Genomic DNA, 71,375 nt, shown 5'->3' on the forward strand with positions numbered 1-71,375 from the left:
AAAAGTAGGATGCGATAAAATTATGTAATAAGTATAAGCCCTATCAATCTGGTCTATCTAGGATAGCGACACTGGTTTTATCTAATCAATTTTCTATAGGTACACTAACTTACGCTGTGTAAGAATCGTTTAGCAAGCAGAAAGTGAGTGTGCGTTGTGCCAAAATTTTTTGCGAATGCCGCTATATTCCGGCTTGAGTGAACGGGTAGGCCGATGCATGCACCATGAAAAGAGAATCTTGCTTAAACTAAACTCCCCCACACGTATAATTTGGATTAGTGAAGTGATAGGATAACATAAAAATGCTTTAATAGAAGCCTTATCATTTCTCTAAGTCTCTTGCTCCTAATCTGGAGGGTGGATCTTAATGGGTGGTTCCTATCTGTTTATAGATGAACCTGAGGTCTGGTCACGAGAGTACCAGTGCAGGGGCGAACCCAGGTGATAACGGTCATGGTGAGGGCATTAGCAACACCAATGGAGAGAGCCATGAGGCCCCACTTCTCGCTCCCCCTCCTCCGCCACCGCCACATCTGATGACCCATGCAGAGATGATGGTAGAGATGCTGGCTGCTCAGCGCGAGTCAACCCGTGCCTTGGAGATGTTTTCCCAGGCCATTGGTGGCTTTGCCCAAGGGGGCTATGGAGGCAATGGTGGGAACAGGGGTGGTGCCCATGGTTCCAAGGGCCCTATTCTTACCAGGATTTCTTGAAGACACACCCACCCATGTTTGCGCTAACTGCTAAGCCTCTGGATGCAGAGCATTGGCTTCGTATTTTAGAGCAAAAGTTTTTGCTACTCACTATAACTAAATAATAGAAGGTGCGCTTTGCATCACAGTAGCTGTTGGGTTCTGCCAGTGCATGGTGGGACACATTCAATGCCATGCAGTCGATGGATCACCATGTGACTTGGCAGGAGTTTACAGTTGCCTTCAGAGAGTATTACATTCCTACTAGTGTGCTGAACAAGAAGTTGATGGAGTTCCTGGACTTGAAGCAAGGGAGCATGTCTGTGATGGACTATGTAAACAAGTTCAACCATCTATCATAGTATGTTGGGACCCATGTCGATACTGATGAGAAGATGAGGGACCGTTTCTATCGCAGCCTCTCTTGTAGTCTATAGAAGGAGCTGTACATAGGGAACTACCAGACTTTTGGTGCTATGATGAATGCTGCTATTGCCATGGAGGGACTTTAGCGTGACTTCCAGGCTGAGTGGAAGCGCAAGCGGGTGATTACTAGGTCTTCTAGTCACCCCCGAGCTTAGAAGGTGTAGGTTGTCAGGCAGGTGCCCTATGAGTCTTCAGGTGGGCAATCATTCTATCAGCCTCAGCAGACCTACTAGGCACCTCCCACTCGGTACCATGCACCTACCAAGAAGGTGCAACAACAACAACCCTAGGGATAGCAGGTTCTGCCTCATTAGGGGCTAGGGAACAAGCCGAGTGCTTGTTTCAAGTGTGGCAAGGAAGGCCACTATGCTCAGGAGTGTCCACAGAACTAGCCTATGCAGTCTTCCTAGCCTTTAGCTAACTCCCATCTGATCAAGCGGACGATTATCAAGAAAAAGGTGCCCGTAAGCCGCTCTAGGCAAGTTAACTTCACTAAGACTAAGGAGATCTTGTAGAATGAACCAGTGATGGCTGGTATGTTTACCATTGATTCTCACCCAGCATATGTGTTGTTTGATTCTAGTGCATCACATTCATTCATGAGCATGGGGTTTGTATAGAGGCATAATATATCTCTTATGGCTATACCTATTGCCTATAGAATCAGTACTCCAGGTGCGTAGCTATGCATTAATACTCAGATGGACACAGTCAAATTAGTGCTAGCCACTCACACTTATCGTCTCTAGTTCATGGTGCTGCCTGGGCAAGGCATAGATGTAATTCTGGGCATGAACTAGTTGCGAGTTTATGGGGTAGTCTTAGACCTTAAGCAGAGAGTTGTTGAGTTATGGCTTCCTTCTTTCGAGGATATGATGTCTCTTCTTATGCCCTTAGATCTAGCCTTATTAGTTGTTGCTCATATTGAAGCTTCTCCTGATCTTGCCTCTATTCCTATGGTCTGTGAGTTTCCAGATGTCTTTCCTGAGGATCTACTTGGGTTACCACTGAATAGAGATGTGGAGTTTTTCATTGAGTTAGAACCTAGCACTGCTCCTATTTTACGGTGTCCCTACCGCATGGGTCCTAAAGAACTAGCTAAAATTAAGAAGCAGTTAGAGGAATTATTGGAGAAGGGATTTATCCATCCTAGTTCTTAACCATGGGGTTGTCTAGCTATTTTTGTGAAGAAGAAGGACGGTACTCTATGGATGTGTGTGGATTACCGCCCTCTCAATATAGTAACCATTAAGAATAAGTATCCTTTACCTCATATTGATACATTGTTTGATTAGTTGGCTGGTGCAAAGGTGTTTTCAAAGAATCATCTTCGTTCTGGGTATCATCAAATTAAGATCCGACCACAAGATATACCAAAGATAGCTTTCTTTACTAGGTATGGGCTATATGAATACCTAGTCATGTCTTTTGGTCTCACCAATGCTCCTACATTCTTCATGTATCTCATGAATTCAGTCTTTATGTCGGAGTTGGATAAGTTTGTAGTGATGTTCATTGATGATATTTTGATATACTCCAAGAACAATAGAGAGCATGCACACCATCTTTGGATAGTACTGACTCGATTAAAGGAACACAAGTTGTATGCCAAATTCAGCAAGTGTGAGTTTTGGTTAGATCGAGTACATTTTTTAGGATATGTTCTAACACCTGAAGGTATCTCTGTAGAGCCAAGCAAGGTGCAGGATGTGTTAAATTAGAAATCTCCCAAGTCAGTGCATCAGATTCATCAGTTTCTTAGTCTTGTTGGTTATTATCGATGCTTTATTCTTGATTTCTCCAAAATAGCTCAGCCGATGACCAAGCTGCTCCAAAAATATGTCAAGTTTATATGGAGTCTGGCTTGTGAAGAAGCTTTCCAAGCCCTGAAGGAATTTCTTACCTCTGCTCCTGTTCTTGCTCAACCAGATATTGGTAGGCCATTTGATGTGTATTGTGATGCCTCAAGGATTGGATTGGGATGCGTGCTTATGCAGGAGAGGTGTGTGATAGCTTATGCTTCATGCCAGCTAAAAAAGCACAAGGTGAATTGTCCCACCCATTATTTAGAGCTGGCTGTTGTGGTGCACGCTCTAAAAGTTTGGAGGCATTATTTGTTGGGAAGTAAAGTACACATTTTCACGGATCACAAGAGCCTCAAATATATTTTCACTCAGTCTGAGCTGAACATGAGGCAACAGAGATGGTTGGAGCTAATCAAGGATTATAATTTGGAGGTTCATTACCATCCTAGAAAAGCTAATGTGGTAGTTGATGCTTTGAGCTGGAAGTCATATCAAGTTGAAGAAGCATCTTTGTCTCTCAACCATGCTGAGGTGCTAGCCCATATTGCTCTAGTCTTGGATTTACTTGAGCAAATTATTATAGAGCAAAGGCAAGATGTTTCAGATATCCCGCATATCAAGAAGCTAATTGCCAAAGGGTGTGGTCCTTATTTTAGTATTGATGACCAAGGTGTGGTGAGGTTTAAAAATAGAGTGGTGGTTCTATCAAGTGAGGAGCTTAGAAGAAAGATTTTGGATGAAGCTCATCATTCTAAGTTGTCCATCCATCTAGGAAGTAACAAGATGTACCATGATTTGTGCCACTTGTATTGGTGGTCAAATATGAAGCAGGATATCACCAAGTACGTCGCGGAGTGCGACGCTTGTGGAAAAGTTAAGGCAGACCATATGCGTACACCAAGATTTTTGTAGCCCTTGTCTATCCCTGTATGGAAATGGGAGGATATTTCCATAGACTTTGTTGTGGGTTTGCCCCGCACGGCAAAGGGGTATGACTCTATTTGGGTCATTGTGGATCACCTTACCAAGTCCACCCATTTTCTCCTAGTGGATACCAGATATTCAGCCAAGAAGTATGCTCAGCTGTATTTTGATCGGATTGTGACCTTACATGGAGTTCCCCTTACTATCGTCTCTGATAGGGGATCAGTCTTTGTCTCCCGCTTCTGGGAGCAACTTCAGAAATGTCTCGGAACTCATCTTCTCTGAAGTTCCACCTATCATCCACAGACGAATGGACAAACAAAAAGGGTAAATCAGGTACTTGAAGATATGTTGAGAGCTTGTGTCATCTCTTTCCTTGAGAAGTGGGACGAATGCTTGAACTTAGCTGAGTTTTCTTACAATAATAGCTATCAAGAAAGCTTCGTATGACACCTTTTGAGGCCCTGTATGGTAAGAAATATAGGACACCACTTAATTGGGTTGAAGTAGGTGACCATGGATATTTTGGGCCTAATTTTATCAAGAAAGCTCGAGAGCAAGTTAGTATTATTCAGAGCCATTTAAAGGTAGCTCAAAGCCATCAAAAAACTTATGTCGATAAGCGAAGAAGGCCCTTGCAATTTAAAGTTGGTGATCATGTGTATCTTAAGGTGTCACCCATGAGAGGGGTGCATCGATTTGGTGTCCATGGGAAGCTAGCCCCTCGCTAAGTTGGGCCTTATAGGGTTTTGGAGCGATGTGGCCCTGTTGCTTATCGTCTCCAGCTCTCAGATATTTTGTCAATAGTGCATAATATCTTCCATGTTTCCCAGTTAAAGAAATGTTTGTGGGTCCCTGATGAAGTGGTGGAAATGGAAGGACTTCCCCTTCAGTCTGACTTGTCTTATATTGAGCATCCTGTCAAGATCTTGGATGAAAAAGAAAGAGTGACTAGAAACAGTGTGGTGAAGTTTTATAAAGTTCAGTGGCAAAATTACTCAAAGGACGAAGTAGCGTGGGAGCAAGAAAGCTATATCTTGAAGCATTATCCTCACCTTCTTTCTAGTTCACCGAGGTAATTGTTTAAATTAGAATTTATTTCTTATCTCTTTTCCCACACTAGGCACATGAAATCTCGGGGCGAGATTTTGTTTAAGGGGGGTAGATTTGTAACACCCTCAGTGTTATACTGTAAATCATTTACTAAAACATATCATGAGCATCATGTTTATATGTTAATGCATATAATAAAGAGTGTAGATCAATTTCCATAACTCAAAACGATCAACGGAAGTGCGAAACAAAAGTTAATTCAATAGTCATGTTATATCACTTGGGGTTTAAAACCAATTTTTATTAAGCAAAAATGCTATATAACATGTATGTGATACTTAAATAAGGTTTGAAGTGCAAACTTTATAGATCACAATGAAATACTCATGGTCAAAAAATGATATTGCTAGTTAATATTTCCACTAGCTTAGAAATCACAATTGGAAATCAAATTCAGCTCTAACACTTAGAAATTTTCAAGTCTGCCGACAGTTAGACACTGCTATGTTTTGCAATTTATTGTGTGAGATTGGGTTAAGTAGTAGGGTAGTATTATGGCTTGTTTTTGTAGTCTAATATACCCTCTTTGGTATAGCAAAAGTGGTTTGGGGATTGGATCAACGGTTTAGTCGTGGTCGATGCTTTAAAATTCATGCACGACACTTGCTTTGGTTGCCTGGCCGAGTGTGTGTGGTCACCATCGCGCGGTGCCTCAGTGTCACTGGGCTCAGACACGCGCTTGCGCACTGCCATGCGTGGTCGACCGTGACTGCCCTGTCCTGGCCGGCCACCGCTGGCCATCTGGCCTTGTCGTGCGGTGCCAATGCGCTCGTCACTCACCTGCCCTATTGTTGTCTCACGCGGTCAGCTGTGTCGTGTTGCTGCCATTGCAGTCGCACCACCTGGGCTTGGCCGAGGGCAGCCATGGCCACCTCTGGTTTGGCTAGGTCTCGGCTGTCGCTGGTCCCACCATGCGAAACCGCTGCAGCTACTGCCAACTGCCCCGCACGCGCCACGTTGGAGTCACTGCCGGTGCCATTCACTCACCATCACGTCGCACTGCCACCCGCCTTACATCGTGATGCTGCTGCTACCGATGCCACTACAACGTTGTACTGCTACCGCTTGCCTTGTCCTAGTTCACACATGGGCTGCCCCACGCCGTTGTCCTGCCTTAATGGCGCTACGGCCGTGCATATCACGTCCCCACCTGTCTCCACATGCGCACACGTGGTCTAGACACAGTGTCGTGTAGCGGGTGCATAGACGCCGCCTTAAGTCTCGTTGGCTATGTCCCACCAAGGCATGGATGAGCCGAACCCACTGTCGCGCCCCGTCTCTCTCTCCCTCTGCTTTCTGTCATCGTCATGTCGTGTCGTAGTGAAGCTAGAGAGCGAGCACCTCTAATCAATTCCTCATGCTCGCGTCTCTACCTTCACACCCCCTCTCCAGCTGACCCCACCCCACCTTGACTCGCATCACGCCGAGCTCCAATTTTGGAATCTTGTCGCCGCCGTGCCGTTAAGGCCCATCACCGCCCACATCGTGGCCAGTCTCCACCACTTTACCCCACGCTAATTCCTTTGCACTGTTAGCTCGCCTTAGCTTCCTCTTCGTCGTGCGCACGCTAGTCATAGCTTTTGTGCCGCCTCCTCACCGCTGACGTGGTCGTGCCTTTGTGGTCCGCCATTCACCTCGCTGCATGCATGTGGCCAGCCTCGCTCAGATCGTCTCCAGCCAAGCCGGCTTCTTGGTAAGGTCACTGGTGAGTTGTCATTGCTCACCCGCTGCCCTACCACCTTGATTGTTGCTACGGCTCACATGAACGTTGTTGCCATTGCCGCAGGGTGTCCACCTTCATGGAGAGGTCCTTCTACGGTGTCCCGGCTCACACAACCATGACCCATCGTCTCGCGTCGAACCCTAGGTGAGCGTCAGCCTCGTAGCTAGGTCAGCGGGGGTCCCGTGTGAGCGTAGGCGCCTGTGCCACTGCTCATCGTGTCAGAGCGCACAGGGATGGCCGAGGGCCTCACCATTGTAAAGAGGAGAAAGGTCTGAGGGTTCTTTTGCATAAGTGATGTCTCTAGGAATAGTAATATAGACTGGGGGTTGTTTTGCTAATAGTCTAGGGGCGTTTTTGCATATGTTCCAGCGCGCGCAGGCCTCCTCTCAGTAGACCGCCTTCGCGTGTGGGCCGTGCCTCGCCTGTGGGCCACCGTGCGCTTGCGTGTTGCGCTACGTGGTTCGCGTGGGTCAAAATCAGTTTATATTTTTCATGGAAAATAGAAATAGCTTTTCATTTGTAATTCTGAGCTAAACTTTGGTAAATCATATAAAATCATGTAGGTATACAAAAATTGTGAAACTAATTTAGTTAAGTTCCTAAAATTGTGGTATATCTGTTAGTGTATTTAGTATATATATATTTGTTGATACCAGCGGCTATTAAATCATCTGTGAGTGTTTAGTATTATTTAGATTAGTATTTGTAGGTATTTTTGTGGTAAATTGATAATAGCTTTGACCATGAAATTTTTATAGTAGATTCATTGTGCTATTATGTGCTCACTATAATTTTTGTAGCCTTAAAATAGGTTGAGAAATATGGTATCTAAGTACTCCTTGTTGTAGTATATAGGAAATCGTTAATAAGAGTAAGAATATATTTTAGTTGCTAAGTAGCACTTGTAGGCGAAACCCTACTGGTTTGATGGGAATGATGATTAGCTCGGTATTTTAGTCTTTAGAGCTAGCTTAGTGGCTTAGTAGATGTATTCTTGTTTTAAGAACTACTGTTGCCTTAATATTGAGTGTTGCATCGTCATTGCATGCATGTAGAAAACGAGTTGGTGGAGTTCGTGATCACGGGCGAGCAGGAGTATGAGGAGGTGATTGAAGAGTACGAGGAGGACATCCTCGTGCAGGAGGAGGTCCTAGAGCCACCGACGACTAACATAGCTGACCACCCGTCTGCCCAAGGCAAGCCCCGGTGCATAACCCTTATTTTGAATAAGCACTGAATATATATCTATGATGTGCATTACATTATAGGTATTTTATGGAAACCACCTAAATAAATATATCTATCCTATGAGTCCTACTAGTATAGGTGCGAGTAGCTGCTATGCTTAGGATGTTTGATAGCGTGAGTAACCTGTCGTTACTCATAATAGGTGATTATTATTACCACTCTTATGATAAAATGGTGAAAGGAAAATAGGGACCTATCAGGGATATGGTATGGATATTGATAGGTGTAAGAGGTAGTGTCCCGCAGCCAATGGGGCATAGCTTGGTTACACTGTTTTCTCTGTCCGTGTTAGTTAAGGACCGACCGTTGCATTGGATTTTAGTCAAGTCACAGACTTATTATCCTGAGCACATACTTATTTATGGGAGCAGGGAAAGCTCGTTGCTCTCTTGTCATGGGTTCCGGCTCTTTTCGAACTAACTGATTGGAGGCGGAGATGGTGGATGTCTAAGCACCACACTGAGTCTAGAACTCAGGTGTGGGGGATTGAAGTCCAAGTTTGGACGGGGACCTAGACCACTTGACAGGAGAGTGGTGGGTTGGTCCTGCTTGTGCCTGAGGTACAAGCGGGGTGTGTGTTTCGGGGTACCTAGCTAGGCACATTGATTCGCGAATCGTCGGGTAATCCGGTACGACTTGTCTATAGTCTAGCATCATAGTAAGAACTAGAAGATGAAATATGATGAAATGGATCTGTTTGCTCAACTCTTGCTTGAAAGTAGAATAGGTGCTTACATAGAATGGCTAGATAATGAACTAATCATGACTGCTAATAAGAAACATACATAATGATTCATTACTAGTAATGTTTTTTGCGAAAAGGAAACCCAGCAACCCATAAAGCTTATCATATCCCTTAGAGTCGAAAAATTATTCTCACTAGTCGGGTATGTCTTGCGAGTACATCGTGTACTCAGGGTTTATTTACCCCTGTTGCAGGTGCAGTTTAAAGAGTAGCTGTTGTGTGGAGGATTCTTTTAGTAGACACAGACGGATCCTTGTATTCTACCGTTAGATGTTTATTGTAATTCCGCTGTTTAAATCCCGCACTCTGAACTTAGTATTGTAATAGTATATTTTTAAGAACTCTGGTCGTATGAAATTGACTAAGTATTGTAAACTCGTTCTTATTATTGTATCCTGGAGAAAAAACGTAGATTATTCGAGTTCTCCCTTGGGGTGTGCTCGACGGAATCCGTTCGTTGTAGCTTGCTTTCGGGGTGTTTAGTGTCTGGTGAAAGACGAGTGCCTCCAAATGTGTATTATTTCGGGCGATTCTACCACACTACCTCACTAACCTCTGGATTTGCAGCATTAGTCAAAGCCTAATAGCTTCAATGCAATTTTAGTACCCTTTCAGCATGATGATTTGACAGTAGTTTGGACTGTGGTGATGCTCATTATGGGGGGATCGACCAAGAACGTGCACTGTGATCGGATAGCTACAACCGATTATCCTGCTCCCACAAAGCCTGGACCGATCAATCAGTCTTAAAGTTCTCCATGAAACTTTGCCCAATAAGGGAGGTGTTCATAGTTATCCGACCGGTTTTCAAACAGTCACTAACGGGTGGGCCCTAGCGACAGCCCTATTTCAGCTGGGCTCACATGGCAGCGGCCGGCGGCACGGAAAATGGTGTGTACCCGGAGCACTTGCCGGCGGCTGGAGATCTGTATTATAAGCATCACACACTAATCAGCTCACTACGGAGCCTGCTGTGCAAATTTCTGCAGCATTTGTTTCATGTGCTGGAATAAGTTAGTTGGTGCCCAGTCAGGCACTGACTAAAGCCAAATGGAACCAAAGTGGAGCTGCAAAGGTGTGGAGTGAATCCATCCATCCAACGACCCATCACCAATTGCATCCAATCCAACTCGACGTTGTCGGCACTCTGGCAATGCAAGTGCATGCATGCATGGATCCACCAACATTAATTTTCAGCAAGTTTCATGCAATGCAACTACAGAACTACTGCCATAACCTGGGACAATTTAAAAGTAAGAGTATAACACTGGTGTGATGTACTGATCGATGATGTTCATATGTGACAAGGTCGTTGTTAGCAAGCTTATCCTGGGGTGGGAGTAGAAGATAATATATATATATGAGGCACATGCCAAATTTGCAGTGTGAATTGTGTGGATGAAACAATTTCGGTTCAGAGACGGATGTAATTATTTTTTGAGGAATGACGGATGTAATTATTAGCTGCGAGTGACAGTCGGATAGCACATCGAAGTAGTTATCGTCGTCTGATCTTGAAAATGATTGTGCTCCACCGCTGCACTAATGAAGACCAGTGCTCATCCCTTTTCGCCCAATCTTAGTTCCTCCACATTGTCTTGTAGCCAACTTTCCTTCCGGTCGACAAGGTGTGCGGGAGCAAATCCCATCCATCATCCAACTTTGACTGGATTAGATATTTCAAAACCTGACCACTATTAGCTAGCTTTGATGTAGGTTTAAACGTAGTGAATTCTTCGTTTATTCGTACAAACTGCTAGCAAATCTTCTGTGTTGCAGGCATGACGATCTTCTGTCAAGAGAAACTCTTCTGTCAAAAATATAAACTATTGGCAGAGCCAGACTACCCAAAGTACTAGCTGAAAGGTATGTTTTGTTTGTTTACATACAAAGTTAGATATGCAAGCCCAGTTGCATTTGTTGTAGCAGAATAAGACCAGATTTTTTTTAGAAACAAAAATAAAATATAGCCCTTCTAACTAGCCACATAGGCTTCATGATTACAGAGGTTAAGTGGTATATGATATATGTCATAGAGACTAGAGAGGATAAACAATATGACAACTCAAAGGGAGTAGGGAAAAAAATAAAACAAGACAACAATCATAGTGGAGTGTGACAATATGACACACTAGACAGTTAATATGTGTATCCGTGCTGTTCTGAGCAAAATAGAACCTGCTAAATTTGGGGCAATAATCGTGAATAATAATGTCATATATGAATTGATGAATGCTCTCTACCGTCCGCAGATGTAAGGACTTCTAGAATTTTTACGGAATTTAAGCTGGATAGGAAAACAGGTATGCCCTTCAATCAAGCACCTAGTAAAACCACTGTGGTAAAATTAAGATATGAGAATTCTGTTAAAAGGTTGTCAAAACGCAAATGCTTCATCACGGGCGTCCCCATCCGGACGCCGCGCGACTCACTCCGCTGACCACCGTGGTAATCCTACTCCCCCATCCCACCCCGCGCGACTCACTCCTCCAAAAAAGAAAATCAGGGGGGGGGGGTCTGCACATGTTTCAGAAGTATGTTGCGATTGTTTCATTTTGATGTTGCAAAAGTAGATCGGGGGATGTTTGCAAATGTTGCATATGTTGCAAGTGTTTCAGAGGCATGTTGCAAGCATTTATTCAAAATGTTTCATCTGTTTCTAGACGTATGTTGCAATCATTCTGATCTGGATGTTTCATATGCTTCACACAAACGTTGCAATAATATGTTCCAAATGTTTCTGTTGTTTCAGTCTTTTGTTGCAGTAAGTTGTTCCATGTTGCAAGTGTTTTATTTGATTGTTTTATATTGTTCGGCCAGGGGCGAGCCGGGGGCCGGTGGACAGGGGTGCTGCGGTCGGGGGTGGGGGTGTGCTCGTCGCGCGCGTGGGGCGGTGCGAAGGCGGACGCGGTAGGCTGCGGGGCGAGCTGGGGGCACACGGCACGTCGGAGGGCTAGCGGACGGGAGTGCTACATTTGAGGGGGCGTGCCGCGCGTGGGCTGGGGCGAAGGCAGACACGAGCGGGCTGAGCAGACGTCCAGACGCGTGCGGCGTTAGAAGTTCAGACGCTAGCCGTGCCGTTGTCAAAAGGGACGTACCTCTAGCAAACATTTATTGCCCTTACATTTATGGACATATTTTAGATCCTAGATGACATTATATTTGTGCACAGAGGGGGTATAATTATTGTCGGGGACCAATATTAGGGTACCCGAAGAGGAGGAGCTAATAACCGTCGAACATTGATTCATCCACGCGATTAAGAGCACGACTACACCGCTTGCCGGGACACTCCTCGTCCGTCCACCGAGACCATGGGACCCCGCCTCGCCCAACCCCCGAGGGCTGGCTCCGCCTTGCCCGACATCTAAGGGCAAACTTCGCCTCGCCCGACATCTAAGGGCAAACTTCGCCTCCCCGACCACCGAGGGCTGGATCCGCCTCACCCGACGTCTGAGGGCAGACTCCGCCTCGCCCGACGTCTAGGGGCAGACTCCGCCTCGCCCGATGTCTGGGAGCAAACTCCGCCTCGCCTGACGTCTGGGGGCACACTCTGCCTTGCCTGACCCCCAGGGGCTGGCTCCGCCTCCCCGACGTCTGGGAGCAGAATTCGCCTCGCCCGACATCTGAGGGTTGGCTCTGCCTCGTCCGACCCCTGGGGGCTGGCTCTGCCTCGCCCGACGTCTGAGGGCAGACTCTGCCTCGCCCGATGTCCGGGGGTTGGCTCCGCCTCGCCCGATGTCTGGGAGCAGACTCCGTCTCGCCCGACGTCCGGGGGCTGGCTCCGCCTCACCCGACGTCTGCGCGCTACTCCTTCATAACTACACGCGCAGATAAGGCAGGGCACTCAAGTCAACCGCAATACCGAGGACCATAACCTACACATCTGCAGGAAGGTACCGTCAGGATATGACAAGACATGTGCTTTAAGGCCCTTCTGGGTATGTTAGAGCCCGAATAGTGTTGTGTGCGCCGACATTTGTTTTATAGTGTTGTGGGCGTCGCCATTGGCCCTCGGGCACGGATCCTGACGAACCATACGACAACCACTACGGTCCAACTCGTGTCCTCTACAGTGACGGACGTGCAGTCACTGCGTCGTTCGCTCCCTGTAGGGTTGCGGATCAACACACAGGTCCGTCGTGTCGCCCGCCGGGACGGGATGGGACGTGACCACTTGCTGATCAAGCCAGAGCGTGGCATCATCAATAGACAGACGCCCAGCATGGAGCTATCCTTAACACCGTCTGCCATGTTAGCAGGGCTGGCTCAGAGGAAAAGGAAGACACAGCACCTTCGAATGACCTTCTTTGCCTTTGGTTTTTCTTCTGTCTCTCATCTGTAATCCCCGCTTCCCCTTCGCCTATAAAAGGGAAGGCAGGGCACCCCACTAAGGGGACCGATCAATAGAACACACCACATATCACATAACACACAGTTGAGCAGCAACCAAGCTCTTAGCGTCCTTTCAACCTTTCCATCAGAGACTTGGGACCTATCCCTCTCTCGCCCATTTGTAACCCATACTACGAACTTTTCAGTGCTAATAACACAAACATCAGCCGTAAACTGGACGTAGGGACGTTCTGTCCGAACCAGTATAAACCTTGTGTCTTTTAGCACACCATCCGGGTCAAACGCGTAATAATATAAATTGGTGTTTACTCGAAACACCGACAATTATATTGCCTTATATCTTCATCCAAAACTTATACTCACGAGATACACTAAATCATCCACATTGTTGTTACGATATGCACTAAGAAAAAGATAGAACATGCAAATTCTCACAAAACATAAAGAACATGTTGTCGTAGATTCGGTAGATTTTAATGGCTATTGACAATAATAGCCAATGAATCTATTTTTATAAAAAAATATTATGGATCTATTTTGCATCAGCACGGATTGAAAGACAAGTTTATTCTAATGATTACAGCCATTGCAAGAAAATTCAAAGTTTGAAAGACTAGTTTATTCTAATGATTACATCCATTGCAAGAAAATTCAAAGTCAGGTCAGTGCCAATGCCATACACAAAGTAATATTCTGATGGTGCTAGTGCTTGTCAGTTGTCACAAAGCAGTTAAACCAACAGTGTTTTCCCCAGTCCCCATACCTAGGAGATAATATTCAGGAATAAGAATGTGTTGATTGGAATACACGATGGTCACTTGTAATTGACCCTTCATGCTAAAATAGCCTTGTAGGTAGCTTTATTACCCACTAACACAGAATGATAATGAGCTGGGAAACCGGGCTTCTCTAGTAAAGCTGTGAAAAATGACCAAACTGTGGGCTTAAAAGACCTGTTTTACAACACCCCCCTCCCCCCAAAAAAAATAAACATGAATAGAAGAGAGAAAGTGTCCTATATGGATCTTTTTTAGGGGAATCTCTCTCTTTTTTTAGAACCAGTGTCTCAAAAAATTTGGCTTATACACTATCCATTCCATTCGTCCTAAAATTGCCTAGAAGTTGTAGAAGTGATCTCATGTTCGGTTGAACTGCTTATCAGCGATAGAATAGTGTTTTCTCTTACAACAAATCAGCATCAGCCGACTTATCAGTCAGAGAAACCATCGGCAGAACAACACATGTAGTGTATAGCGAGCACCAGTTACTTATGCATCGACCAAGCCACGAACTCATTTGCATACTCCAAAAACCGAAGTTCTGACATAGTTGTTGTAGCAATAATATGCATCACTATAGCAAAAGGTTTATTTTCTCTCTCCAACCTAAATTAAACTATCAAATAGGAGAAACTAGTGAAGATAGGTTTCAAGGGCTTTCACTAGCTTCTGGTACATTAGTGCTACATTGCGCTACGGTCTCTGTTCGCCTAAACGTATGTTTCATCTGTATAACAACGTTTAAATGGGGTCACCCATGTCGTTTAGGTCTTAAATGGTGAATTAAACAGTTAGACCGTTTAAAAACTGTCTAGACATAATGAAGTTAAACATAATTAAATGAGCAAAACAACCATTGAACTCCCCATTTAATTGATAGGAGAATTACAGCAACCACATTTAGCACCCAACTGATTAACATGGTAAGTATATGAGGTAGAGCGGGATTCAGATTTCTTCCCAAAAAAATATTTGGTAGAATAATTATCATTTTACATGCGTAAGCATGCATGCATTCTAGCATAGGAGTATTTGATTTTGAATACAAAAATATATGCATATTTTAGTACTGTTTAACTTCGTCTAAATAGCCTAAAACGCTAAACAAAAAATGACCGATTGTTTACCTTTTTAGAATAAAGCCGAAGTCCCTGCCAGTCCCACCAAAAGAGGCCTGGAACTGGAAGTGAATCATCAGCCTTGAAGGGCTGTTCTAAACTAGGCAGGCTTAACTGGCATATGCACTCATCGCTCAACTGGAACTTGAAGTGAATCATCAGCCTTGAAGGCTCCCAACTCAAGTACTCAACCACCCACCTAAAAGAAACGCCCCAGACGTGGGAAACACAAATAGCTGGATACCTGCGCATTGACAACGTTAGCAACTGTGGCAAGAGATCCAGACGCATGCACCCCGCGCCCGCGTCACGGGCTCGTGGCCTCCCGGGATCCCGGGTTGCACTGCGTCACGCTGTGACCTGCGCCTGTCTCGGCTGCTGCTGATGGATCGCATCGGCTGCTGCGTCATCGAGACACGCACGTACGCTATCAGTATCAACAACAACATCGAACAACAGATCGATCGAGCACCAGGCGTTGCCTGCGCCGAGATGCAGAGTCAGAACCTGGCATGCATCTCTTGGACGATAATCGGAGATCGATCCATTTGTTTATTTGTATATATATATATATAATATCTTCTTCAGTTCAGCAAAGCAGGATCGGAGATATTGCTAGAGTATATCAATTTGCAGATACTACAGATTTTGCACGGATAGATTTCCTGCAATCGATCTTCATCCATTAGTGAGAGCTAGTGCCAGCCTGCGATCTCCATCCATTAGCTAGTGAGAGCTAGTAGCGCTGCCTCTTTAGTCCTTACTCAACAATTGCCGCATTAACAAATTCCCTCCACGGATTCGCCTCTTTTTTCTCCACAAAAAAGAAGGGGAAAGAATTCATACCGTCAGGCTCATCAGGCACCTCTCTCCTTTGCTCGACTCAATTCCTGCACATCTCTCTCCTCAACACAATAGCGACCACTGTGAGCGGCGCCTGCCTTTTCTTCCCCTCTTTCCCATTTCCCTGCTCCTTTCTCGCCCCCTGCCTCTTATCTTATATAAAGACCTGACCACACCCAGTTCTTCTCAGCCTCACTCCAAGAGCGGCATGAACAATGCTGTTGCATTTGGTCAGCTACTAGATAGATCAAACGAAAACCCTCCTCTTCACTAGCAAATTCAAGGGAGTGAGATCGACCTTCAGCCATCTTTCGTCGGAGTGTTTGGTTGATAGGATGGAGAAGAAGAGCTTAGAGTTTGAGGTTGCCGATGACCACGAGGTGTGGGTGCATGACTCCTCCGTGGATCACCGCGGGAGGTCTCCCTCCCGCGCCACCACCGGATCGTGGAAGGCCGCAATGTTCATCATCTGTGAGTAGTTGTTGTTTAGATTGAGTTTCATGCACGGATCAGTTATCGTGTTTTTTTTTTCTTTTTCTTCTGAATTGGTGGTGTGTGTGTGTGTGTTTTCATGTCCGTGTAGTGATCGAGTTCAGCGAGAGGCTGAGCTACTTCGGCATAGCCACGAGCCTGATGATATACCTCACCAAGGTGCTACAAGAGGAGATGAAGGTGGCGGCCAAGAATGCCAACTACTGGATGAGCGTCACCACGCTCATGCCCTTGCTCGGCGGCTTCCTCGCCGACGGCTACCTCGGCAGGTTCTCCACCGTCGTCGTCTCCACCGCCGTCTACCTGCTGGTGAGAGCAGCAGCACTGAGCATCGCCTCCTCTCTTCACATTCCAGCAGCTGCTTCACATTTCCCCCTCCTCGATCTCTTCCTCACATGCACCATGCAGGGTCTGACGGTGCTGGCGACGACGCAGCTGGCGCCGGGGCTGAGGCCCGACCACTCGCCGCGACTGCACGAGGCGCTCTTCTTCGTGGCCATCTACCTGGTGTCCGTGGGCACGGGTGGCCACAAGCCGGCCCTGGAGAGCTTCGGCGCGGACCAGTTCGACGAGGCCCACGCGGCGGAGCGGGTGCAGAAGATGTCTTTCTTCAACTGGTGGAACTGCGCGCTCTGCTCGGGCGTCCTGCTCGGCGTCACCGCCATCGTCTACGCGCAGGAGCGCCTCGGATGGGGCGCCGCCACCGTCGTGCTCGCCGCCGTCATGGCCGCCTCGCTCGCGGTCTTCCTCGCCGGCCGCCGGTCCTACCGCTACAGGGTGCCCGAGGGCAGCCCGCTCACACCGCTGCTCCAGGTCCTCGTCGCCGCCTTCAGGAAGAGGCGGCTCCCGCTGCCGGCCGACGCCGCCGAGCTGTACGAGGTCAAGCCGCCGCAGAGTGGCAAGAAGAGGCTGCTTTGCCACACCTACCAGCTGAGGTAAGAAAGAAAGAACTCATGTTGCTTTCCATTCCCCGATCGAACGACCTTTATTTTTACCTTTCACGATTGATCGGCTAAACATAAAGCGATCGCGAAATGCCGATGGCTCCCTAGAATTGACGCAACAGTCGCTAGTGCCTCGTGATCGCGATCCGAGTTCATCCATTTTTGCTGCTCCTGGGCCAACAAATCTGGAAGAGATCTCCCAAAAGCAAATAAAAGGAACATACAGTCGAAGCATGAGCGGTGGACCGGTTGTTGAGCGTGACGTATGGTACGTGCTGCAGGTTCCTCGACAGGGCGGCCATAGTGGAGCCCGGCGCCGGCGAGGACGCTTTCGGGCCGTGGCGACTGGCGACGGTGACGCAGGTGGAGGAGACGAAGCTGGTGCTGGCGATGGTGCCCATCTGGGTGTGCACGCTGCCGTTCGGCATGGCGGTGGCGCAGGTGTCCACCTTCTTCATCAAGCAGGGCAGCGTGATGGACCGGCACCTGGGCCCGCACTTCGAGCTCCCGCCGGCGTCCATCTTCGCGCTGTCCGCGATCGCCATGATCGCCACGGTGGCGGCCTACGACAAGGCGCTGGTGCCCTACCTGCGGCGCGCCACGGGAGGGGAGCGCGGGATCAGCATTCTCCGGCGCGTCGGCATCGGCATGGCGTTCGCCATCGCGGGGATGGGCGTGGCGGCGGCGGTGGAGCGGTGGCGCCTGCTGTCGTCGGGGTCGGCGCTGCCGTCGGTGCTGTGGCTGGTGCCGCAGTTCGCACTGATGGGCGTGGCCGACGGGTTCGCGCTGGTAGGCCTGCAGGAGTACTTCTACGAGCAGGTCCCCGACGGCATGCGCAGTCTGGGCATCGGCCTCTACCTGAGCGTCATCGGCGCCGGGAGCTTCCTGAGCAGCCTGGTGATCACGGCGGCTGACCTCGCCAGCTCCCGCGGGGGGCGCGCAGGCTGGTTCGCCAAGGACCTCAACCGCAGCAGGCTGGACCTCTTCTACTGGCTGCTGGCGTGCATCGGCGCCGTCAACCTGGCATTCTACGCGCTCGTCGCCACCAAGTGCTCGTACAAGCAGACCGTCAGGGCCGGCAGGGTCGGCGACGACAAGTCCGCCGCCGGCTTCGTCGCCGCGTAGGTACGGTGTGGTCATGGAACCAAGCATGCATTCACATGCCACTAGTACGTAGCTAGCTGCAGGATCATCGTGTTGATATTATTATTAGCGGCTAAGTAATTATATCTAGGTAAGAAGTGTATGCTAATTCGATTAGCTTGTAGTAGTCGCGTCGATCGATCGTGTTGTTGCTCTAGTGTGTCGTGTCGTGTCACACAACTCACAAGGATTGTTGTACGAGTACGACTGGCTGGCGCGTCGTGGAATGTACGTGTACAAGTGCTGTCTGCTGTCTGGTTCGTTGTAGCAGCGATTTATCACATGCATGAGCTTAAGTGATTACTCCTTCGAAAAGAAGAATGGCAAACGTACGTGCGCGTCGGCACTCGTCTCCTGCTCGGCGACGGCGCTCCATTCCCGTATGGCACCGGCACCAGCAATGAAAATTTGCCGCGGGTGGCGCCGCCGCCGCGCCGTGGCGGGCGTCAGGTTCAGGACGGGCCTTTGGGCCTTGGGGTGAAAAACTGACAATGGGCTAAGAAGAAAAGGAACAGGAGGAAAAAGGCCACCGAGTCGTTGGGCTGGAACACTCCGTTCATGGGACCAAACTAGTTTCTCAGTTGGACTGGCACGCAAATTTGCTGAGATTGCTGGGCTGAGTAAAACTAGTTAGAAACTCCAACTAGTTAACGCCAAGCGAGCTCAATTCTTCCGTGAAAGAAAAATGATCTGCTTTTTTGCCCAAACAACATCTACCTAGGGACGGATCCAGGGGTGGGGGAGGGGGGCTCAAGCCCTACCGCTCATCCCATGGAGCCCCTCGGCCCCCTACCGCCATCGATCCAGCGGTGGGGGGGACGTGAGGCGTCGAAGCTGAAATGGTCCCCCACCCTCTACCTCCAATCAAAACCCAAAACCCAAGTGTTGCCTCGCATTTCCTCCTCTCTGCTCTATTATTACCAATGTTTTCCTAAACGGTAAACGATCTTTAGACGGTCGTCCGTTTAGCGTTTAGGATGTTTACACGGTGTTTAAACGAAGTTAAACGGTCTAAATGATTTTGTACTTTTTTAAAAAAATACATATAATTATATATGTGCATGTAAAAAAATCAAGTATTCTAGTATTTATACATATTTATCCGAGTAAAAATCAATTATTTTGGTATGTATATATATTTATGCATGTGAAAAGAACCAAATATAGATATTTATGCATGTAACATATCGAGCGTACACATTTATAAAAATAATAAACTTAAGTATACAAATTTATCCATACAAGACTAAACTAGATTTACCTCATGTTCGCCTAAACGGCCGTTTAAACAGTTGTTTAGCCCGTTTAATGTTGTTTATCTCCGTTTCGTTTAGGCCGTTTTTCTTTTTTTTTTACCGTTTAAACGGTCAACCGTTTAATTTTCGTTTTCCCCCTAAATAAAACAGTTTACCACCGTTTACCGTTTACTAGCCGTTTAAACGGTCGTATAATCCGTTTAGGCGAACACTGATTATTACCTCACAACTCCCTCTCTTCTCCACTCCCACTTCTCCTTCTACATGCTTCGCCTCTCCAAGCCGCGTTCGCCCGGTCACGGCCTCCGCCGCCCCCTCCGCAGAACCACGCCTCCTACGCACGCCGCCGATCCTCGTCACTTCGTTGGTGAGCGTGTTTGCTCGCTTCGTTTTTACTACCACCCTAAATGTAGTAGTACTACTACTTTGATAAGGGTTTTGGGTTTTGGGCGCGGTTTTCCTTCCATGCCTGTCAGCCTATGACTCTCTTATGATGGCTAGGGGCGCCATGCTACATGCGAGGATTCCCCCGGATTCCTTTGCCCAGGGGCAGATCCAGCGGTGGGGCAGGGGGCTCGAGCCCCCTACCACCAATGATCACATAGAGCCCACCTCAGCCCCCAAGAGTTGTCACCATGGATGCACTGGGAAAGAAGGTCTGAACTCTTGAAGGAGGGGTTGAACTCTCGTCTGAAGCTAGAAGATGACTCCATGGCCACGACTTGGGCTATGGGCTTGCTTCTTATTTTCCCACACATTCCCACCTAGCCTATTTGATTTGTTATAGCCCAATAAGGCCCATGCATTGTGGGCTTGAGGCATCTTCTCACGATCCTGGTGCAGCGACTGCGCGAGAGCAACTCTCGATTCCCGTCCTCCTCGAGACTCATGGCTAATAAGTGGGCTAATTTTTTAGACAAGTCTTCAACTAGTTGTTAACCAACTAGCTAGCCAACCTTGACTAATTTGAGCTAATTTTTAGCCTAACTAGTAACTAGTCATAGCTCATCCAAACAAGCCCTAAGTTACTAATTTTTGTTTTTTTCTCTGATACGTGCTTGTCTTGTTGTCTGTATTTGTGCAGCATCTGGCTCACTGGGAACGGCAAACATCAGTAACCACGGCACCACGTCAACCAGACCAATCAAGGCCCGAAGGCTAAGCAAAATAGCAAATGCTAGAGAAATTGGCCAGGTATATAAAATATTCAGGGCCGTTCTCTTGTATAGTAATTACTAATTAGCTTTTAATTGCACATTTTAATTCTCTGGCATTTTATTAAGGCCATATGCAATGGTGACAAAGCTGCGTGGCAATTCTGTTGTAATTACTAATTAGCTTCTGGTAATTGCTTTGAGCGAAATTTAGTCCACATTAGCTGAGCGTCACATTTTCAATTGAGATTGTCATTTGTGATGAACTCAAAATGTGAGAAACTGAAAAGAAAATACATTTTCCTCTCCGAATCATTACTTGTTTGTAGTGGTTTGTCATGCCATTGCTAGTCATGTGTTGGTTTTCGGTGGTGATGTCGTACAGTGTCTGTTGCTTTCTTTTTTTTTTTGTACTTGTTTACTCCTCCTTTATTAATACATAGACCGGCAGTTTAACCAACCGGCTTCTCTTCAAAAACATTACTTGTTTTCATATAAAACCGCTATAAACTACTACATCTTTGGACAAAATAGACTTATGTTGGTCTCATCTTGCACTCTTTTTAAGCCCTCCTATACATTTTTTTCTGGATGCACCACTGTCTCCGCCGAAGGAAAAAACCCAACGTGGTCCGGACAAAGCACGACACCAGAATTAGCTAAACACTTCTGCGTTCCTATGTCTTTGAGAAACACGAATACGGAAATATAATACGGCTGGCTAGTCGCGTCGATCGCGTTGTTGCTCTAAGCAGGGTACATGCATATATGTCGTGTCACAACTCACAAGGATTGGTGTACGTACGTATACAAGTGCTGTTTGTTTCCTTGTAGCAGCGACCTATGATTTATCACATACATGAGCTTAGTAAGTACTAGTAATTAATTCGTAAAGAAGAATGGCAAACTGCACGTCAGCACTCGTCTCCGACTTGGGCGACGGTGGACCGGCGCGCGAATCTGGCGAGCCTTGCTGGGCTGGGTAAAAAAAACTAGTTAATGGCAAGGGAGCTCACTTCTTCCGTGAAAGAAAGTTGATCTTGTTTTCGGCCCAAACTACGATTCCATGGGCCTTCCTTTCCCCTGTGCGCTCCAGGCTAAGCAGTCCCATGCGTCAATCGTGCGTTTGCGCGTGCTGATACGCCGACACGGCGATACGACAAGCAGCTGGACGGTGATCCCCTAAAAGTTTTTTTTTTGGGAAAAAATGGAAGAGTTGGACGGAGAGGTGGTAAATTTTATATGACTTCGATCTTGACGAAAATAGGAAATCGAGTAACAAGTCACATGACACTCCCCTCGTGGTTTGTGGATGGGGACCCAGCCAGAACAAGACCACTGACATGCACCAACAGGCCAGGTAACAAGATTCTTTTTCGTTTTGAAAGATTCTTATCAGATTCGGAGACGCACGGGAAAACGTAAGGCCCTGTTTCCCCGCTAATAGGCTGGATGTAGGTAATCTTCGGTGTGGGCGTTCGCCTTTCGGTTCGGTTTCCTCGGTTATTGATGAAATTCGATTTCTAGAAAATAGAAATCGATCGGTTCTAAATTTTTTTTAGGAACTGAGCATTTCGATTCTCGGTTCTAACCGGACTAACCGAATTTTTTTAGAAGACCTCAAGACAACAACAAATATACGTGTTCTATGGAAAATTTATGCACACTATATTTATTTATAATAATAATAATAATAATAATAATAATAATAATAATAATAATAATAATAATAATAATAATAATAATAATAATAATAATAATAATAATAATAATAATGCATAAGAAAACAATAGCAATATAGTAACACAAATATATAGTAGTTCAAATATAAAACACTATACATAAACTAAACATAATCTTACAAGATATAAGTAAGTGAATTGTAATTCATATAATTCGGTTATTTCGGTTAATTCGGTTAACCGAGAGTAGAAACCGAATTTTGTTCGGTTATTTCGGTTCCTCAATATCAGGAACTAAATTTTTTTTGTTCCGGTTCCGGTTCTTTCGGTTCGGTTTTCGGTTCTCGATTAAATTTGCCCAGGGCTAGGTAGTATGCCACATCAACCAATTTTTCCGTTTCAACTTTGCTATGTACTCCTTCCTTTTAAAATTATAAATTATTTATAATTTTCTTAGAGAGTCGATGCATCTCAAGTTTAACTAAAATTATAGAAAAAATTATAAGAACCTATATAAAATAGACGTACTATAAAAATATAATTAATAAGAATATAGTGATATTTATTTGATATCCTAAATGTTATCAAACTTGAGATGCTTTTACCTTCTAAAAAGTTAAAATAACTTATAATTTAGGATGGAGGGAATATATAAATCATAACGACTTATAGTTTAGAACTGAATAAAATATATATTAGTTAACGGTCCAAACTGTATCTCGTCTAATTTTTAGCAGCAATTTTTTTAGGTCCGCCGCATCTATACGTTCCCGCGTAACCACGACTGGTTTAAATTTAACAAATTGATTGAGCTGAGGCGACGAACCCTAGCTGAAACGTGGTCCACATGCACATGCCGCCGGGGTGTTTGTTTCTTAAACTTTGCATTACGGCTGCTAATATAATGCCAAGCGGTGGTGGACAAGCCATGGTGGCAAAGGGAATATCCCCTCCGACGATCGTGCGGACCGGAGGAGCACGATTTTCTTGCCTCCATTCTTCAGGTCAAGTCAAATACGTACGTAGTCCCTCCATCTCAAAACAATACAATTCTGAAATAATGTCATATACAGGCAACTTTGACCAATTATAAATAAAAAGATATAAATATTTATAATATTAAATAAATATCATTAAATTAATTATGAGGTGTGTTTTTATAATAAATTAATTTAGAGTCATAAATATGAATACTATTTACTATAAACTTAATCAAATATGAACCACTTTACGTGACACCGCAACCGATAGTTATACTTGTAAGCGTTCCGTCATGTGTGGTGATTTCGGTTAAAGAGAAAAGTATTGTAAAAAGCGAAGCGAGTGGAGGAAGGGAAGGACGAAGGAGCACTGTGGCTGGAAAGGAAATTGGGAATGCGGGAGTATGTGGCCGTCCATATCCTCTCTCTTGGTTGCAAACATTTCCTCGTCGCCGCGGTCCCGTTCCCCGATCTTCTGCGCGCGCAGCTCAGTAGCCTCCCGTTCACGTTGACGTTGCATGGAACTCTCACGCATGCATGCACAGTTCCACCTCATTTGGGAAACCCGTGGATTTCCTAGAGCCGCTTACCATTAGAAAATCCAATATCTAAAAATACAAGTATGTTAAGTCGTTTACATGACCCGTTTCATTTATTTTTATATTAAATAAAAACATTTAAACAACTTTAATTTAGCCCGCTAACTATGGATTTAGCTTAGATCTTAGAGCTAGAGCCATGCCAAATGAGGTTCAACCCTATGAACACACGTACACCACTCTCACATCCGAACAACTGAGTTGATATGTCTCGAGATTGAGAGAGGTAGTAATTAGTTCCATGGATAGAACGGTCTAGGTTCAAAGTCAGCTAGAGACAGGATGATCTCATTAGGGATACACCCTCCTTGTGATCTTGCCTCAACTCGCCCCTAAAAATCTCGCGGATAGAGTCGTCCCAGGTGGGACAAACATTGCACGCATGCTTGAGAGGAAGAAATAGGAGTGCGAGCTACACTAGTGGTGCTCCGGGAGTCACGAGCACATGGGGGAGGGAGAGCCGCGGGGCGATGTGGCTGCATTATTTCGCAATGTGAGAAGGAGAGGGAGCCACCACCGATCCATATGAGATAAAGAAAGGGAGCCACGAGCGCGGGGAAGAGGGAGCCACAACTTGCGAGAGCAACACCGATCCGTTGTCGCCAATTGGTGATTCTCCTGTGTGGTGAAGAAGAAACCAAAGTTGGGATGAGAAAATAAAACTCTGGCCGACTAGTGGTACCCATGCATTAGGTGTCTAATCCACTTTTGTTGTCTTAAACCAAACATAAAATAGAGACGGGCCCATTCCACCTAACCAAATATTAGATTGGATTGTTCCATCTCTAAAAACTAAGACATGGCCGTCTTATGCCACCCTATTTCCGAACTAAACACAACCAAAGTCACCACATGCGCTCCATCTAATACAACATAATTCAAGCTAACATAAATATACTCTGATTACTCCCTCCGTCCTTAGATAAATTAATTCTCGTAATTGTCTTAAGTTAAACTTTTTTTTTTGTGTTTGGCTAAATTTATAAAAAAAGTAGTAAATATCTATGACACTAAATGAGTATATTATAAAAATATATGTTATGGTGTATCTAACTTAATGATACTAATCTTGTAAATTTGTGCATTATGTTTGATGCAAGGCAGTGTCGTGTGGCCGCCGGCGTAGAAGATCGGGATGAGTGTTGCCATTGCCACTACAGCAAACATGGATGGAGGATGGACAGGTCGGCATGGGCCCATGAAAGTGGCGCTTTACTTATTTCCCTCCATCTTATCATCGGTGACTCATCTCCGCATGTGCACGGCCACGACACTCGGACTTATCATCGGTCACCCTATCTTGGTGGCTCTTTTGCGCGTACCCCCTCGAGTTTCAATTTTTTTATCCTCACAAAAGGGCACCTCCTTTATCTACAAATCCAGAATGATGGAATGAGGCCCAGGTTTTAAAGAGTTTCATGGTTTTGTTGTCCCATTAGGGCGAACATTCGCCAAACCAAGGTGCAAGACAGATAATTTTACTTTATCTTTTTTTACGAAATACAATACATACACACACTCACCTTATATCATCTTTACTCGTACGTCGAAAGATGAGATGGTATTGGTGATGATATTAATAAAACGATAATGATACTGTCCGGGCGTTCATTCTGTCCGGACGAACCCAAACAACTTGGACCGACTCGTCCTCATCCACTCCCGCTCCATCTCCTTCATCCTCATCCCCACTCTGCGCCTCCGCCTCCGCGCGCTCACTCTGTTGCTCGCTCCCTCATCCCCACCCCGGCTCACTGTCGTGACGCGCTTGACAGACATCGCGCCCATGCCAGCTCACTGTCGCCTCGCCCGTCCACGCTTCCTCCCTCCCCTCTGCGACCTCCATTACTACCCCATGCTCCCTAGCGACCTAGCTCCCGCTCCCCCCACCAGAGACGAGGACGACGGCGGCAGCTCCGACGAGGTAGGTCGGTCCTTCGCTGGATCTGAGCCCTCCTCCTCCTCCTCCTCCTCCTCCTCCTTTGGATCTGAGCCCTCCTCCTCTGGATCTGAAGGATGCGACGGTGAATAGGGTTCCGACGAGCTCTGGGGTCCTATTTCCTCCACCCTCTGGCGAGTTCGAAGGTGATGGGCCAGGGGCTGGAGCAGCCTGCACCTCGAACCCATCCCCTTGTTGTTTTGTACGCTTTTTTGTTGTTTCTCCATGTTGCAATGGGTTTTTTGGATGTTGCAACAGATGATTTTCGAGCATTGCAATAGGGTGATTTATGTGTTGTAGAAAGGGAGTTCTAATGTTGGCATTGTTGCGATAGGGGATTTTAATTGTTGAAATTTCATTTTTCAAATGTTGCAACACTGAAAGTTAATTATTGAATTGTTTCCATTTTTCTATATTTCATGGTTGATTTTGCGATGTTGCAGTACTACTGCTTGAGATGTTGCAGTACATACTTTTCGAATCTTGCAATACATAATTTTTCGATATTGCAGTACATAATTTTCGATGTTGCAGTACATAGTTTTACGATGTTATAGTATTTATATTCTGATGTTGCACTACACAGTTTATATATTTTTGTGATGTTGTACTTGAAGTGTTTCGTGCTTTTGGGACAGAGGAGCTGTGGGGAACAGGGCACAGTGGGGGAACAGGGTGTGTAAGGGGCGCAGTGGGGAACGAAGGACAGGGCACAGTGGACGCAATTTTATTCTGTTCTATTCCGATCTGATTTTGCCGGGACGGCTGGTTTGGGAAGGGGAACAGCGTCCGGATGCATCTCGCGCACCGGACGTCCGGGCGCTAGGATAAACCGTTGATAAAACGAGACCCAAAGGAATAGCCATGTGTCACTAGGTTAGCGGTGCAACGTTCGGTGGTCACGGATCTTATGACTTATGGTTGCAGCACTGTTGAAAGACAAGCAATTGTGAAAAAGACGGGAAAGAAAAACAACATGGGAGAGGAGAACAAGGGCGAACAAGAAACATATGCTCTGTTCGTTTCTCTTATAATCCGAGTTTTTTTACTTTTTTCAGTCAGAACAGTGTTTTTCTCTTACAACAAATCAGCCGGAACAATATTTTGATTTCTTTTTCCAGCGAAGCGAACGGGACCTATAGATCGTGCTCGGCTATCTTTTTTTGTTTATTGTGGTTGTGGGTGTGGTGACATTTAATTCTCTCTCTAGCACTGTAGCTACTAAGTACTTGGCGGTGGCTGATGCAATTAGGGGCAGCCGATTATACTGATAAAACGTAAGTTACTCCTTGCCATCATCATGGGATAGACCAGCTAACCCAAAATTAAAATTTAAATAAACATATGCATAACAATCGTAGTAGAGGGTTTTTTCTCCAAGTTGTCTGTTTATCTGCCACCACTTGCTCGCTAATCAGGGGGCGGCGACCCAGGGGCGCGTGGGGCCCTTGTCCCCTTGCCTCTGTCCGCTGTCCGGACGGGAAGGGACGGTTTCTATAAGAGAGAATTCCTTATTTGACACTGGGAAAATGAGTCGTTCCTTTCTTGGCCCTGAAATTTTCTTCGTTCCCTATTTGACACTCACTTCAACTTTCGTTCCTAATTTGACACTGCCGTCAAATCCGTTAGCTAACGGTGTTAACTGGCCGTTAAAAAGACGTTTTTGCCCCTAGAAAAAAAAGTGGCGAAGCAAATTTGAGAGGAAAAAAAAAACCTACGCCTTTTTTTTGTAGCTGGGCGCATGTATCAGAGGCGGGCACCGTTTTTTTTTCCTCTCAAATTTGCTTCGCCGCTTTTTTTTCTAGGGGCAAAAACGTCTTTTTAACGGCCAGTTAACACCGTTAGCTAACGGATTTGACGGCAGTGTCAAATTAGGAACGAAAGTTGAAGTGAGTGTCAAATAGGGAACGAAGAAAATTTCAAGGCCAAGAAAGGAACGACTCATTTTCCCAGTGTCAAATAAGGAATTCTCTCTTTCTATAAAGAAGGCTTCTATTAGCCGCGTACAGATAGACAAGCAACTCAGTCCAACCAACCAACAGCAACCTGAAGAGAAGAGGAGAGGAGGCTCCCCTGTCGCAACCAATTCTCGCAGAGAGAAGCAATCAGACATGAGAACCCAAGCGCTGTTCTTCCTCACATTCGCCCTTCTCGCCGTGCTCGCGCAGTCCAGCAACAGGCACCACCACCACCATCACCACCACTCCCATGTTCAAAGCAGAGGTAGGCGGCCCGATTCCTCCTCTGCTCTTGCCAAAAAGTCCCCTCTTATTTGAGGTTTTCCGACCAGTGAATCCAAGATTTTTTTGGGTTTTTTCCCCACTGGTTTCGGTAGGAAAGCTCAAGATTTGCTCTTTTTTGTTTTCCTTGTTGTTCAGTCTGGCTCACGCGTTCCGAATCGATCTCTGGTTTTAGGGCAGGGAGCAGGAGGAGGAGGAGGAGGGGAGCTTGCGAGCCGGGGCAAGGCGGCGGCGCGAGCGTGGCCGTGCTGCGACAGCTGCGGCGGGTGCACCAAGTCGGAGCCGCCGCGGTGCCAGTGCCTGGACGCCGTCCCCCGCGGGTGCCACCCGGCGTGCAGGGACTGCGTCAAGTCCAGCCTCAGCGCCGACCCGCCGGTGTACCAGTGCATGGACCGCGTCCCCAACTTCTGCCAGCGCCGCTGCACCGCGCCCGCCGCCGCGCACTGACCGGCCGGCCGCCCAGCCGAGCCGACGACTGATTTCTGCTTGCTCATACCAACCGCTCCAACCTTTTACCCACCCACCCGCCGGCGGATCCTGTGTCTCAAGGCCAGCTGTGGATTAGGATTTTTGTGTGTGTAAAGAGTAAAGACTACATAGAGATGAGGAATCTGTAATCTGATGAGCGAGCAACCAAACCAATCTTGGACGCTTCACGTCTGTGGTGTCCTTTTTTGTGTATTTTGAGTTCTGCTCTGTATCTGTATGGTTGACTCTTCTTGTCTATGAGGGGCTGAGCACGGTGAATCACCGAGATTGGAGAAAAGACACTGGTTTTTCTTGCCGTTTATGAGCTTTCGACAGGGAACACTCGACACCGTCCACGGCTTGGTGTGGATCTTTCGTCTGGATTTTTTTGTCTTTCGAAAACATGCCTTGGCGTGGATCTTTCGTCTGGATATTTTGGGAGGCTCGGAGCGCTCGTGCCTGTAGATGATGGACCTGGACGCTAATCCGGTCTCCGGCGGCAGGCTCATCCACCGATACAGGAAGGTTGCTCTGCACCTCAAAAAGAAAAAAAAAAGAAAAAAAGAGTTGCTCTCACTGATCCATGCCCGACGACAAACAATGAAACAAAGCAGTCACTAAAGTGGAGTGGTTGTGGAGAGGCTCCAGCAGCGACTCCGCGCGAGCGTACACGCGGCGCAGGGCGCACTCACCCTTCTCAGTTTCACAGATGCGCATTTCTCACGCGGATATGCGGCAACTGTACACCGTCTCAAGTTGCAGAGGCAGGCTCACGGAGCCAGGGAACATCCCAACAAGAAGCCTTCTGGTTTCTGAACAGGTATATGTCGTCGCTGAAGAGTGAAAAGCCGGTTTTATTGGAGACCACGGATTCATGGCAAAAATCGACAAGCCGGTGGGCTTGTCTTCAACTAGCAAACCTACGGCGTTGCAACAGGATTCAAAACGTGTTGGAATAAGATATTATATCATTGTTGGACGTGAGTGAGTCGTAGCATGTATCATGAGTTTGAGTCAAAAATTAAATTAATTTAGTGGTAAAAATCTTTATTTCTTATAATAAGGAGTGAAAGATCAAAATGGTTGTGGTCTCTTATCTATTGTTTGTTTTTTACTCTTATTATATTTATTAGAACACAAAAAACCAGATGGAGAAAACCATGAAAAACAATGAAAACAATTTCAGAAAAGGCGAGCTAGTGTCCAAAAACAACCACGAGAAGAAAAATCTGAACATACTTGAAGGCAAGTAGAAAACAGTCATGACCAAAATAGCAATGTACTCTAGAAAATAGCCATGGAAAAAATCAGAACATATTCAAAGTCAAGTGAAAAACATCCAAACGAGAACGTAAAGCAAAACTGCTCGAAGCAAGTAAAAACGAACAAACCATAAAAATAGTGAAAAAAAGAGAGGAAGAAATTCTACCCGTCTTTCCTCTTTATTAGATTTCTATTGGATTCAGATTCCTATTCAGATTACTCGAAATCGAAGAGATCTAATTGGATTAAGATTCTTAGCTGTCCATATTCTTATTTTTTTCTATTTGGATTAATATTTCTATTCATGTTACCCGGAATCAAAGAGATCTAATTGGATTATGATTTGTAGCTATCCAAATTATCTTAAGCAGTCTCGTGATAGATTTCTTAAGACTCAATCGAGTCAAAATCCCAGTAATCAAGATCCTAACACACGATCTACAGAGAGTTAGAGAGAAGGGGAGTGAGATCGCAGACCATCGAAGGCCGTAGTGGTCGAAGCTCCGACCGGGGTCTCGTTGACGGACGCCATCTGCGCGCCGGCAACGACGTTCGGTGGAGAGGGAGGAGTCAGAGTTGTGGCGTCCTCGGCGGCGGCGTGTGCGTCGAGGTAGCGTTGCCGGCGTCGGTGGTGCTTCCCGTCGCTGGCAGCGCCCCTTCTCAAGATCGGGTTAGGGTTAGGATGTCGGTGGGGTGACTGGCTGCGCGGTGAACCTCGTACTACGAGCCCCGACCTCCACCTTTCCTTTATAGCATTGTGCGATGAGGGCCCACCAACCATGTAGGGTTGGGCGCCCCCAATCAGGGCGTGAGAACAAGGCCCAAAAAGGTCGTTGGGCCTAATTGGTAGGAGATCAAACCTAACATTCTCCCCCTTAATCTCTCATCTATTCTTCGTTCTTTAATTTTATACTCAAAACTTTCAATTCATATTTTTCTTGCTTTCATCCTATTTCATCACAGATTAGTGCATAGAACTGTCCCATCGTCACAGCAATTAGTGCCGTTAGACTAACAACCACAATACACTTCTCCGTTTTGAAATGTAAACTTTCTTTGGGCCCTTCGTATGTTCGAAAATCATAGGCTTTTCCTTAAACCCATGCCGGCTACATGTTCTCTGAACACGTTGGGTGGTAAGCCCTTTGTGAGCGGATCCACGAGCATTTTCTCTGTACTTATATGCTCAAGATTTATTATATGATCCCGAACTTTATCTTTCACAACATAGTACTTTATGTCAATGTGTTTGGTAGCACCACTTGACCTATTGTTGTGAGCGTACTGTACCGCTGGATTGTTATCACAATATAATCTCAGTGGTTCATTTATATCATCAATCACTTTCAATCCAGGTATGAATTTCTTCAGCCAATTCACCTGCCCCGTTGCCTCATAGCATGCTACAAACTCGGCATATATTGTCGAGGATGTAGTTACGGTTTGTTTGAAGCTTTTCCACGATATAGCCCCTCCTGCGAGAGTAAATACATATCCTAACGTGGATTTTCTTTCATCTCCCGTATAATCAGAATCTGAATACCCCTCTATCTGTAGGGAATCGGATCTTCTATACGTAAGCATGAGGCCTTTCGTACCCTGCAAATAACGTAGGACTTTCTTCACTAATTTCCAATGTTCAATTCCTAGATTCTTTTGATATCTGCCAAGTAACCCGGTAACAAAAGCTGAGTCAGGACGTGTACACACTTGAGCATATTGTAAACTTCCAACGGCTGAAGCATACGGTACCACTTTCATTCGATCAATTTCATATTGGTTCTTGGGACACTGATGTTCCCTAAACCTATCACCCTTGACTATAGGAGCAGGTGAAGGACTGCACACATGCATACTAAATTTCTTCAGGACCTTTTCTATGTATGTCTTTTGCGATAATCCTAGAACCCCTTTTCTTCTATCTCGGTGAATCTCTATTTCCAAAATGAACGAGGCCTCACCGAGATATTCCATATCAAAGTTTGAGGACAAGAATTTCTTCGTTTCTATTACTAGATTGATATCACTACTAGCAAGCAAGATATCATCCACATACAAAATTAGGAATATGTACTTTCTATTCTTGAACTTTGCATAAAAACATTTTCTTCAAACCCAAAACCTTTTATCGTTCTATCAAACTTCAAATACCACTGTCTTGAAGCTTGCTTCAATCCGTAGATTGATTTCTTCAGGCGGCATCCCATATTTTTCTTTCCTTTTACGATAAAACCTTTTGGTTATGCCATATAAACATTTTCTTCAAAATCTCCGTTTAGGAAAGCCGTCTTTACATTCATTTGATGTAACTCCAAATCATAGTGGGCTACAAGTGCCATTATAATTCTGAAGGAATCTTTACATGAGACTGGAGAAAATGTCTCATTGTAATTAATCCCTTCTCTTTGCGTGAAGCCTTTCACCACAAGTCGCGCTTTAAATCTTTCTATATTCCCTTGGGAGTCATATTTCGTTTTGTAGACCCATTTACAGTCTACTGTTTTGGCTCCTTTAGGAATATTTTCTAAGTCCCAAACTTTATTGGTACTCATTGATTTCAATTCATCTTCCATGGCCTTAAGTCACTTTGATGAGTGGTCGCTTCTCATGGCTTCTTCAAATGAGGTGGGATCATCCCCCATCTGACATTCTTCTGTTTCATAAACTTCATAGTCATCAGTAATAGCTGATCTTCTTATTCTTTGAGACCTTCTAGGTGCCTCCGGCACTTGTTCCACATTTGGTTGTTGTTGTTCTTCCTCATATGCAACATTTGGTTCTATAGGTTCCTCAAGGATAGGTTCCTCAAGGACAGGTTCCTCATGTTCATTTATTGTCGCCATGGGAGAATTTGCAACAGGTGTTGGCACTACAGTGTCCTGCACTATCGGTGCAACAGCAGTAGGTAGCGTGAAGAATGGTTCTTCAACCATCGGAGTGGGTACATGCACCCGCTTCTCCTGTAGGCTGATTTCTCGTGCTACCATGCTCCCCCTGATCATGTTATCCTCCAAGAATACAGCGTGTCTTATTTCTATAATCTTCGTATGTCTGTCAGGACAATAGAAGCGATATCCCTTCGATCTTTCTGGATAGCCAATAAAATGGTAGCTGACTATCTTGGAGTCTAACTTTCCTATGTTTGGGTTAAACACTTTTGCCTCAGCTGGACAGCCCCATACACGCAAATGGTTAAGTGAGGGTTCCCTTCCTGTCCATAATTCATACAGTGTTTTAGGCACCGATTTACTTGGTACTCGATTAAGTATGTGAATGGCGGTTTTCAGTGCCTCCATCCATAAACTAATCGGTAATGTGGAGTGACTCATCATGCTTCTTACCATATCCATTAAGGTACGGTTATGTCTTTCAGCCATTCCATTCTGCTGAGGCTCTCCCGGTGTAGAGTACTAAGCAACTATGCCATTTTCTGTAGAAACCTTGCAAATGGTCTAGGAATTTGACCATATGGGATATGTCGCCCATAGTACTCTCCACCTCGGTCTGATCGTACTATCTTGATTTTCTTATTGTGCTAATTTTCAACTTCAGCTTTAAATATTTTGAATTTATCCAATACTTCCGATCTTTCTTTAATTGGATAAATATTGCCATAACGAGAGTAGCCATCTGTAAATGTTATAAACAAGTCATAACCATCCACACTTTTCATGGAAAAAGGACCATATATGTCTGTGTGGATTATTTCTAAAATTCCTGTGCTTCGTTTGGCATCTTTCTTAATTTTCTCGATATACTTTCCTTTGATGCAATCAATACATTGTTCTAAATATGAAAATTCTAAGTGTGGGAGAATTGATTCCTTAACCAATCGTTCCATTCTCCCCCTCGAAATATGGCACAAGCGACAATGCCATAATTTTGAAGAGACAGTATCAATTCTCTTCCGCTTCTTAGTTACATCCGCAGATGGGAAATCATTCACATTCTCATCGCATACATTGTTCGTATTCTTAGCAAGAGATAATAAATAAAGCTTGTCTTGTCGAAAGGCAAGACCAACACATTTATTATTAACCAGTATCTTACACTTGCCATCACTAAAATGGCAATCAATTCCATCATCATTAAGTTTCGAAACACTTATTAAATTTCTACGCAAAGAGGGAACATAAAGTACTTCTTTAAGTTTAAGTACAAAACCATTATTCAATTCTAAAGAAAAAACTCCAATGGCTTCAACATTGGCTTGCACTCCATTTGCAACTTTAATCGTTCTTTCTCCTCTTTACAAGGTTCTCGTCCCACTTAACCCCTGTAAGGAATTTGCAACATGAGTAGTTGCTCCTAAATCAACCCACCAAGTGGATTTATCATAACATAAATACAGGGATTCATCTATAAATATAATAAATTCATCACCTTTCTTTAGCAGAGATTTTAGAAAGTCTGGACAATCCCTCTTGTAGTGTCCCTTCTTGAAGCAGTGCTTGCACTGATCTTTTTCAGCTCCACCATACTGCTGATTCTTAGAATCCTGGGGTTTCTTTCCCTGTGAACTGGAGGAAGATGACTTATCCCACTTAGGTTTCCCTTATGGTTTAGAATTCTTGCCATTAAAGTTCTTTCTTTTGTTATCCTTCACAAAATGAGCAGATTCACCTTGTGAGGACTTTATCCTCTCCTATTCTTAAGCACACATTGAGATGAGTCTTTCTATGCCCCATCTTTCAGGCTGCATATTGTAATTCATAATAAAGGTGTCATATTCTTTTGGCAAAGAAGCAAAAATCAAATGAATCAGGAAATCCTCCTCCTTCAAATTCATTTCTTTTAGCTTAGATGCTGTAGTGTTCATCTTTAAAATGTGCTCTCTTATGCTACCATCAGTGAATTTCTCATTCACAAGCTTCTTAATCAGTGAACTTGCTGTAGCCTTGGTAGACCTAGTAAACTGACTCTTGATTTTCTCAAGATATTCTTTGGCAGTAGCACATTCAGGAATTGAGCCCCTTATCTGTTCTTCTATGGTGGCTTTGGCTATCAACAGACACTTGTGGTTGGAGAGAGTCCATTGCCTATGTTCAAGGTCATATTTCATTCTTATTTCAGCATGATCACGCTTTCGAGCAGCAAAATCAGCGTCAGATTCATTTTCACCTCTCACCGGGTCCTCTGGCTCAGTAGGATATGGTGAGGTGATGGCAAAATCGACCTCTCCCAATGCAAGTTCCAATTCATACTTCTCCCGCCACACACGGTGATTGGTCCCATTGAGTGTCGAGATATTGGCAATGTTCACAATGCATTTACCTCCTGAAATCACACCAGAGTAAGTAAGAAACATTTATACATAAAATTTCATGCTTTTAACTCAACGTTGGTCAAATTAAAACTTATAATTCATCCATGCAAACATTTTACATCATCGTTGGGCAGAAGTAAAATTAATGCACAATTTCTCATGGATCAAAAATTATAATATTGTTATTAACAACGTTGGCCAGAAAATAACAATATCATAATCGCATCAAAATTATTAGAAATTCATTTCTCTTAAAATTAAATTATCCCGTTGGTTCAAATTTAATCAAAGAGAACAATAATTATCATGCACAGCGGAAACATTAATAATCTTTTCATATTATTATTTTCCAGAAGCACTAAAAAAATTCACTGTTTTCTGAGCAAAATATCGTTGGATAAAATTTGCACAGAAAAATTATATCAAAATCATTCAAATTCATCAAAATATGCATTAAAATTGCTCCTGAAAAATAATAAGAAAATTTTCTTCTTCTTTCATTTCAGCCCGGCGCGGCCCAAAACGATAAAGAACCGCCTCGGCCCAGTCCTCCACGCGCGCCTAGGCCGCACCCAGGCCGCAACCTAGGCCTGGGCCGGCAAAGTGCCTTGGCAGCGCGCTCCCGCCTGGGCCTCGAGTTGGCCCATCGAATCTCGACCGTCCGTCTTGATCCGACGGCCAAGCGCACATTTCGCCGAGTATAAAACCACGACGCCGCGCGTGATCGAGCAAACCCTAGGTCATTCTCATTCAGTCTCTCTCTCTCTCTTCGCCTCACTGCTCTCTCTCTTCTCCTTTCTCAGTCGTAGCGCAACCGAGTGACCGAGAGCGAGACGGCGAGCAATCGGGCGGTGGAGCGACCATAGCGCCGTCGCTGGCCCCCTCGCCAGCGCGCGTGCTCCCCAACGGGTGAGCACGCCGCTGTCGAGCGGCCTGGCCGCGGCGCTTCCTTGGCCGAGCCCGGCGAGCCAGCGCCCCTGGCTCGGCTTCTTCTCCCGTGCCGGCAAAGGTACATCCGACGCACGGCGAGGTAGATCCACCCCTTCCCCTTCGGCTTCGTATTGTTTTTCTTCCTTTTCTTTTCGAGTTCATCTGAATGGGAACTAGGGTTAGGGTTAGGGTTCCGACCCTTCTTTCCTTTCTTCGGGTTCGTTTTCTATCTTCTTTCTTTTCTTTTCACTCGTTCGCCCGAAAAGGGGATCTAGGGTTAGGGTTCGGTTGAACCCGATTCATGTTTTTTTTGTTTGATTCGAGTTCTCCAAGATTATCCCCTTTCCCCTCTTCGGATTTGGGTCTGTTTTTCTCTTCTTCGAACAAGGATTTAGATCTAGGGTTCGGAATCCGACCCTCCCCTTTTCCCTTCTCTGATTTGATTTGGGGAATTAGGGTTAGGTCTTAGGGTTCGGCTTCGTGAGCCAAGGGCCCTATCCTTTCTCTGATCCGAATGGATCTGTTCTATTCCTTTCTTCTACCCGGTTAGGGATACACAGAAGCACCTGGCTCCGATGCCATTGATAGATTTCTTAAGACTCAATCGAGTCAAAATCCCAATAATCTAAGATCCTAACACACGATCTACAGAGAGTTAGAGAGAAGGGAAGTGAGAGGTCGCAGACCATCGAAGGCCGTAGTGGTCGAAGCTCCGGCTAGGGTCTCGTTGACGGACGCCATCTGGGCGCCGGCAGCGACGCTCGGTGGAGAGGGAGGAGTCGGAGCTGTGGCGTCCTCGGCGACGGCGTGTGCGTCGGGGTGGCGTTACCGGTGTCGGTGGTGCTTCCCGTCGCTGGCAGCGCCCCTTCTCAAGATCGGGTTAGGGTTAGGATGTCGGTGGGGTGACTGGCTGCGCTAAGCCTGGGCATTCGGGTTACCCGATTTTTTTGGGTCGGGTAATTCGGGTAATTCAAAATTCGGGTAATAAAAATTGCTACCCGATATTATCCCCGAAAAAACACTATCCGCAAATTCGGGTACCCGATAATTCGGGTTCGGGTTCGGGTATTACCCGATATACCCAAATTTACAGAAAACAACAAACTACACTAAATTTCAGTAGCGATCTATACATAATTTCAGCAGCAATTTATATAGAATTTCAATAGCAATTTGTAGAAAATAATATATTACAGTCACTCATTCAAATAGAGAGAATTATATTCTAATAAAGTGATAAGTTAAATGGTTTAGCTAACAACACATGATGAATACAAAGACAAAACAAATCTTTGGGTAGTTCGGATAGTTTGGGTACCGGGGGATATTATCTGAATTACCCAAACTAATTTCGGGTAATCAAAATCGCTATCCGAATTTGGGATCGGGTACCTCGGGTTCGGGTAATTCGGGTCCGGATTCGGGTAATTCGGGTACGGGTAATGGGTATCGGGTATTTTGCCTAGGCTTAGGCTGCGCGGTGAACCTCGTACTGCGAGCCCCGGCCCCTACCTTTCCTTTATAGCGCTGTGCGACGGGGGCTCACCAACCATGTAGGGTTGGACGCCCCCGATCAGGGCGCGAGAACAAGACCCAAAAAGGCCGTTGGGCCTAATTGGTGGGAGATCAAACCTAACATCTTGAACTGTTATATAAAGAGAAGGGCTATAGGCGGTTTCCGCATTCACAAAGTTAGCTAAGAAGGGCTATAAATATAGATATAAAATTGATTGAAAGGGGTTTAGCTACCGACTACTGTAGATCCTGTTCGTTTATTTATGTTTATAATCACTTCGATTCTTGATTTTGATAAGTCAAGTTTGTAATACAGATCTTTGGTGGGATTCACGTCTTTTTGTTTTATTATAAGTGCAAACAAAAACGGCCATAGCACCATATTTTAACAGGAATTGCTAATTGATAATCGGTTGTTTTGCCTTAAGCAAACAGCCGGTTTTTTTTTGTCCGCCGCCGCCGCCGCACCGGGACATTCCTGTTCGATGGCGCGGCTTTCGCGGACCCTTAGCGCGGCTTCCTGCACGCTCTCTCGGCCACGTACTGCCCCACGGCCGTTGCCTACAGGCCTGGCTAGATATTTAGCCCACGAAGGCCCATACAGGCCAAGTAAGGGATAAGGTTCCAGGGTGGGTCCCACCATTTGTGAGTAATTTATAATTTGTTCTGAAATTTGCGACCAATTTGTGAATAATTTGACATATATTCTCTGGTATCTGCGGTTCATAGAAATAATTTGTATTTTTTTTAAAAAAATTGGCATATATTTTCTGAGATCTGCAATCTATAGAAATAAAAGTTATGTTATCCTCAAATTATATCGTTGTGTTCAATAAATTACACTGAAGAAATTATTGTAAATATAGTAATAAGATGGTGTAAATATACGTCATGTTCGCTTGACTTATAAGCCGTACTTTTTCAGCCTACGAACAATATTTTTCTCTCACAACAAATCAGCCAACGGTACTTTCAGCCATGGTTTATCAGCCAAGCGAACAGAGCAATAGATATAAGACAGTGTAAGTGCGTGGAAAATGTCTGATTGTTGGAAGAGGCTAAAACAACTCGTTGTTGCCTAAACAGATTCTATTTTAATCTATCTTCTACTCTACACCTAAAAAATGATTTCGTTCGCTGGTCTAAAATTTGCTGAAGCTGACTGAAAACACTGTTTTGACTGAATTGTTGTGAGAGAAAAATATTGTTTCGGTAAAAAAAAAGTTAAACAAATTGAATATAGGATAAGTCGAACCGGCCAACAGGAACCTCTTTCGTCCAAGATCCTTCGTGTACGGATTCACTGAAGACGGATCAGATCGATCACAATTCAATTCACGCGGTGTGCTTCGGTGCCTCATTGCGGTCGTGTGGAAGACCGAACGGCGAAAGACACACAGACGTTTGGTTTTAGAGTAAACGATCGTATATTATTTATTATTGGCTGGTTTAGTGTATAGTTTAGTATAAAAAAAATATTATTCTAATTTATAATCCATGATCGTGAAAACGTGAGGTGTGTTGCGTTTTGGGCCAGCCAGTAGCATGCCTACAGAGGAGCCATTCGATTTTTGGGTCCTGGAACGACAAATCCCTTCCTGTGCGTGTCCAAACTCTGAGGTCACCGAGTGTGATAGGATATTAAGCAGGTGCCGATACGAACATATACGATCGTAGATTATTACTGCTGACTGATTTGGTGTGAGAGAAAAATACTGTTTTGGCTAGAAATTTACGATCGTTTACGACCAAACGAACATGCTATTAATGTCACTCCACGTTTTCAGCTCTGCTTTAAGTTTTTTTTAGCTAAACAGGTGTTGGGGACTGCTCCATAAATTCTGCTACATAAACTCTACCGTGAAGCAGCTCTACAAAATTGAAGTTTATGGAGCACCTGTTTATGCGATCTCACAACGCCACCCTTTTTTTCTCGAACTGAGTGCATGGAGCTAAAACCGTTTAGCTAAAAAACGTGAAGCAGAGCTAAAAAACATGGAGCAGAGCTGTCCCAAACACCCCTTAAGCTTCGCACACTCTGCTTGAGAAAAAAATTAGAATTGTGAGAGCAACTAAAGAAATACTCCATAAATTCTAGGTTTTTGTGGAGCTACTCCACGGTTTAGTTTGTGGGTAGAGTTCATAGAGTAGTTCCAAACACAACCTGTATATCCGTTATTATACCAAATCAACCCAATACAAAACTACCCGATGATATCAAATCTCGATTACTGCTCACGCGTCCGTCCTATCTAATTTGAGTACAAAGGCCAGACCCCACGCGTCCGCGACCAATACAAAATCCTCAGAGCTTACGCGTCTGCGTCCAAATACTAAGGTTTAGTAAAAAAATCATGATCCCAGTGCAACGCACGGGCATATATTTAGTCCCAAATCTAGTCCCTAATAATAAAGAGGCAAAATTTTTTGCTATTTTTTTTTCCATCTCCCTCTACCTATCGGACAATAGAGAGTTTCTTCTATCCAGATTTTTATATATATAAATCGTTTAGAATAGTTCTTATCTAGCGTGATACGAAGTCCAACTACAAACGTATTGGATCGTTCGTAAACCATGCTCATATGTTCGTCCTGGTATATGGTTAATCAGTCTCAACGAGTTCAAATAGGATTGCGTATGTGGTGCTATTTTAGTCATTGAGACAACGTAGGATTCTAATCCAAGATTTCTCTTAGTTTTAATAGTCTGAATGGGAATCCAAATCCAAACACAAATAGAAAAAGACATTGAGAGAGATTATTATTATTATATTCTAATATTAAACCACAGAAATTTGTTCCTAATATTAAACCACGGTAGTTTTTATCGCTTTTTTTTTCGTTTTTTATTCTGTGGTCGTTTTTTATCGGGGTACACGATTCCAACTCTGTTTTCCTCTGATGCATTTTCTATTTGCTCCTTTTCCTATTTTCCATGTCTACTTCCGGTTTTTTCCTTTTTTCTGTGTCTGTTTTTTCCCGTGTCCGATGGAGTTTCTGGTTGCTCCGTTTCTGTTTTGCATGCGACCATGTACGCTCCCGATTTTCTTTTCCTTTTTCTGTGTCCGATGCGGTTTCCGATTTGTTGGTTATTATCTTTGGTTACGCACGTCCGCTCTTCGGTTTTTTTGTTTTTTTTCTAAATAACAAATAATAAATATAATATTATGAGCCATTTGAGCTATTGATTCTTTTCTAAAAAAAACAGAGATTACTACAACTAAATTATTAATGTAGTTTTGATTAGAAACAAAATTTATTTTTATTAAAATTTGGATCAGTTGATTAATTAAATGATAAACTGAAATTTTGATTACATTTGTTTGCAGTGCTATTTTAGTTCAGATATGTCCGCTACTTTCCTTTTTTGGTCTGTGAGTCCACTTAGGAGTTTGTTGCTATTTTCTTTTCATATTTTATTTTGCCTGCAAGTCAAATCCAACTCTTAGACTTCTTATTAAGTCGGCTACCACCGTAATTCTTCACTCCCATCGTTCCTTCTTGAGGAAAATGTAACGTGGACAAAAAAAAAGACGCAAAGAAAAGGGAAATTTATAGTGAAAAAAACATACGTGCGAAAAAATAGAGGAAAGAAAAAAAAAACCAGGATGGACACGGTACCACGACTCCTACAGACGGAAAAACCAACCTGTTTACTATGTATTTAGACATAATGAGTATGTAGAAGCATAGTAACAGCTATGTATCTAAAAAGTCCAAATAACTTAAGATTTGGAACAATGGGAGTACTTTAATTCGTTAGACTTCATAGGACATTGTCATATTATTAATAATATTAACTTTATTGTGGATGTCATGATCATAACAAAATAAATTATAACCATTATAATTTATGATAAAGGTAAAATATAAATAGATATATAACATTTTTGTCCTTATGTTTTATTAAGGTCTGATAGTGTTTTCTTGTCCCGTTACAACGCACGGGTATATTTCCTAGTAGTATCTATTCCTCACAATTTTATAGAGTCATTAATTCAGAGGCAGTACCCTTCATCATATATCCCATGATCCCGCCGCGAGTGCATCTTGTTTCTTTGGCTGATCTGTACTAACTATACGTCTATACTAAGAACAAATCGTTGGCCTGTGATGAACTGATGATCTAGCTAAAAGAAGAGTTGTTGTGTGCAGTTGCTCGGTTAGTTTTTTGGACAAATTTAACAAAACGCATGCAAATGCATAGTTCTTTTTTAACTGCAAATGCATAGATTTTTTCTTAAACTGCAAATGCATAGTTTTGACAAGCTTGAAACCGTGTCTAAACTTTGGTTAGCAGCAAACGCCGTGCACGGGTGAATATGTTCACTTCAGTGGCCTCATGGACCATATGGAAAATGAAGGAACGCTATATATATTTTTTTGTTCTAAAATAAGACATGAGAAAGACTGCCCACGCACGTGCTAACACAAAGAGCAAAAAGTCTCGCGGCCCTTTTTCTGGATCGTCCCGATCTGTGTTCCCCACTAATGGAATCAACGGCCCGCAAGGAAAACAGCCCAACCTGCCGCAGCCCAGGAGGGGGGGAGGATTCTGGATTCGGCGGCAGAGCGGGGAGGAGCACGGGCACTCCTCCGCTCCGCTACCATCCCACGTTTAGTACCACCTCGCCAGCGGAAGGCAGACGCGCCGCGAGCTCCCGCTATAAGACGAGCGCCCCGTGCGACGGTGCTCCATACTTACCTGGACGGGGTCGACGGGCGATCATGTAGGCCCGTGGCCTAGGCCAGTGGCCCTCATTGCACTTGGAGGGCGCGCTGGCTTACCATCTCCCCAAGTGGGAGAGTGGACGTCATAATTTGTGGTAGAGGGGGTACGCGTTCGCGCGGCCCCTGCCAAGTCTAATTATTTAAATTTAATGAATTAAGTAAAGATGTACTCTAATTAAAAATAAATTAATAAAAATGAAGTCTTTTGTAGTAGTTGTCTTTTCAAGTTATATTATGTCATTTCAAGTTATATTATGTCACTAATCAATCTCAGGTTTGGTGCACTTCTCTGCTAGAGTTAGTCAGTTTTGAATTTTAAATTTGTTCGAATACTGTACTAATAAGTTAAATTTTAACGAGTGATGATAATGACGTCGCGGTACACGTGCAAAACCACGCGGACGAAGCTGACCCAGTGACCCAGCAATGGCGTCCCTCGGCCTCTTCCCCTCTTCAGTCGCCGCATCCACCGCCATTCGCGCCCCAGCCCCCGCCGCGCCGACCAGAGCCAGCAACCGCCAACCGCCGCACGTCCGCCGCCTCCCAGTCCCAGCCCTCGGACGCCGCGCGCCGGCGATGGACGCCCTCCGCGTGTCGGGGGCCGCCGATCCTCTCCTCCGCCCCGTCGCCGCCGCCACCGGGGGGCACCCCAGGCTCCGCGTACGCCGCCCGACCGACCCGACCCTACCCCCTCCCGCCGCGGCTAAACATAGCCCTTGCCCACCCCTGCTATTCTGGGGAGGGAGGCGGCGGCTCTCGATGGTGGTGAAAGGTCTGACGGGATGGAGGATGTGCAGGTGCGGACCCATGCACAGGGCGAGGGCGGCGCCGGGCGTGGCGCCGCGGCGGAGGGGGACGCTGCCTTCTCGTGGGCTCCCGTCATCATCCCGTAAGATATTTTCTCCGCCATCCTCTCGGATTGTAGCGTTCTCTTGGGGGATTTGTCTGGAGTGCGCACTGGGTGTTGAATTAGGATGCGTTTCTAGTCCGATTCAACCCTCCACACCGTCCGATTGTATGTACAATGTTGTGGAATTAGGTAACCGATCCACTGTGAAATTGTATGTACAATGCTGTGGAATTAGGCAACCGATCCACTGTGAAATTGTATGTACAATTGTGGAATTAGGCAACCGATGCACTGTGAATTGCTTGTTGAGTAGTTGTTCACTTGTTCAGGGTACTGATGAGCATAGTGCAATTGGCCTGCTGTACACTTCATCTCAGCAAATATGCTAGCATTTTCAAACTGTGATCCTTCCATTTCAAGCAGTCATAGAGTGCATGATGATATAATTTAGGATCTGTCTTATATTTTTGTAAATTCTGAAGGAATTTGTTAATTTGGAGCTTTGCTTCAGCGATACTTGTCATAGCATTGCTGCTTGGTGTAGACATTTGAAAATAAACAAACAAAAAGGCGATAATTGGGAAGCCTATCGAGCTTGCAAGCTCTCAGTACTGATGATCACTGTTTGGAACCTAGGTTCTTCTTCCCTGCGTTGGGCGGTCTCCTTTTCGGCTATGACATTGGCGCAACCTCTGGAGCGACCATCTCTGTGCAAGTTAGTCCATGATTTGGTTGTTTTTTTTGTGTGAGTTTTTTCTAGTCGGCATACGGTCTCACTGCCACTGGTGTATTCCTCTTCAGTCTCCTGATCTCAGTGGCACCGATTGGTTCAGCTTGTCATCTTTGCAACTAGGGCTTGTGGTAATCCAAATTTCTAATTTACCTATGCTTTCACTTTTCCTTTCATATATCAGTTATCAAGATGAAAATGAGCTTCCTTTCTTTTTTATTCAGGCCAGCAGTTCACTTTATGGCGCTCTTGGTGGCTCTCTTCTTGCATACCGCATTGCAGATTTTCTAGGTGAATTAAAAAGCTACACCTTTTTTAATTGCCCTTATCATTTGCTTGATAAGGATGTGAACAACTATCATCTTGATGCAGGAAGGAGAATAGAATTGGTCACCGCAGCTGCATTATATATTCTTGGTGCTTTAGTCACTGGATTTGCCCCTAATTTTGTAGCGCTAATCATAGGTCGTGTCTTGTATGGGATTGGTATTGGTTTGGTGAGTATCTGCAGGTACACGTACACAGATGTTTTTTATTTTATTTTTCTAGAATGGTCCCAGGTAATTGTTATTAAACGAACCTGATTTAGGAATGCATATAGGAAATGATTTTCTGGGGACACATAGCTATACATTCACTCAAGCTGAGGAACACAACATTCACTGATATAAACTTATAACGCCGTGATGTCTGATTGTAGTTCTCTGGTATGTACTCCCTCCGTCCCTAAAAAAAGAGTCGCTATGGGAATCGTGCTGGTCAAACTTTCTTAACTTTGACTAGGTTTGTAGAAAATGCGTGCAACATTTATATCTCCAAATAAGTTTATTATGAAAGTTTATTCAATGATCTACCTAATGATACTAATTATGTACCATAAATATTAATATTTTGTTAAATATATTTGGTCAAAGTTAAAAGTTGTTGACTTTTTGGGAAGCCGAGAATGACTCTTTTTTAGGGACAGAGGGAGTAGTCATTTGGGACTTCTGTTGGGTTTCAACTCTAGCCTACCCCAACTTGTTTGGGACTTAAAGGCTTTGTTGTTGTTGTTGTTGTTGTTGTTGTTAGGGAGTAGTCATTTGCTGAAGTGTGTAACATCAAAACTAGTTGGCTGATGTAGCTTTATGGTCATGTTCTGATATAACTAATTATAGAATAAGTAGATATAAAACATGCTTGCACTTGATTTTTCTGATATTTCGATGATGGGTTAAACAAATATATTGCTGTTGGTTTGAAATATACTGTTTGCTAAGGTATTTAATATAACTTTCTGCTTTAATTTCTGAGGTAGTTGGCAAAAGGTTGTTTTGCATGTAGCACTTTACAGTGGCATGTTTTCCACCAACTTTTAACATCCACTAGCATGCAAATTGTCCAATGCTCCATGTGCTTTGTTTAAAAGGGATTGATATGTCTCGATGAAACATGGCCCTTACCTGTGTCACTGATAGTGGCAAATAAGGGATTATGCAAATTGCAATGGTAGGAAAAGGATTTATCCTAGTAACAATTGAAGAGGAATAGAATCCTAGTAACAATTGAAGAGGAATACAATTGCAAAGGAGCAGTGCATATTCAGCTAGGGGTCTGGGAGAGTTGGTGTTATGCCACTGAACCATTATGGTGATCTGTGCCAGGCAATGCATGGTGCCCCTCTTTATATTGCGGAGACTTCTCCTTCACAAATACGTGGAACATTGATATCTTTGAAGGAGCTGTTTATTGTGTTAGGAATATTGGTAATTACCAAATCTTCCATGTGTTCTAACTTCATATACCCATTTCATGCTTGCTGACCATTAAATAATTTTGTGCAGTTAGGATACTTTGTAGGAAGTCTTGAAATTGACAATGTAGGAGGGTGGCGGTACATGTTTGGTTTTAGTGCTCCGCTTGCAGCTATTATGGCTATTGGTATGTGGACTTTACCATCTTCACCAAGATGGCTACTTCTCAGGGCAGTTCAAGGAAAGGCTTCTATGGAGGATAATAAAAAGAAGGCAATTCAAGCCCTTAGAACACTGAGGGGTCGCTCAGCAAGTGACAAGGTTTTGACAGATGATGTTGAAGATACAATTGTCTCTATTAAGGCTGCCTACGCAGGACAGGAAGCCGAAGGAAACGTTTGGGAGGTATTTGAGGGAGCTAGCTTGAAGGCCTTCACTATTGGTGGAGGTCTGGTTCTGTTTCAGCAGGTATTTTGTTCTCCTTAACCCATGTATATGCATCTATATCTTGAAATACGAATGCCTGTTCTTTTTGAGTGGTAGTATGGACATGCTGGATTGGTATTATCGAGCTAAACTCTTATTTGGCAGATTACAGGTCAACCAAGTGTTCTATATTATGCAGCTTCAATACTTCAGGTACCAATATTTTGCTCTGAATTTTTTGGTGGTATGGTTTTTGTATAGAAAGGAGAAGTAGGATACTGTTATCTGCCCCTTGCATTTCTTGAATTCACACAATTCAACATCTCCATCACTAAAGTATGCCATATGTAGACTGCTGGGTTCTCAGCTGCATCAGATGCTGCCAAAGTAGCAATTTTGATTGGGTTGTTCAAGGTAATGCAAAGGATCTACATCAGTACTAATATAATAGCTATTTCTGTATCAAAATGTGTATGCAGAAATCTAAGGATGTTATGTTTCCTTTAATTTTGAGTGTGTGTAACAAATCTATTCTTCTCAGTTACTAATGACAGGTGTTGCGGTATTTAAAGTCGACGACGTTGGAAGGCGCCCATTATTGATAGGAGGTGTTGGTGGAATTGTGAGTATTTATTCCTTCCTTCTACTTTTGATTAAGCTCTACATATTACATGGAAAGTGGCGCATACACATACTCAAATTTAGTCTGCAATCCCACTTAACATGAACACTAAACAATACTGGTGTTTTAGACACTGTATTGATCTGGATTAGAATGAGATACCTGGTTATCTTATTAGTAACTTTATGCATGTTCTATCAGGCTTGTATTCCTACGTTCTGACTAAATTAACCTGATTTTTTCTTTAACTTGTAAATGCAGGCTTTGTCACTCTTCCTACTGGCAGCTTACTACAAGATTCTGAACGGCTTCCCCTTCGTTGCTGTTGGTGCATTACTTCTTTATGTCGGTGCTTACCAGGTCAGAGCTTCAGTTCTGTACAAGGAGCCTGACAATCAGAACAATTTGTTTCTTCAGGAATCCACAAGCTTATTATGCGCCTTTGTATTTCAGGTCTCATTTGGTCCAATTAGTTGGCTAATGGTGTCTGAAATCTTTCCACTCCGAACAAGAGGACGTGGGATCAGCCTTGCAGTACTAACAAATTTCGGCTCGAACGCTTTGGTGACATTTGCATTTTCACCCTTGAAGGTATTGCTTCTCATAGTTGCTACCACATGCTCAATTTCATGATGCTTAGCTCCTTTGAGTGGAGACCCCAAAATAGTAAATTACATAAAAAAGATAAACGTGCCAAATATCCAGTAGTTGTGCCCGTTTATCCTTCGTCATAGAGAAAACTCTTGTACCTCTTGTATGGTCAAAATTCAGCCTCTTGTTAGGTCAAAACTCTAGACTAGTTTATTGTGACTATCTATTCAAAATAATGATATCAAACCTTTCTTTTTATTTTGCACAAATATGAGAACAAACTGTACTGCTGTGGTTTTGTCGACAATGAATACTTCTCTGTGTGCCACAGGAGTTCCTTGGGCCAGCCAATATATTTTTCCTGTTTGGCGTCATAGCAGTGCTCTCCCTGGTGTTTGTGATCCTTGTTGTTCCCGAGACCAAAGGACTGAGCCTGGAGGAGATCGAGTCTAAGATCCTGAAGTAAAATCGTGCCGTCATGGCTCTACAGCCCCAGTTGGAGACCTGAAATATCAATGCCGTTTTCAAAATGGATGCTCACTCGTAGGATCAGAGTCTGTCAAAGTTTGAGAACTTGAGTACATATGCATGACACGTCTCGGTGTAAAGCTTGGACATCTTTCTCCTAGCGTAGTTAATATTTATCAACATGCTTAGTATATCTGTAGCTGAGTCATAATCACGTCCCTGTAGTCAATTGTGACCTCGTCCCCTGCCGCTGTAAGTAATTTCAGTGTTGATGTGTCTATCTATGCTGTAATTATCTGCATGTCACTAGTAAAACCTGGTCAGATGCCGTGATCAGGAGTTCAGGACGTCCCAGTTACTCCTACATGTTTACGCATTAGATCGCCGTATTTTGTGAGTGAGTTTTCCTTGTTCTTGTTTTGCCTTTCTTTAATCTCTTTTAAGCCAAAAAAGAACAAAGAAAGGCATGAGCTGTGCTATCCATCTTTTTCAACAGGGAGAATGCGATATTCCTGATGGTGAAACCCCGTATGTTTTGCAAGTACTGTGGCAATGGAGAACAACACCAACATTGCTATAACCACTTCACAGATGGATGCATCTGCACCTAGACTTTATTTAGCATCAACATCACTGGACTATACATATAGTATCACAATCAAGGAGCTCATCAAACAGCAATGTGACAGGCAATGGAAGTCTGACCACCACATTTAATACCTGCTTATTATTATTATTATTTAGCATTGGTTAAGCTCGTCCATGAGACAAGGGTTTTAGATAGTTTATTTGGGTGGTGACGAGATGGCTTGTCCTGACGCATCTGGCCCATATTGCGTCCTGTGGGGGAACGGGATCGTGCATTGGATAATATACTATATGATCTTCTGTTTCATCCAAGTACACCTACATGTCGATGGAAGCAACGATAATGCTGGGATAGGACGTCCGTCCGGAAGGTCTGCGGACAGGCGGCCTAGGCAACCGCAGCAATCCGTTTCGTGACTCCCGTCCAGACATTTCAATGGCCCCAACGCGTCTCTCCGGTTCCGCTCCGTCCTCCATAGCTCCACTGCTCCCCCGGTCACTGACCCGCGCAACAAACCCGCGATGGCACGCCGCCTCCTCGTCGCCCTCCTTGCGGTGTCACTCCTGCTCGCCCGCCCGAACTCCACCTCATCACCGCCCGCCACCGCGGCGTACGACGAGCTCCACCTCCGGGGCTTCCCGCGCGGCCTTCTCCCGACCAACGCGTGTGCCTACACGTTTGACGTCGGCTCTACGCACTTCGCCGTCGACCTCCGCTCCAGCTACCGCATCGTGCTGCCCGCGGGGGGCTACCTCGCCGCCTTCAGCGAACGCCTCACGGGCTGCCTTGACGACCGACGCATCTCGGGCCTCGACGGCATCCGCGTCAGGGCCTTCTTCCGCTGGTGGTCCATCACGGGCACCGACAACCTCCTTTCGTTGAAGCGCATGTTTCAAGTGTTTCAGTTGTTTCAGAGGTATGTTGCAAGGGTTTCGTATGGATATTGCAAAAGTAGATTGGGATGTTGCTTATGTTGCAATGGTTGTACACTTATGTTGCAAACGTTTGTTCCTAATGTTTTATATATTTTATTTAGACGTATGTTGCAAGTGTGGTTTATCTGGATGTTGCATATGTTTCACACATATGTTGTAAGTGTTTTATCTGGATGTTGCATATATGTTGCAATGGTTTTCAAGGGTTTCATGTGTTTTTTTGCAAGTGTTTCAGACGCATGTTTCAAACGTTTCATCTGTCTTCATGCGTATGTTTGAAGTGTTATTATACCTGGATGTTTCAAAAGTAGATCGGTTGTTGCATCTCTCTCCTCGCCTTCTGCTGCCCCGCCTCAGTGTCTCCTCTTTCTCGATGCTGGTGATGTTCGGGCGACGTGGGTGGGGCGTGAGTCATTTGAGTGGCGCAGAACCCGAGCGAGCGGGACGTGTGGCACGGAGCAGGCGCGGGGCGCGGGGAGCAACAGGCAGCATGGGCCTGCGTGGGGGCGGGCGGCGTGGGTGGGGCATGAGTCGTTAGAGTGGTGTGAAACCCGAGAGAGCGGGGGCGTGCGTCACGGAGTAGGCACGGGGCGCGGGGAGCAGCGTATGGACACAGGCCTAGGGCCGGACGTCCGGGTGCTAGCCTGTCCGTGGAAACAGTCCAGACCAATAACTATGATCTGGATCTGGAAACGGACATTTATTTATAATGCAAATGCAGATCAAATTTCCAATACTAAGTACTATTCCTACATGTACAAATTATAAGATCTTTCGGCTTTTGCATATACGTAACATTTGCTATGTACTAATATATATACATTATGTATAGATACATTAATAAGATATCAAAACATCTTATAATTTAGAACATATAATAAAAACAATATATCTAAAAAGAACTAAACATCTTATAATTCGAAACGGAGAAAGTACTTTACTAGCTAGCTAGTACACGTTAACCACTGTCATTGTCTAATACGCACCCACTGACCCACATCCACATGCACGTGTACTGCTACTAGATGAAAGACGACGATATGCTGTAATGTACCTGCCCGGGAACATGGATTCGTACGTGTGTGTGTGTGAGAGAGAGAGGCTCAGCGAGAGAGATTCTTCCAATCTTTCGTTCAGCTGCCTGCCATTCAGCAGAACCGGTAGGTACAGCGAGAGTGATGTTTTTACTCCACCGACAACGAAAGTGCTATGGTAGCCTAGGCTGTTCTAAAAAGTTTTTCTAAAAAGTGTTATAGTAGTTATCATATCAAATCTTACGATACGTGCATAGAGCATTAAATGTAGACGAAAAAAAACTAATTGTATAATTTGGTTGAAAATCACGAAACGAACGTTTTGAACCTAATTAGTCCATGATTGAATACTAATTGCCAAATAAAAACGAAAATGCTTCTGTAGCCAAATTCCCAAATTTCATCACTAAACAAGGCAACCAACGAACGAGCGAGGGGACATGCACGTCGTGCCGATTTGAATGCCTCTGTCATGACAGCAGCAGCAACACATGCAGGAGTAGTGGCCACTGTACTGGCTAGTATGAAGCGGAAGCGAGACCGGTGACCACCGCGTGAGAGTGGTGAGACCGATCGATCGACGCAGGGATGGATTGGTCGTGGCAGAGACCTCCTGTGCTGTGCATGGCCGGTGGTCATGGTCATGCCAGGGGTATACGTGTTTCTGTGCAGGCCCAGCGACGCCCGTACAGTATGTAATGTGTGTGAACTGCTTGGACCTGACCATCTGAAACTTGTCAGTAGCTCTGGATTGCGACTGCTTGCAAGCATGCATGCAAAGGGGCAGCAGGCGTCAGCGTCAGTACCAAACAATGTCTTCTTCTTCTAGCTTTATTGTTGCTACCTAACGGGTTCGGCTGGTATTAAATTAATACTATAGTATCAGAAAAATACTTTTATACTGAAATTCGATGAAAAAAAACACTGCTCCAACTTTTAAAAAAAAATCGACCAGCCGCTGAAGCTGACCAGCCGAACACGCTGGGCATTGGCATGCAAGATGCAAATCCATCGCGCTCGCGCGTTGAGACTGGTGGCCCGCCCTAAGCTAAGCATGCATCCGGCCAATTCATACAGCTCATCAAATTAGAGGAACACCAATGTGACTTACGTACGCCGTTAAGTTCTTAATGGCAGACAATGATCTAGGACAACTACGTAGTACAGTACGTGCTTATTTAGCATTGGCTAGGCAAATAATTACTTCCTCAGACGGGTTCTAATTAATTTGGAATCTACTAGCTAGGACAACTATTTGCTTGGTCAATGGTCATGAGATGGTTTGTGTAATGTATCTGCCCCATATCGCGTCCTGGCGGAGGAATCGTGTACAACATTGGACTAATTAGAGCAAGTATAACAAGAGACCGTAAGCTAACTGAATGTTGAGGTGGAGAAGAGAAGAGAGGAGAGGGAGGAGAAGCGGACTATAAGTTTAAGTTTACAGCCGGCTTGGACACAAGAATTAGGGAACTCTGTGAGAGAGACAAGTGAGTCATGTATTAACAGTGAAGAGATAACTACTATATAGGTGGGCTAAAAGAAAGCTGCAAAGAACCTTACAGCCAACAAACTAGATGTATTATTAATTTAGTAGCCTTGCTCTTAGAGAACCGAATAGTACTCCTCCTAGTAATATTTCTGGATCGTAATAATGGTATAGCGGTGTTTAAATTTTTTAGAACAACACAATACATGGTACTGTGCGATACCCTCCCACGACTTCGATGAAAGGCGCCGGCATGTGGGATTGACTGCACGCGAGCCCACCTCGTCGCTCTACTTCCTCCGTTTCGCACGCTCGCTCGAGAGATCCGCTCGCTCCCCCTCCCCCGCGCGTGTGCTCCCCTTCGCGAGATCCCGCTCGCTCCCATGATTCTGGCTGCACCGCCGCCGCGCCCCCATCACGCTCACCCTGCCCTCGTGCCCGCCCGCAGCAGGCCACGCCGCCGCCGCACGCGCACCATCGTCACCCGCGCCCGCCCGCATCTAGGCGTGCCGGCGGCCGCCGCGTACAGCTGGGGAACCCCGTCTAGCCTTCTCGGTGGCTCCATGCGTTGCTCCTCGACGTCCTCGCTCTCCATCTCTCTCTCACGCGCGAGGGCACGGGCGCACGCCCGCACCTGCCCGGGGGTCTCGGCGACTACGACGGGGAGCGACGCGACCACGAAGGCGGCCTCGATCTAGCAGCGGCAGCACCCTCGAGCCCCGACGTCCATGACGGACGTGGAGGCCGAGGTCGAGGGACAGGAATAGCGAGCACCTCCGGCGCCGACCAAGGTCTGCCTGTCGACCGGAGCACGGAGGTAGGCTCCATGGCTACATGCACCTGCACAGACACCTCGCCCCGCCCCTGCTCCAACCCCTCCGAGCACCCCTTGCAGATTTGTGAGGAGCCACGCCCGTTGCTCCTTCACATCGCTGTGCCTCGTCTCCGCCGGACGCCTCCACGCCAAGGTCGCGATCAGGAGCGTCATGCACGCGGCGCCTGCACCAGCACCTCACCTCCGGAAACACCACCGCCTCCATGACCTACCCTGCCGTCAACGCCACCTAGACGCCCCACCGCTGAACACGCCACCGCCTCCACGCCGTCGAAAACACCACCACCTCCTTGACCCACCCTACCGTTGCTGGCTCGCTGCTTCGCGCCGTTGCTGCTCCACGCCGCCAGGCACCAATCGCGGGCCAAAAACGAGCGCCCAATAGGTATGCCACCCCTTCTCTTCGCTGCGAACTAACTTTGATCCCATTCAAAGATTATCAGTCATTCATGTGCACACTAAATGTCCTTTATTGGATGCGTGCCTGCAGTTGTGTGTGCTTTGATCTGCTTTGCATGTTATGTTTATTGGGATCTAATCCAATTACAAGTGTTCTCTGTTTTAGCATCCAATCATGGCCTCCATCTGGTCATCGATCATGGCGGACTCTCGAATTGCTCACGCTGTCAACATCTTCCTCGCCATGGTCTTCACTCGAAAGGAGCTCTTGGATGACGCTGCACCCGACCTCCGTAGCGCCTAGGTAGAGTCGTAGAGATGGCCCTTTTTTCATTATCTAGAGATGACTGCTCAGTTTGCCGAAATCTAAACTTTGCTTCTTGTTTACACCAAAATTTGGGAGAAAGAACGTGGGAACTCGCAGGCTTCCAAAATTGTGCCAATCAAAGAAGATCGATATTAGCCACGATTCTATGATCGGGTGGGATGACGTCAGCGAATAACGATGATGAACTATGGTTGGCGCCAGGAAACTACATATTGGACTCTACAAAAAGGGAAAGATTAGAGTCCAAGTTATCTTAAATTAAGAATATTTTCGTTTATGCCAGGGATTATAACGAATCGTGCTCGAGTAGGATTCAGGTTTAGACTCCGGGTATAAATATCAGACCCCGGTTATTGTAAAAATCAATCAATCTAAATACAAGTCAATTACTTTTTTTTTGGCTCCGGCCACCCCTTAGGAGTAGGAGTAGAGTAGATCTCGGCGAGTTCTTCAACGAGTACGGCTGCATCGATCCGGTCGACCTCCACTGCTTGTCTGTAAGTACCATCATGGTTTATACCTCTGTTCGTATGGCTGTATCGATCCAGTCGACCCCCATTACGGCTCTGGTATAAGCTAGTTATCGACTCTTGTTTAATTCAAGTATGGCCTATGTGATTCTGCCTCACACCCCACTGCTTGAATTAGATCAAGGTCAAGTTATCGGCTCTACCTTAGAATGTCAGTCTTTGGTAGATTCATTAAGTTACCGATATTGCTTATTACTTTCATTACTTATCTAATTACAGCAATATCACTCTGCCCGATTGAAATTGATTTATATCAGCCTTATATCTTATTTGACCCATCGTTTGCTAACCTAAAACTGATCCAATCTACACCTTAAACGATGAGTTATGTCTTATCAGTTGTTTTACATCAATCTTGATCGTGCATAACGTGCAGTTAAGGCATGTTGCATCTTGAGTAGATCTATTGGCTAGACAGAACCGTTCCACGACCCGTTATCATGGCCTGTGTGATTCTGCCTCACACCCCACTGTTAGCACCATGGAGTGGGGATTGATACTTAGTAGATCTATTCCTAGAATTGGCTGTTTTAGCCGATATCGAGCGCTTTCACGAATAGTTCGCATCACGAGACCGTTGAAGTAAAGATAGGTTGAAAGATATGTTAGCCCCATGATCTTATTATTGTATTACGGCCTGCATGATTCTACCTCATGCCCCACTGATATTAGTAATGAGTTAGGGTCGTCGAGTCTATTATTATTTCTATGGCCTACATGATTCTGCCTAATGCCCCACTGGTCATGATGATAGATGAGATCTAACATGTTTATTAGATTTATCTTTATTAAACGGTTAAGTGGTGTTGAATTGTTTCTTTATATAAAAAGGGGTTCGGTTAATTATAATTATTGGCTTAGCACAAACCGATCATTGTTGACATCTTATTGCCATTGATTAATATCTATTCGATTAATGATTTTTTTCCTAAATGATAACCGATTCTTCTTACACAACCCCATGAGCTCTAATTGATTTATTCTCATGAATATACTAGAATTGACTATTTAGTCGATCTCCTTTCATATCGGCTCTCATAGCCGCACATTCGGGACTATCTGGCAACACCGGCAAGTTTCGCCCTTAATTACTGATGAACTTTCTCTCCTTGTCAATTGCAGGGTCAAATTGACTGGCATGTCTCGGGAGGATCGCGTAGGATCGACCACCCCTGCACTGAAGCTAGGCAGATCTACTCCATCGAGCGGACCCTTCTGACTTGCTACGTGTGTCCTCGACACAGGACGAAAATTCTATGTCGACACACATTTCTGGCACGCCTGGTGGGACCCCATAATCGTCATGGCGGTTCACAACAACGACGACATCCTTATGCTACATTATGAAGATCTACCTGATGGGGATAAGGGTATCATCAACAAAGCTATAGAAGAGTTTCAGAACAAATGTTCGTTGTCCTACACCAAAACACGTGACAACACAATTGTTCAGAAATTTCCACTACCAAGAGTTTTGTTACATAGGTAGACGGACATAAATGAAGCTGAAGACAGGCGTTTCTTTAAAGAGGTTGTGGACAAATCTATTCGTGATGCCATGTCGAGCCATAATGAAGCTTTCGTGGACGTATTCTATAACGCCTTGAAAGAGGCGATTCATGGATTTCTAGTTGGTCAAGGCGGACCGGCTTATTACAACATTCTAGATTCATCGACCTAGGGGACCAATCAAGTCAGTATCAGCCATCAAGAAGCAGCACCGGCTGGTAGTGGTGATGTCCAGACAGTTCAGGGTTCATCTGAACAAACTCAAGGAACTACTACAAATCAAACACAGTACCATCCCGGACCACCAGTACAGCATGTGCAACAGCCGATGGTGCAAAGTCATAACCAAGTGATCAATTTTGGCGCATCAGGCGACATACCATCGTTGGCTCAAAAAAATAGCACCGTTAGTTCAAAGGATCCGTAGAGATATAGATCCTTATATCTATAATCAGAGACTTCAAGCAGCAAGCCAGCAAAGGACTCAGCAGATTGAGATTCCACAAGGGTATCACTATGGCACAGATTATAACACCCTCCATATGATGCCAAATCTAGGATATCAAGGCACGTGAGATTTTAATTCACAGATGGGTCAACAGGTATAGAGGAATCCAAATCTGCAAGCTGATGAGTTATTGCTCAGGGTGACTGAGATGATGAAGAATCAGTTCAGTCTGAAGCCAAAAGGACTGACTTTTTCATACAAACATCCATATCTAGAATGGTATGATTTGGTCGCTCTTCCAATAAATTATAGGCTCCTAGAATTCGCTAAGTTCACTGGCCAAGACAGTACAAGCACGATAGAACATGTCAGTCGGTATCTTACACAATTGGGCGAAGCGTCAGTTGAAGATGCCCATCGAGTTTGTTTCTTCTCTCTGTCCTTATCAGGGCCAGCCTTCACTTGGTTTTCATCATTGCCAGTCAATTCCATTGCTAATTAGGCTGACCTGAAGAAGTTTCATACACATTTTTATACTAGGACTGGAGAAAAGAAGATTACCGATCTGACAACCTAAGATAGAAGACTAATGAATCGGGCACTGAATTTCTTTAGAGGTTTCGAGAGACCAGGAACTTGTGCTTGTCCTTAAACTTGGCCGATGATCAACTAGCTACTTTGGCTGTTCAAGGAATGCTACCGATGTGGAAAGAAAAGCTACTGGGACAAGAATTTGATAACTTGGGATAATTGGCTCAACGAGTAGCAACGCTTAATAGCCAATTTCAGAGTATGTGTAGAGATACCCAGTTCTAGAAGAGTACCTCAGTAGCCGAAGCTTATGATCCATACTTGGTCGATGACGGCTATGAAGATGAAGAAGAAGAGTTGCTGCAGCTGAATGGAATTGGGGCAAAAAGACAGTGATGGTGCTAAATCCTTGGGGAAGAGGAGTCGATAAGAGCTATGACTTTGATGTCACCAAATTAGATAAACTCTTTGATTTCTTGCTGGAGAAAGGGCAGATCAAGTTGCCCGATGGTCATGTCATGTTGCCCCCTGATCAGTTGAAGAATAAGAAGTTTTGCAAGTTCTATAATACTACTTCTCATTCCACTAATGAATGCAAAATCTTCAGGCAGCATATACAGAGAGCTATTCAGCAGGGGAGGCTCAAATTTGATATGCCTTGGAAAATAAAAGTTGATGATAATCCTTTCCCAGGAGATCAAAACATGGTTGATGCTGGGCTATTCAAAGGAAAAACTAAGGTCCTAACATCAATCAAATCAAAAGAAGCTAGAACAGTCGATCCTAAGATGCAAATGTCGGTTGATGAGTATAGAGAAATTAGGAGACGTCATGCTGAGCAAAAGAGCCGATACGAGCAGGGGAAGATGTTAAGAGCAGAGATGACAAAGCCGTGGGTCACATCTTGAATTCTATTGAATAAATGGCAGCGACAGAAGGAAAATGATTACAGAGTTTGTTAAAAGATCAAGCATACCAGCATCATTTGAAGCAAGAAAGGTATGAAAGGGAACAAGCCGAATTACATTGGAATTGTCCTATCTTCAGACATTGCTGAAATGAAGGTTTGAAGTTGCCTACTAGACATGACTGTCCAGGATGCAACAATCAATATCGGGAGTATAGGTAGCCTCAAACCAACCGCCGGTCTATCCATGCTCAAGATGCATATCATCATAATAACATGGATTAGTGCTTAAAAAATAAAAGTGTTCATGATCAGCTTAGAAAAAGAGTCGTTGATCAGGACCGGGCTGATCATGAAGAAGAAGGCACTGAAAGAAGATATGTGTGGCAGGAAAGCCAGTGGTGCCTAGGAGGTTTAACAAGAAGCTAGAAGAGAAGGGTGCAACGCCTAAGGAATAAAGAGATGGAACAGGCTCAGGCATCCGGTAAGACTCAAGTGTGGCGTACCAAATAGATAGCCGATAGAATGCAACCATCGACTAATATCCAAATGGCTTTTCTGTTGCCATCGGAATTTAGAGCTCCGGTAGATCAAGAAGTTTATTCGGATTTTGATGAATCAGAGTATGAGGAGATAGTTGCCAAGTTGACGGTTGTACAACAAGCAATATTTGATAAGCCAATCAAACATCGGCACTTAAAGGCGTTATATATGAAAGGTCTTGTCGATGGGAAGCCGATGAACAAGATGTTGGTGTATGGAGGTGCTTCTGTCAATCTTATGCCTTACACTACTTTTTGTAAACTTGGCAAAGGACTAGAAGATCTGATGGAGACTGACATGATGCTTAAGGATTTCAGAGGTAATACGTCTAAGACCTAGGGGGCAATAAATGTCGAGCTAACAATCGAAAGCAAGACTCTGCTCACTACATTCTTCATCATCAATGGGAAAGGGTCTTACAGTTTGATCCTCGGTCATGATTGGATTCATGCAAATTGCTGCATACCATCAACCATGCATCAATGTTTGATTCAATGGCATGGGGATGATGTCGAACTGGTTCACGCTGATGAGTCCATGAGTATCGCAACAGCCGATCCAGTCTTTTGGGAACTAGAAGACTTTGAATGTTTTTCTAGCAAGTCATGGGAAGGAGGCTTCATTAAGATCAGCAATGGAAGCCAACAGCCGATGCAAGCGATCGGCTCTGAAAGCTTATTTTACTAGAAAAATCGCAACTTCACGTCGGCCATTGGATTAAAGGAAAAATAAGCGTTGAGTCTTGGAGATGGATTTAGGCCGACGTATGTGAGTCAAAGTGTGAGTGCGATTCAGAGTTAATGGATTTCTTAAGAAGTTCTGTTTCACTTAATAGGATGCTTGACCTAGGTTCATTAATCTTTCGACCTTTGATATAAAAAGTTATGTGGTACATTATTCTGACACCCGATCAACATTTGATAGCCGATTCGTTCTCGGCTCTAATAGCCGGTACCAGGAGGGTATCGCCTCTAGTTCAAAAAATGAAAATCTTTAAAGACAATAAAAGCTGATACAATATGTATCGCCTATAGAGCAAAAAGCACAAAAGCAACCATATACAAGGGCATTGCACTAAGGCACATTCATGAAAGAGCAGGAGTCTTTGTTCATCAGATTACCCTAAGTACAAACTAATCAAAGACCTTGTTCACCACATCCTGAGCGGATATGATGTCTACTATGGCCTCCGCTGCCATGGTGAATTCTTCGAGCAGGTCCTCGTGCTCCTCGGGGCCATCGCCCATTGGGAAACCAGTCTCCATGGTGTGGAACTCGTACCTAGTTTGGACTTGTGCCGCGGTCAGTGCCACCGCCGCACCATGATGGACACCGTGAAGGGCGATCTCCCAAACATGGACCAGGACATCCTAGAGACGAGTGGCGATAGAGGAACCCCACACATTGATGGCATCCGTAGCCACATTCGCCTCCAGTTGGAGAGACTCCAACTGCACCATCAGGGCTGACAGTCATAGGAACAAAAGACTATCAAGATAAAGATAATGGAAATCGGAATGAAGCGTTCCTGGAGTTTGTCTTACCCGCCACCATGGCATCAGACTTGGCTAGCCGCGCTCAAACGGCGGTGGCCTCCTCCTTAGCCATGTGAAGGGCAACTTGAGAGACCCCAAGGTGAATCTCAAGTTGACCATTCTCCCAAGTCGCCTCAGAATAGCGATTCTGAGCCATTCTCCACTCATGAAGGTAGCGCCGGGCGTCGTCGTCATTATAGGAGTCGAAAGAATCCAACGATGATGCTGGAAAAGAAGATACAATGTTAGAGGGCTCACCAGCCCTAGGAAGAGGACGAAGGCTATCGTTCACAATGAACCTAGAAACAAAGTAGAAGAGTTCATCACTGTGAACAGAAGATTTGCAGATCGTCGCCATTAACAAAAGCCATTAATCCCACCTCATATGTTGGAGGCGCTAACTCACTGGCATGTTCTCCTCTGGGATCTCCTCCGCCACTCGCTTGCTGTGGTTATCCTCATCGGCCATGGATTCGAGTGGATCTACAAGAAGGGAAGGGAACCACTATAGGGTTTTGGAAGGCAGAGAAGTGCAAAGGAATAGTTGCTAGTGAATATGTGTTCGAGGTCAAAACCACTGGCTTGTATTTGAAGATCTAAAGCGAAGAGGCGAACGCCTCAGGATGTGTAAAATGCAGCCACAATTAATGGAAGGCAAGATGCCATTTCATTAATACTAATGGGAGTACAACATTGAGCAACTGAAGGCAGAAAATTGAAGGGTTCTCTTAATAAAAGCTGTGTTTTCAGACTCAAATGGATTGAGATCAAAAGTCTAGGATCGGTTGTTTTAAATCAGCTCTTTAGCCAAAACGAGAGATACAACTAGATAGCAAAAAAGTATGTCAGTTTTATGCAAGATACATGTGTTAACCTATGGATTACAAGTTCAAAACATCCTGGATAATTTTCAATATTTCTAGCCGGATGACATAAGCTTCTGCAATCTTTTGCTCGTATTCTTCAGCTGTTCCAGGAGTGTTCTCAAGACTACTATGAATGGCTCTGCTTTTTTTCACTTTGGCCAACAGTTCCTATTTCTTCTGTTTGATGGCATTGGGTATTTGGGCTAGGGTAAACTTGCGATGGTCAATAGTAGCCTTCACGTTTTCCAGTTCCTTCTCAAGTTCAGCATGTCTAATTTCTAGCTGGGAAAGCTCTGGATCGGTCCTAGGGGAAGAATTTTTTAGATCATCAATCAGCCACATCAACTCTTTAGCCTCTTGCCTATTAGAGTTATCCTAGGCCATCAAAGCTTCATGATTGGATAGGTTCCTCTGAATTGTTTTCACCTTTAGAGCTTGATCTTCAAAGGCAGACAAATACGATAAGACTCTAGAGAGGGCTAGAGATGGATCGCCCTTTATAGCCAAGAAGACTCTCTGCATAGAGTCACTGTCTCGGACTAAATCGGCTATGTTCTTCTCAAGTATTGACAATATGTGTCTTAGCCGATTTCTGGTCTCTCCCGACAAGGCTTCGCTAGAAGAAGTAGCTGGCGATCTGATCTCATCCTCATCAAGATATTCCTCAAAATTGAGAGAGTAGCTTAGGGCTAGAAGACTAAGTGCCTGTGTACAAAGGAAAACATGATTAGGAGGTTTGAATCGGTTTATCAAAAAATGGATGGCAAAGAAGGTATAGTACCTTCTCTGTAACAGCCTCTATCGGAAGAGGGGGAACAACAGATGATGCATCGACGACATCTGGTCGAATCGACTCTGAGCTTCCAACATTGGTATCTATAATAACAAAGAAAGATTTTTAATTCATGTTTGTTGCAAAGAAACAAATGGAGCAAGTGACTCCCTCACCGTCAATTATTTGCCGGGCTAGGGAATCAGTAGCTTGAGTATGGACGGCAACAAGACCATCTTCAGCATCGGTAGGATCACTAAGCGGACTATCAAGTGTTTCCTCGAGAAGTATCTAGCGCAAGTAAAAGTCAGGAGGAGGGTAAAAGACTAAGTAAATCAAAGAGTTAAAGAAAATGCTTCGACAAGCGTCAAGGAAAAATTCACATTTTCTGCCATTGTGGAAACATCGGTTACTTCCACCAAAATTGGCTCCTATTGAGGATCAGCCAACAAAGGTTTGGTTGGTGATGAATCAAGTGCCTGAGATAGTAGTCCCGCACCCGAAGCAGACTAGGATGCAATGCTCGATAACTGTGAGAAAATGGGATAAAAAAGTTGAACATTAGTTTGAGGAAAGTATGAATTGTTCACCTGAGTAGCTGATGGCCTTGTTCTATGGAGTCTTTTTCTAGTAGTAGCCTTCTGAGTTACCCCTGGAACCACCTTGTGTTTTGGGGATTGCCGTGTCACGATCGTGGGAGTGGTAGGGGTTCTCATCAACTTCTTCAAGGAAGGTGCGGTTGATCCCATCCTTGAAACTGGGCATGACGGTTGGTAATCTATAGGATGCCCTCTCCTATCTAGGCTTGGAGGATCAAATTCAATGTCCTAAAAAGACCGGTTAGAACGGTTGGCAAGAAAATTCACCAAGTAATCTCTATGAAAAGAGGATGAAGGATTACCTCACTATTAGAAGCAAATTCCCCATCCAAAGCTATACACAGAGGATAGACTGGCCCACAGAAGAGATGGGAATGCCATTCTTGCCACCAGGAGTCAAAGAGGTTGGAAGAAAAACTAGCTCTAACCTAGTCATGCAAGGAAAAGGAAGGAAGGTTTGATCCCAATTGAAAGGCTCTGGAAGCTTCCAGCACATCACTAATATCCTCTCTCAGCTTCAGGATGTTCTTGAAGAATAGGCGAGGGGGAAGTTGACCGAGGCCAAACTAACGGGCCATAAAAGAAAGGTTGTAAAACTCATAGGTTGGAGGATTGCCTAGAATGGAGGAACCTTTAACCATTTTGCCACGACCGTGACAAAATTCAGCTAGGAGAATGCAGGGTTTAATAAAGGAATTGAAGATCGCAGCCGCTATCTCATCCGAACAGCCGGATTCAAATAGGAATTTGAATGGAAAAGTCAGTTCATCATCCTCATTATAAGGTAGCAAAGTCAGGATGGCTACGTCAAACCCTCTGTAAAACTTTTTGAAGAGGTGGCCAACGTCGAAGTCAATTATTATGGCCGATGCAGCCTCGCCATAACTCGTACACTGTTGAGCTCTTCCTTTTTTTGCCTCTATGTTCCTCATCGAAATTAGAGGAAGGAAAACTCAGGTCTCTGAGATCAGGCCTAACCATCTTGTGCATGTACAAATTGAGCCACATTGTATTAGCCACCAAGGGCCACTGATAGTCTATATTAGTTCATTCTTTAGTAATTGGGCAGCCACCTAGTACATCAGATGATAAGCAGCTCCTAGTAGATATTTTCCAAGAGGGATATCCTTGCCTAATGCTAGGTGCTCTGCCATAAGTTTGTGATTATAAGTCAAACCACAGGATGTCCCACAAAAGATGAATCTCTCTAACCACATATTCAGAAAAGCCACATATTCTCGTTCCCTGATAGATGATTCATCTTCGACGTGATTTAGAATGTAACTTGCCCATCTGGTGCAGTATGCTATCTTGGCCAATCTTTTGGAGCCGACACTCAAATACTCATAGGGTTGCACTGATCCAGTAATTCAAAGGCCGGTCAACATATATACATCGGCCAGAGTAATGGTCATTGGGCCATGGCCAAAAATAAAAGCATTCAGAGCATTAGACCAGAAATAAGAAGTGGAGATCAAGAGTGAATCATTCCTCTCCATTTTGGACAACAAAAGTGTCAGGCACTGGTTTAGATCATAAACTCCTAGTCTCCGCCCTTTTTCATGGATACCCTATGAAACCAATCTCTCCATCCCTTAGGCGCTTTAGGCCAGTTCCTGAAGGGAGTTTTGTTCCAGGAAGATGAATCCACTACAAACTATTTAAAGGGGATCTAGTTAGTTTCTTGGTGGATGAAATCGGATGGATTAGGATCACCCATAGGCCTGAGAAAATAAACATTAGGAACAACAGTTGATGGAATCAAGATCTCGTTCCTCATTTCCTAGAAATCAGATAAAATAAATTCAAGAAGAGAAGAAATACGGGGTAACGGCCGACACTTGGAGAATGGAAACTTGAAAACATACCTCAAGAACATAGTCGTTGGTCACCATCACGATTGGAGCAGGTTCAGATCTGATGAAGATAGCTTGAATGATGGTTCGAAGGAATGACGAATCTGCTAGGGTTTGAGGCCTTGGTGATGTCGGTGTCGGCTGTTGGAGTTGGCTCAAGAAAAGAGGAGAAAGCAAAAAGGCCAAGTGCGTTGAAAGGGATACTATTGAGATGTTATATGAGACTCAGGCCGGGAAGTTAGGAGTTATGCGTATATGTCGAGATAAAGCGATTACGGCACGGTAAACCAATAAGCTAGAATTTTAGAATAAAACCATTTTATCCCAAAAATTGGGGGCATATGTTTACACCAAAATTTGGGAGAAAGAACGCGGGAACTCGTAGGCTTCCAAGATTGTGCCAATCAAAGAAGATCAATGTCAGCCATGATTCTATGATCGGGTCTCTTGGGATGACGTCAGCGGATAGCGATGATGAACTACGGTTGGTGCCAGGAAACTACATATCAGACTCTACAAAAGGAAAAGATTAGAGTCCAAGTTATCTTAAATTAGGAATATTTTTGTTTATGCCTTGGATTGTAACGAATCATGCTCGAGTAGGATTCAGGTTTAGACTCTGGGTATAAATATCAAACCCCGACTATTGTAAAAATCAATCAATCCAAATACAAGTCAATTACTTTTTTCAGCTCTGGCCACCCATTAGGAGTAAGAGTAGAGTAGATCTCGGCGAGTTCTTCAGCGAGTATGGCTGCATCGATTCGGTTGACCTCCACTGCTTGTCTGTAAGTACCATCATGGTTTATACCTCTATTCGTATGGCTGCATCAATCCGATCGACCCCCACTGCGGCTCTGGTATAAGCTAGTTATGGACTCTTGTTGAATTCAAGTATGGTCTGTGTGATTCTGCCTCACACCCCACTGCTTGAATTAGATCAAGGTCAAGTTATCGGCTCTACCTCAGAATGGCAGTCTTTGGTAGATTCATTAAGTTACCGATATTGCTTATTGCTTTTATTACTTATCTAATTACAACAATATCACTCTACCCAATTGAAATTGATTTAGATCGGCCTTATATCTTATTTGACCCATCGTTTGCTAACCTAAAACTGATCCAATCTACATCTTAAACGATGAGTTATGTCTTATTGGCTGTTTTACATCAATCTTGATCGTGCATAACGTGCGGTTAAGACATGTTGCATCTTGAGTAGATCTATTGACTAGAGAGAACCGTTCCACGGTCCGTTATCACGGCCTGTGTGATTCTAGCTCACACCCCACTGTTAGCACCGTGGAGTGGGGATTGATACTTAGTAGATCTTTTCCTGGCAAGGCATGACTTTAACTGTGCGTTATTCCTGAATCGGTTGTTTTAGTAGATATCGAGCGCTTTCACGAATAGTTCACATCACGAGACCGTTGAAGTAAAGATAGGTTAAAAGATATGTTAGCCCCATGATATTATTATTGTATTATGGCCTGCATAATTCTGCCTCATGCCCCACTAATATTAGTAATGAGTTAGGGTCGTCGAGTCTATTTTTATTTCTATGGTCTGCATGATTCTGTCTCATGCCCCACTGGTCATGATGATAGATGAGATCTAACATATTCATTAGATTTATCTTTATTAAATAGTTAAGTGGTGTTGAATTATTTCTTTATATAAAAAGGGGTTCGGTTAATTATAATTATTGGCTCAGCACAAATCGATCATTGTTGACATCTTATTGCCATTGATTAATATCTATTCGATTAATGATATTTATCCTAAATGATAACCGATTCTTCTTACACAACCCCATGAGCTCTAATTGATTTATTCTCATGAATATACTAGAATCGACTATTTAGTCGTTCTTCTTTCATATCAGCTCTCATAGCCGCACATTCGAGACTGTCTGGCAACACCGGCAAGTTCTGCCCTTAATTACTGATGAACTTTCTCTCCTTGTCAATTGCAGGGTCAAATTGACTGGTACGTCTTGGGAGGATCGTGCAGGATCGACCACCCCTGCGCTGAAGCTAGATGGATCTGCTCCATCGAGTGGACCCTTCCGGCTTGCTGCGTGTGTCCTTGGCATGGGATGAAAATTCTATATCGACACTTCTTCAATGGTGCTTCTGAGTATATAGATACGTGAGGACATTTCTTCTTTGGGTTCTAATATTATATAGATATGCAAGCTGTAGTCGGCTCTTCTTTGATCGTAACAATAAGAAGTTTGAAATATTATTATTTCTTGTTTTCATCAAGTTTGAAATAATAATTTAATCTGAATTTTGAATATAAATCTAAAAGGTGAATATAATTCTTGCAGGAATAAAGTTGACACAATTTTGCGTAAGCTGCAGAGATGTGGAGAAGGTTGACTGGAGATTGCAAGAATATGACCGTGTAGAGGTAATGTTCTGCGATTAACTAATTATCACATGCTGTTTATAAAGATTAATGTTACATAGTTGAGAGTTCCATTACTGTTTTCTTCCTGCTTGCCCACTGTCTGAATGTATACATGTCTATGTATCTGCAGTATGTTCTCCATGAGCTTGCATCTTCTCCAGTAACATCTTCCTATTGTACAACATTTTTTAAGCTTTCTGCAAGTGTTCTATTCATGTTATATTCAATTAAGATGCATGTAAGTATAAACATTATTTTTTTTCCTCGAACCAAAGTATAAACATTAATTATTTAGCATGATTTTATATTGGATTCTTTATAAGAAAAAACAATGACAAAACATAAATATTGGATAAAATTAAGAGTACTACATTTGTTCTAAATTTTTAGTCATTTTGGTTTTTGTAATTACATAGTTTGTGCTAGACACCAAGATATACACCATGTCTAGATACATAATAAAAACTATGAATTTAGAAAAGCCAAAATGACTTACATTTTGAAGAGACAAGAAACATACTTCGACTTATACAATTAGCTCGTGCGTGCTCCAATAGAGTGGAACATGGCCTATTGGCCAAACCGAAGAGCCAAGACCTGATGAGAGGCGGCTGTCAGCTAGCGCTCGCTCGCTTTTGTCATATATATATGTGCATTTAGTTACTGGATCAATCTTAGAATTATCATGGTTGCACAACGACTTGTCTAGGAGAAGTTTTTGTTGGTGGGGCTATACATTTGCCCATTAACTAATGTTTGGACATAGATCATGCTTGCACATTTACAGTATAGTTGATGAATTAGTACATGTCTTGAGTTGTCCAAGATAAACAGAAGAACGTCAGCTAGTTAAAAGGATATCATATAAATAAAGAAAGATCATCCTTCAATTACTAAATGATATGGTCAGGTAGGGAAAACTCAGAGCTTTTTTTGCCCCTGTGCTTACCTTATTCTGAATCCACTATGCAGTAGTAGATAAGTTTGATGAGGTTCAGGTGCTTAGGTTTTTTAGATATGTTAGCTTTCTTCTGGCAGTAAGTCACTGAACTTATGTTTTACTGACGGTCAGGACACAAAGCTAGAAGTTGCTTACTTGTCACGCAAATTGTGAAGGTTAATGACCACTTTTTTATGATGTGAACAAGAATATAATAGATAATTGAGAATATCAAATTGACATGTTCTAATTTATTTCTGAATGAGCACGCAAAGTGGGCGGCTGTGCACTGTCTCAGTTATACCATTCCAGTGATTATGAATTCACCTTTATGGACTTCTGAGTCATAGTTTATCCCTGTATGACATTAGAATACAATAGTTTGGCTGCTTGTGATTTATTTGGTTTGAATCTGAAGAAACAAGTTTAGTTCTGCATGTGATTTGAATCTTTATTATAGACTTATGTAATATTGATGTTTCAAACTATTTGCACCAAAATTTGGAAGAAGAGTCACAGGGACTCGAAAGCTCCCAAGATCATGTCAGCATGGAATCAATTGCGGGCAGATCGAAATTAGCTGATTTGAATGCAGCACCGGGATCGACTTTCTTCGGGTAACGCCAGCAGATGACGACGAAGGCTACGATCGGCGCTAGGACAAAACATGTTGGACTCTACAAAAGGAAAAGATTAGAGTCTAAGTTATCTTAAATTAGAAATGTTTTCTCGTAGGGCCAAAGATTGTGACGAGTCGTGCTTAGATAGGAGTCATGCGTAGGTTTCGGGTATAAATACCAAACTCTGGCTATTGTAAAAGACACACAATTAATCAAATACAAGTTATTTACTTTTTTGGCTCCGGCCACCCCTTAGGAGTAGGAGTAGAGTAGATCTTGGCGAGTTTTTCAGCAAGTACAGCTACATCGATCTGATCAACCTCCACTGCTTGTCTATAAGTACCATCATGGCTTATACCTCTATTCGTATGGCTGCATCGATCCGGTCGACCTCCATTGCGACTCTAGTATGAGTTAGTTATCGACTCTTGTCTAGTTCAAGTACGACTGCATCGATCCGGTCGACCTCCACTGCTTGAACTAGATTAAGGTCAAGTTATCAGCTCTATCTAAGGGTGGTGTTCCTTCGGATAGATTCATTAAGTTACTGATATTGCTTATTGCTTCCATTGTTTATTTAATTACAGCAATATCACTTTGCCCGATTGGGATTGATCTAGATCGGCCTTACATCTTTGTTAACCCATCGTTTGTTAGTCTAAACTGATTTAATCTGCACTTTAAATGATGAGTTATATTTTATCGGCTGTTTTATGTCAATCTTGATCGTGCATAGCGTGCGGTTAAGGCGTGTTTGATCTTGAGTAGATCTATTGGCTAGCCAAAACTGTTCCATGTCCCGTTATCATGGCCTGTGTGATTCTGCCTCACACCCCACTATTAGCACCATGGAGTGGGGACCGTTATTTGGTAGATCTGTTCCTAAGAGGGCACGACCTTAACTGTGCGTTATGCCTAAATTGGCTGTTTTAGCCGATATCGAGAGCTATCATGAACGGTTCACATCACGAGATCATTGAAGTAGCGATAGGTTAAAACACGTGTTATCCCCATGATCTTATTATTGTATTACGGCCTGCATGATGCTGCCTCATGCCCCACTAATATTAGTAATAAGTTAGGGTCGTCGAGTCTATTATTGTTTCTACGGCCTGCATGATTCTGCCTCATGCCCCATTGGTCATAGTGATAGATGAGATCTAATATGTTTACTAGATTTATCTCTATTAAATGGTTGAATGATGATGAATTGTTTCTCTCATAAAAAAGGGGTTCGGTTACTTGCAGTCATTGGCTTAGCATGAACTAATTACTGTTGATATCTTTTTGCCAGTGACCAGTATTTGTTTAAACAATGATATTCATAATGATAACCGATTCTTCTTACACAATCCCATGAGTTTTAACCAATTTATTCTTACGAATATGCTAGAATTGGCTATTTAGTCGATCTTCTTTCATATTGGCTCTCAGAGCCGCACATTCGGGACTATCTGGCAACACCGGCACGTTCTGCCCTTAATTACTGATAAGCTTTCTCTCTTTGTCAATTGCAGGGTCAAATTGACTGGCTTGTCTTGGAAGGAGTGCATAGGATGGACCACCCTTGCGCTAAAGCTAGGTGGATCTCCAGCTCCATCGAGCGGACCCTTCCGGCTTGCTATGTGTGTCCTTGGCATGGGACAAAATTCCGTGTCGACACGCGTTTCGGGCACGCCCGGTGGGACCCCACAATCGTCATGGTGGTTCACAACAACAATGACATCCTTATGCTGTATTATGAAGATCTACCTGATGGGGATAAGGGTATCATTAGCAAAGCTACATAAGAGTTTCAGAACAAGTGTTTGTTGTTCTACACGAAAACACGTGACAACACAATTGTTTAGAAATTTCCACTACCAAGAGTTCTACTACACGGGCAGACGGATACAACTAAAGATGAAGACATGCATTTCTTTAAGGAAGTTGTAGACAAATATGTTTGTGATGACATATCAAGCCATAACGAAGCTTTCTTGGACATATTCCACAATGCCATGAGAGAGGCGATTCATGGGTTTTCAGTTGGTCAAGGTGGGCTGACTTATTACAACATTTTAGATCCGTCGACCCAAGGGACTAATCAAGTTGGTACCAGCCATCAAGAAGCAGCGCCAACTAGTAATGGTGATGTCTAGACAGTTTAGGGTTCATCTGAATAGGCTCAAGGAACTACTGCAAATCAGATACAATATAATCCTGGACCACCAGTACAACATGTGCAACAGCCGGTAGGGCAAAGTCAGAACTAGGTGATCAATTTTGGCACATCAGGCCACATACCATCGCTGGCTCAAAAAATAGCACCATCAATTCAAAGGATCAGTAGAGATATAGATCCTTATGTCTACAATTAGAGACTTCAAGCAGCAAGCTAGCAAAGGATCCAGCAGATCGAGATTCCACAAGGGTATCACTATGGCATAGGTTATAACACCCTTCACATGATGCTAAATCCAAGATATCAAGGCACATGGGATTTCAATCCACAGATGGGTCAGCAGGTGCAGAGGAATCCAAATCCACAAGCTGATGAATTATTGCTGAGGGTGACCGAGATGATGAAAAATCAATTCGGTCTAAAGCCAAAATGGCTGACCTTTTTGTACAAACGCCCATATCCAGAATGGTATGATTTGGTCGCTCTTCCCACAAATTACAAGTCCTAGAATTTGCTAAGTTCACTAGCCAAGATAGTACAAGCACGATAGAACATATCAGTCGGTATCTTACATAATTGGACGAAGCATTAGTTGAGGATGCTCATCGAGTTTGTTTCTTCTCCTTGTCCTTATTAGGGCCAGCCTTCACTTGATTTTCATCACTACCAGTCAATTCCATTGCCAATTAGGCTGACCTAGAGAAGAAGTTTCATACATATTTTTACACTGGGACGGGAGAAAAGAAGATTACCGATTTGACAACTATAAGACAAAAGACTAATGAATCGGGCACTAAATTTCTTTAGAGGTTCTGAGAAACTAGGAACTTGTGCTTCTCCTTAAACTTGGCTGATGATCAACTAGCTGCTTTATCTGTTCAAGAAATGCTACCAATGTGGAAAGAAAAGTTGTTAGGATAAGAATTTGACAACTTAGGTCAATTGGCTCAACGAGTAGCAGCGCTCAATAGCCAATTCCAGAGTATGCATAGAGATACCCAGTTCTAGAAGAGTACCACAGTAGCTGAAGCTTATGATCCATACTCAGTCAATGACGGCTATGAAGATGAAGAAGAAGAGGTTGCTGTGGCTGAATGGAAATGGGGCAAGAAGACAATAATGGTGCCAAATCCTTGGGAAAGAGGAGTCAAAGAGAGCTATGACTTTGATATCACCAAATTAGATAAGCTCTTCGATTTCTTACTCAAGAAGGGACATATCAAGTTGCCCGATGGTCATGTTATGTTGCCTCCTGATCAGTTGAAGAATAAGAAGTTCTGCAAGTTCCATAACGCTACCTCTCATTCCACTAATGAATGCAGGATCTTTAGGCAGCATATATAGAGGGCTATTCAGTAGGGAAGGCTCAAATTTGATACGCCTCAGAAAATAAAAGTTGATGATAATCCTTTCACAGGAGATCAGAACATGGTTGATGCTAGGCTACTCAAAGGAAAGACTAGGGTCCTAACATCAACCAAATCAAAAGAAGCTAGAAAAGTTGATCCCAAGATGCAAATATCGACTGATGAGTACAGAGAGATTAGAAGACGTCATGCTGAGCAAAAGAGCCGATACGAGCAGGGAGACGTTAAAAGCAGGGATGACAAATCGCGAGTTACATCTCAGATTCTGTTGAATAAGTGGCAGCGATAGAAAGAAAAGGATTATCAGCATTGGTTAAAGGATCAAGCATACTAGCATCAACTAAAAGAAGAGAGGTTTGAAAGGAAACAA

The 71,375-nt window shown here is 44.1% G+C and overlaps 4 protein-coding genes and 1 non-coding gene across 5 annotated transcripts; all 5 read left to right on the forward strand.

Moving 5' to 3' along the window:
* The first annotated feature begins 15,952 nt into the window (after positions 1-15,952).
* On the forward strand, positions 15,953-18,652 carry LOC136479444 (protein NRT1/ PTR FAMILY 5.6-like). The gene is made up of 4 exons (XM_066477318.1): positions 15,953-16,243; positions 16,356-16,573; positions 16,673-17,199; positions 17,490-18,652. The coding sequence occupies exons 1-4, from the start codon at positions 16,108-16,110 to the stop codon at positions 18,331-18,333; spliced, it is 1,725 nt and encodes a 574-aa protein (XP_066333415.1). The 5' UTR covers positions 15,953-16,107; the 3' UTR covers positions 18,334-18,652.
* A 9,316-nt stretch (positions 18,653-27,968) lies between these two features.
* On the forward strand, positions 27,969-28,982 carry LOC136479453 (Bowman-Birk type trypsin inhibitor-like). Its single transcript, XM_066477324.1, has 2 exons — positions 27,969-28,184; positions 28,377-28,982. Exons 1-2 carry the CDS (start codon positions 28,073-28,075, stop codon positions 28,646-28,648), a joined length of 384 nt encoding a protein of 127 aa, XP_066333421.1. The 5' UTR covers positions 27,969-28,072; the 3' UTR covers positions 28,649-28,982.
* A 13,358-nt stretch (positions 28,983-42,340) lies between these two features.
* Positions 42,341-42,500, forward strand: LOC136511129 (U1 spliceosomal RNA). Its single transcript, XR_010772649.1, has one exon. It is a non-coding gene; the product is annotated as a U1 spliceosomal RNA (small nuclear RNA).
* Positions 42,501-42,752: 252 nt separating this feature from the next.
* Positions 42,753-48,195, forward strand: LOC136479464 (D-xylose-proton symporter-like 3, chloroplastic). The gene is made up of 14 exons (XM_066477330.1): positions 42,753-43,034; positions 43,172-43,263; positions 43,861-43,939; positions 44,026-44,085; positions 44,179-44,245; positions 44,327-44,451; positions 45,598-45,699; positions 45,778-46,155; positions 46,279-46,326; positions 46,465-46,527; positions 46,655-46,735; positions 46,997-47,095; positions 47,189-47,326; positions 47,658-48,195. The coding sequence occupies exons 1-14, from the start codon at positions 42,801-42,803 to the stop codon at positions 47,790-47,792; spliced, it is 1,701 nt and encodes a 566-aa protein (XP_066333427.1). The 5' UTR covers positions 42,753-42,800; the 3' UTR covers positions 47,793-48,195.
* A 709-nt stretch (positions 48,196-48,904) lies between these two features.
* Positions 48,905-52,228, forward strand: LOC136454892 (uncharacterized). The gene is made up of 2 exons (XM_066455142.1): positions 48,905-49,421; positions 52,035-52,228. The coding sequence occupies exons 1-2, from the start codon at positions 48,905-48,907 to the stop codon at positions 52,226-52,228; spliced, it is 711 nt and encodes a 236-aa protein (XP_066311239.1).
* The last annotated feature ends 19,147 nt before the right edge of the window (positions 52,229-71,375 follow it).

This window comes from Miscanthus floridulus, chromosome 1 (assembly GCF_019320115.1).
Source record: "Miscanthus floridulus cultivar M001 chromosome 1, ASM1932011v1, whole genome shotgun sequence".
NCBI classification, from domain to species: Eukaryota; Viridiplantae; Streptophyta; class Magnoliopsida; order Poales; family Poaceae; genus Miscanthus; species Miscanthus floridulus.

Excerpts from the sequence above, each read along its gene's own strand:
- LOC136454892 (XM_066455142.1), top strand. The coding sequence starts at position 48,905 with ATGGCACGCCGCCTCCTCGTCGCCCTCCTTGCGGTGTCACTCCTGCTC. Across the intron at positions 49,422-52,034 it reads TTTATATATTTTATTTAGAC|AACAACACAATACATGGTAC; the intron begins GTATGTTGCAAG and ends TAAATTTTTTAG.
- LOC136479453 (XM_066477324.1), top strand. The coding sequence starts at position 28,073 with ATGAGAACCCAAGCGCTGTTCTTCCTCACATTCGCCCTTCTCGCCGTG. Across the intron at positions 28,185-28,376 it reads CTCCCATGTTCAAAGCAGAG|GGCAGGGAGCAGGAGGAGGA; the intron begins GTAGGCGGCCCG and ends CTCTGGTTTTAG.
- LOC136479464 (XM_066477330.1), top strand. The coding sequence starts at position 42,801 with ATGGCGTCCCTCGGCCTCTTCCCCTCTTCAGTCGCCGCATCCACCGCC. Across the intron at positions 43,035-43,171 it reads GGGGGCACCCCAGGCTCCGC|GTGCGGACCCATGCACAGGG; the intron begins GTACGCCGCCCG and ends GAGGATGTGCAG. Across the intron at positions 46,156-46,278 it reads GTCTGGTTCTGTTTCAGCAG|ATTACAGGTCAACCAAGTGT; the intron begins GTATTTTGTTCT and ends CTTATTTGGCAG.
- LOC136479444 (XM_066477318.1), top strand. The coding sequence starts at position 16,108 with ATGGAGAAGAAGAGCTTAGAGTTTGAGGTTGCCGATGACCACGAGGTG. Across the intron at positions 16,244-16,355 it reads GGCCGCAATGTTCATCATCT|TGATCGAGTTCAGCGAGAGG; the intron begins GTGAGTAGTTGT and ends ATGTCCGTGTAG. Across the intron at positions 17,200-17,489 it reads TGCCACACCTACCAGCTGAG|GTTCCTCGACAGGGCGGCCA; the intron begins GTAAGAAAGAAA and ends TACGTGCTGCAG.